The sequence below is a fragment of the Chiloscyllium plagiosum genome, unplaced genomic scaffold, assembly GCF_037043375.1.
Source record: "Chiloscyllium plagiosum isolate Xiang-an unplaced genomic scaffold, Cpla_swu_hap1 HiC_scaffold_14, whole genome shotgun sequence".
NCBI classification, from domain to species: domain Eukaryota; kingdom Metazoa; phylum Chordata; class Chondrichthyes; order Orectolobiformes; family Hemiscylliidae; genus Chiloscyllium; species Chiloscyllium plagiosum.
In genome coordinates, this window is record NW_028270152.1 from 84,073,475 (window position 1) to 84,145,563 (window position 72,089).

Sequence of the window (72,089 nt, forward strand, 5' to 3'; positions counted from 1 at the left end):
GGTGCGCTGCCTAACATTTCCTATGATACAGTACTTATTGCACACTGTTAGAGTGCGCGTCTGTGGGACGCCGTGATCGTATAGTGGTTAGTACTCTGCGTTGTGGCCGCAGCAACTTCGTCTCGAATCCGAGTCACGGCAGTAATTGCTCTATGTGCCCCACTTTTTGTGAAACACAAAGGAATCAGTTGTTTTCACATGGTAATTTTCTCCAAACGTGATTATCTTTTCCCTTCAAATTCTGCTCGCTCACATCTCTGTGTTTCATATGTCCGAATTCAAATCCACCCGTTCTCAGAGATTTCTCTCCCTCCTTCGATCACTAACCGAACTTTCCGTCCCATACCCCCATTTCATTAATTTAGAGATGCCAGTGTTCGACTATGGTGTACAAAGTTAAAAATCACACAACACCAGGTTAGAGTCTAACAGGTTTAACTGGGCACTAGTTTTGGGAGCGCTGCTCTTTCATCATGTGGTTGTGGAGTCATTTCCTATTTCATTAAGGCACTGCAGAATCTTACACAGACTCTCACATTGATACTCTTCACTCTGTGCTGCTGCGGTCACTGTTGCTGGGTGAACGTGCCCCAACCCCACCATAGGGACCTGCAGACCAGTTGCTTCATTTGCTTACCGCTGTTGTAAGGCCAATCCTCAGGTAGCAGCTTTTACTGATATGGACTTGCGATTATTGGGAGTCAAGCTCAGGAAAATGACGCAGGACAATATTGAGGAAAAGTGATTTCATTGAGAAAGATTAGTTTCCCGGGTTTTCTGCAATGGCTGAGCACTATTACCACTGGACTGTTAATTCAGACACCAAGCAAATGAACCAGGGACCCGGTTTTTACTACAACCATGCCAGGTGTTAGAATTGAGATTCAATAAATATCTGGAATTTCGAATATAGTAACACGTATAAATCCATGGTCAGTTGTTGAAAAAAACAAAACCATCGGGTTCACTGCCGTCCTTTGAGGAAGGAACCTGCCATTCTTACCTGGTCGGGCCTCAATGTGACTCCAGACTCACTGCAATACGGTTGAGTCTCAACTGGCCGCTGTGCAATTCGGGATCGCAATCAATACTGCCGAGCCAGCGACGTCCTCATACTGTAACAGAATAGAACAAAATGTTAATTCGGCTCTAGCCAGATTACTGTGTGCAGTTCTACAATTCACAGTATAGCAATGATGTGATCGCAATGGAAACGTTGCAGGACAGATTCAATGGGATATTGTCTGGGCTGAAGAATTTCAGTAATGAGGAGAGATTGGACAGACTGGGGTAGTTTGTCACCGAGCAGAGGAGATTGGAGAAGACACGACTGAAATGTACAAAATAATGCGGGATATGGATAGGATAGACTGAAAGAAGCGTTTGGTATTGATGGAGGGATCGAACACTGGGGCCAAGAGATTTCGGAAAAAGGCAGAAAGTTTTGAGTAGGTGTGCGGAAAGGGTCAGAGAGGTGGAAACCCTCAACCTGAAAAAATTGGGATGTTAATTTGCGATGCCAAAACATATAAGACTATGGGCTAAACAATGGAAAACTTGATTCAGGTCGTTAAGCAGTTGTGTTGGACAAGTGCGGCCACAACAAGCTGAAGGGCTTCCTTCGATGTTGTCCTCCACAGTATCGTGGTTAGTGTCCCCTCCTGTCACAGGGCTCAATTCTCCGCTGGGAGCATCATAAAGGTTTTAAACCTATGGCTCTGTCCCCAGTGAAGGTTATTCATGCTTGGCCTTCCATTCTCTATTGGATATGTCACAGCAAGGACAGTGCTGTCTGAATCAGCTGGGGAAGGACTGAAACTCCTGGGGAGAGAGAGTGTTAGTGAAAGTGCAAACACGTAACTTCAGCAAACTGCACATTGTGTTTGTGTTGTAATGAAAACCATTATATAGAGTTGTTCCTGACTGATGTGTTTATTTAAAGCAGGAATCTGAGGCAGAAAACAGAGTAAACCCATTCAGACCTGAGTGCAGAAACATTTCCAGCAGATCTAATGAGGTTGTACAGCATAGAACCGCGTTTGTATGCATTGAATTCCGGTTGATGGGCGCAGCTTGCTTTCACTCGGCTGAGTTACCAGTGTGTAAATGATACAGATGGTGTTAAATGTGATGGTACATTTGCTCAATGGTTCGAACTGCTGTTAAGTCTATAGGTTAGGTAGATTGGTCATGTAAAATTGCGCTGATGTGTCCAGTGAGTGAATTCAGTAAGTTAAGTGAGTTAGCCATGGGTAACCCAGTGATAAGGTCAGCAGTCACACGATGCAAGGTTTTATTCCAGCAGGTTTATTTGAAATCACAAGCCAGAGGCCTGCGGGGATCGAGACGGGAGCTAGATCTGGTTGGGATGCTGTTCATAGTGTCCTTGTAGACTCGATTGTCTGAACTGTACTTTCTGCCTTGTAGGGAATCTGTGATTCTATCAGAGAGGACACTGCCAGCGTTTACTGGGACGCTAAGACATTAGAGACGATGCTGACGGCGTTTAGTGGGGATGGAACTTTATTTACTTGTGTGCTGAAAAATTTGACACTGAATCAAGGAAAACCGAATGGAAGTTTTCCAGAGTATTTGAGGTTTGGAGAGAGTAAATAGGTGGCAAATTCACTCTTTCAAGTTCGTATATTTCTGAACGAGAAAACAATGTCTAATTTGGACGACTTCAGATGCAAAGAAATATCGGAAACGTATGCAGCTGAGTAAGATTCAGCAAAAAAAACTCATAGTTTTGAAAGATTTCTATTAATATTCCACATGAAGCATTATAAATGGAACTGAGCAGATTTTGTAAATTGTCAAGGAAAGCTATTCTACAATGAATAGGAAGTGACCCGTCTCTTGGAGATCGATTTCCTGTTTTCATCCCATGGCTTAAAGGTGGGAGGACAATCGCCATTATGTTGGGTTCATTTGACAACCACTGAAATCTACCAAAGTAACTGAGCATCAAAACTGGCATCTTGTTTTGTAGTTTAACCTTCTGCTTTTCTCATCATTATTTTCTTTAAGCTGAAATAAATTCGGAGCAAAATTGAATGCAACATTTAACGTTCCAATCACATAAATCAAATTCACTTCCGATCATTGCAATGAACAGACTGAAGTTGCAGCAAAATTAATAAAATTAAACAAACAAAACTGCATTTCCGGGAATTTTACCCAATTCAGTTTCAGCCATATGAGAAAGACCATCGAGCTAAAACATCACCTTCACTTCTCTCTCCATATATAAGTCTTCACGTGAGAGAGATACTGTCTGAAGAAATTATGCGTCAAGACTAAATGCGCGTGTGAATGTGACGGGAATTTCATACTTGCTGGTTCATTCTGAGACAGTTCCGACTCGGAATAAATCAAGGACAAGTTATTCTTTCCAAGAACGAGGTCAATTCCTTGGATTTTGCTGGTATTATTATTCCACTGAAAGCAGAAACAAAAAGGTGTGCATTCGGTTCCGCTCAGGGAATGTCTTATCCCCTAGGTGCACCACATGTAATCTTGATGTGGTCACATGTGAGAACCTTTGTCATGAGCTGAAGCGGCCCAGAGGTTAAGGCTCTGTCACTGTGCATGTGTGGATTTGAATCCTACTCTGGCTGTTGCTTCTATCAAACGCAGCTGTGGTTTCCCTTTGTGCCTCGCATCTTTAGTATACACTGGATGGAGATTCTTGCCCATGCCCTTCGTTGCACCAGAGATTGGTGATAAATCGATACCATATCAAAGTAGAAATACACCAATTTGTTTCTGTTGTAAGTTAAATTGGGATAATGAAAAGGAGTGCAACGTTATTTTCCTCCTTTCATTCCATCTTGACTTTCTATTAATTTATATCGAATGAAAGCAAAACAAATAAGGAGAGATAAATAGTTTATCCAGTGGGATTGTAAATTTTAATGCAACACTCCACTCAAAGTTCTGATCAGTATTTCAAACAGTCAATTGGAATTGGAATTGTAGAAAACTTCTCCAATGAAACGAACCTTTCATTCTTTCACAAACTACTGCTGTGTGGATCATACCACGATCCATCATCCAGCGTGATCACCAAGTTGCCGACAACATTAGATCCACCAATTTTCTTTAGCAATCACACCTTCTGCACATATCCGTCTGTGGTGTGACCAGTGCCATTTGTTGTCTCCAGGCCAAAGCACATTTCTTGTACATCACTTTATGAGCCGAGTTCCTAATCTGTCTGAGCAGTTTGATAAAACTTTACTATCACATCATCCCATCCCCTCAGGATTCTAAACTTATCAATAAAATATTGAGTTAGACCAAATGATATGGGATTGGAAGTCGGCTATTCAGTCCATCGAGACTGCTCCACCATTCAAAGAACTCATGGCTGATCTGATAATCTTCAACTCCATTCTCCTGCCTTACCTCGACAGAGCTTCATCGTCTTTCTGGTTAAATATCAGTCTGGCACAGTTTGAAAATACACACCTCAGCCTCAACAACAGTGTCGGCAAAGTGTTCCACCAATTCACTGGCCCCTGAGCAAAGAAATGACTTCTCATTTTTGAAATAAATAGGCAATATCTAATTCTGAGGTCATGCACTCTGGTGCTCTCCTCGTACCAGAGTGTAAACCACATGCCTGTACCTACCCTGTCAAGAACCTATGAATATTGAACGTTTATAAATGTTATTATGTGATTATACAGGTCCCCTCCTCCTCTTTCGTTTCAAGGAGATCAATCCCAACCTAACCATTCATTCCAGGGCATTTTCTACAGGGTTAACAACGTGTTCGCATATCTCTGCTGCTCCCTGCAGCTTCCTTATATATTATTAAGCCAAGTAGATAAATTTCTGCGAGGCAACTGTTGAAATTTCAAGCACCGACGGGAATTGGAACTTGAAATCAGATAGCGATTGGAATCAGATTGGTCCACACAAGGACGAAATACACTAATGATAACTCTGACAAATGAGAACCATATCCTATTGTAATTCAATGGCTTTACTTTAACCAAATTACAGCTGAAAATGTGTAGCTGGTAAAGCATAGCAGGTCAGACAGCAACCAGGGAACAGGAGAATCGACGTTTCGGGCATAAGCCCTTCATCATTCCTGATGAAGGGCTTATGCCCGAAACGTCGATTCTCCTGTATTCCTGATGAAGGGCTTATGGCCGAAATGTCGATTCTCCTGTTCCCTTGGTGCTGTCTGACCTGCTGTACTTTACCAGCAACACATTTTCAGCTCTGATTCTCCAGCATCTGCAGACCTCACTTTCTCCTTTAACCAAAGTACCCCGTGTAATCGTCCACGGAGCTAGTATTTAGGAAAAACGATTGAGACTGGCTACAGAAACACTTTGACAACAAAAACATGTCCGTTGGCAGACAGTTTTGATTACAAACTTAAGTCATTGCTCAGTGAATCCTACACTGTTTGCAAGGCACAACAGAAATGTGGAACATAACTCTCTCCATTTGCTAGATGGGTGTAACTTCAACAACATTTAAGGTACTGGACACCGTTCACAATAATGCAGTCACTTGATTGTACATTCTTCAGTACCAGAATATTTATTTCCTTCACCGCTAAAGCACAATTGCAACAGAGTGCACCAACTACACGATGTACTGGAGTAAGTCATCCGGGAATTTTTAACAGAACCTTCAAAGCTCAACAGCTATACTGACTACAAGGACAAGCCTACAAGATGCAATGAAACGGCACCATTTGCAAGATACCCTCCAAGGCCCATAGTACCCTGACATGGGAATGAATCAGTGATAAACTCATTGAGTGGTGAAGCAGTCTTGATTGGCAAAGTTGCATACTTCAGCCCTCCATCTTTTATCTTAACATTTAATAAATGTTGATTAATGCAGAGACCAGACTTGTGCTCAGTCTTTTAGCTATTCCTGCTATCATCCACAACCTGTGGTCAGCAACAGAAAATATCCAAAAACTCTCTCAATCAACTGATTCCCCTCAAGATGAAAGCAGTGCTGGAGAAGCACAGCAGGTCCGGCAGTATCTGAGGTAATATCAACGTTTCGGGCAAAAACCCATCATCATGAATGACACTGGGTGCCTATGGGGTGGAGTGATAAATGGGAGGGAGTGGGTTGGGGAGAAGATATCTGAGAGTGCAGTAGGTGGATGGAGGAGGGGGTGAAGGCAATGTGTGAGAGAGGAGGGTGGAGGGAATGTTGGGAATGGCAATACAGAGGTGGGACAGGTCCGGAGGACGGTGCCAAACTGGAAGGTTAGAACTGGCGTAAGATGAGGGAGTGGGAATGAGGAAACTGATGAAGTCCACATTGATATCGGGTGGTGAGGGAGTGGCGATTAAGGTTGTCCTGGAGATGTTCTCTGAAGTGCTCTGTAAGAAGACATCTGGTCTCCCCAATTTAGAGGCGATCGCATCTGGAGCAGCAGATATAAAAAATAACACGTATTGGAGTGCAGACGAACCTTTGATGGATGTGGAAGGTTGCATTGGATCCTTGGATAGAGGTGAGAGGGGAGATGTTGGTGCAGGATTTGCAATTCCTGCGGTGGTAGAGGAAGGTGCAGGGAGCGAATGGTGGGTCATTTGAGGGCGTGGACGTGACTAGGTAGTCGCGGAGGGAAAGGTGTTTGAGGAAATCGGATAGGTTTGGGGTTGGAAATATATCCCTGGTGCTGGGGTCAATGTAGAGGTGGCGAAAATGTCGGCAGATGATGTGATTTATGTGGAGGTTGGTGCAATGGAAGGTGTGGACTTTCCTCTGTCCTTGTTCCATCCATGTTGTGTTTGGAGATGTGGGGTTCATGGATGGAGTGCGGGACATGGATGAGATGCATTACAGGGCATCTTCAAACACATGGGAGGGGAAGTTCCGATCTTTACATAAGGAGGCCTTCTGTTGTGTTCTGTCGTGGAACTGGTCCTCTTGGAGCAGATGCAGCGGAGGCAGAGGAGTTGGGAACACAGGAAAGCATTTGTGCAGGAGGTGCGGTGGGAGGAGATGGAATCCACATATCTGTGGATGTCAGTGGGTTTGTAAAAAATATCAGTAACACTGACCTCGAGGGATATTTATCCCCCCCCCCACCCCTATCCACTTTCCGCAAAGACCGTTCTCTCCACGACTACCTAGTCAAGTCCCCGCCCTCCAATGACCACCGTCCTCTCCTGGCACCTTCTCTGCCACCACAGGAATTGCAAAACCTGCTCCCACACACACTCCACCTCTGCCCAATGTCCCAAAGAAGCCTTTCACATCCATCAAAGTTTCACCTGCACTTCCACACATGTCATCGATTGCATCTCTTCCTCCCGATGCAGTCTCCTCTACAGTGGGGCCACCGGCCATCTTCTCGCAGAGCGCTTCAGAGAAAATCTCCAGGACACCGGCAACAATCAATCCCAATGCCCCGTGATCGAGCACTTCAACTCCTCCCCGCAACTTTCCCGAGGACATGCAGGTTTTCAGACTCCTCCACAGCCACTTCCTCACCACCCAACGCTTGGAGGAAGAACGTCTCATCTGCTGCCTCATGACACTTCAACCCCATGGCATCAATGTGAATTTCACCTGTTTCCTCATTCCCCCACCCTGCCACCCACCTTACACTAGCTCCAGCCTTCCAGCTTGGCGCTGTCCTACTGACCTGTTCAACCTGTCTATCTCCCTTCACACCTATCCGCTCAATCCTATTCTCCGATCGAACACTCTTATCCCCACCTCCATCCACCTATTGCACTCTCAACTAAATTCTCCCAAGCCCCACCCCTCCCATTTATCTCTCCAACCTCGAGGCTATCAGCCTTATTCCTGATGAAGGCCTTTTGCCCAAAACGTCATTTTTTTCTGCAACTCGGATGCTGCCTGACCTGCTATGCTTCTTCAGCACCACTCTAATCTTGACTCTGATCTGCAGCATCTACAGTACGCACGTCCGTCCAACTGATTGCCCTGTCCATTGATCTACAGCGATCATGAATGTCCACGCCAAGATCTCTTTGTCTGTCTACACCACATAGAATGCACACTGTTATTGTTTCTTCTCCCAAATTTCGTCAACACTCATTGGTCTGGATTCAATTCCAGTCGCCATTTTCCTTTCCACCAGATTGATACTTCCTTGCAATCTCTGACATTCGTCGTCATAGTCAACTGCACGACCAATTGTTGCATCATCAGCAAACTGCTGAATTTTGGCTCCTACAACTAAGTCTAAATCATTGGTCTACATCAGAAAACAATGGAACTCCACTTGAAACACGCATCCAAACAGGGTTCATTGCTGGTTGGGATGAATAGCTGCAATAACGGCAGTTTCGAAGTCCTGCAGTCATTTGTAAACTCGCTGTTGACTCTGTCAGTTGGTCTCCTGAGGGATCACTTTCTCGCATATGGGAGTGGTGAATGACCTGTGCGCATTGTGACTGAGCAAGTGAGATTACACCTAGGCAGGTAATTGAATCCCTTTTTGCAGTCACCCCATGGCCCTAACTTCTTGGAGCCGTGGATATCCTTGTGTCTATTTAGTTTAATAATCAGTTGAATTCGAGTCCACACAGACACGATACCCATTTTCTCTGTTGTCCATGTATTTTTATTCTTCCTTATTCTCCCACGGAATGTTGTTATCCTTGGTCTGAAGAGCATTCGTTGTTCATTATTAATTCACCTTGAACTGAGTCAAAGCCATTCATCGGTGGACTACATTGGTGTGGGTCTGGAGTCACATGTTGACAGGACTCGTTATGGTCGGCAGATTTCCCTTTCGAAGGAACATGAATAAATGAGTTTTCAGCAATATAAAGTTATTGTCTCTGTTGCTGAGATTGGGTGTATTTTCCAGATTTTACTCATCGAATTTAAGTAACAGCAGCTGCCGCGTTCCAGTCTCCAAAGATTACTAGCCCAGTACATCGCCGCTGCACTAACAACTCCCTGCTGCATTTCTCCATTCAAAGAATGACATTGTCAAATCAGGTTATCACAAAGGGAGAGAGAATATGACGCGTTTCTGTGTTGGAATGGAAGCAATGTATGCTGGATTGGAGTTTTTAACTGGAGCAAGAGACTGATGTGGAGACGATGTGAGAAAAAGCAGTTCTTCCTGTAAAAGTATCAAAATAACGCTTTGTTGAGGAAAATCTCTTCGAATGCTTTCAATACATCGGCCTTTCACCCAAGGCTCCAGCACGCTTCCTGTGAGCCAATCCTCAGTGTGGGTTAATGCTGCTGCTGAACATAAATAATATAATAAATTGAGACTAATATGTCCTTCCACCTCGCCTTACCACCAGGACCTTCAAACCAGTTGATCCATTTCGATACCACGGTTGTGAGATCAATCCTCATGTAGCAGCTTTTACTGACATGGACCAGCAATTATTGAAACATCAGGCTCAGGAAAAGGGCACAGGGCAACATTGAGGAAAATAAACTTTATTCAAAAAGCACCAGTTTCTGTGGACTTCCGCATCATTTATTTCACTTGTTCTTTCGGCTCTAGCGAGACTATTGTGTGTAGTTATGCAATTCATATTATAGCAGGGATGCGACAACACTGGAAACAATGCAGGGGAGATTTGCCAGGATATTGTACGGGCTGAAGAAGAGGGATTAGATAAACTGGAGACATAAAAGGTTATGGGTTAATTGATTTTAAAAAGGAGTTAGGATAGTTAAGCGATTCCTATTGGGCAATACAGATACTCCGTTCCAAGAACGGGTTATTAGTAGCTGTCCTTCCATTCTCGAAGAGATATGTCACAGGAAGAACTGTGCTATCTGAATCAACGTGGGTGACTACTACTGCTCCTGGGGAGACAGACTGACAGTGCAAACACGTGACTTCTTTAAGCTGTACCTAGTGTCGGTATTGGAATGAAAATATTTTGGCAGTTTTGCTCCATTGTGAGATGTTTACTTGTAGCAGGAAGCTCAGGATGATACGCATTCTACTGCCCTTTTCTCCACTAGCCCTTACAGCTGAATACTGGCACTATGCAGGACAATTTCTCTCTGTACACCCTCGTCCAATCCTCCTTTACCCCCAGCACTTTCCTATATGGCACTATTCCACGAAATCCCAGGAGGTGTAATGCTGCTCGATTACGATGTCTCTCCTCACTGTGTAAGGTTCCAGTGATTTATCTGTCCATCACTCAATTTAGCAAACTGCATTTCCGGCTCACAATGTGATATCGTCGAGACTGGGGAGAGAAAAACAGAGCGGGTGACAAACGTGAGTACAATATACGTTATGTCTGCAAGCAAGAAAAGACACTGAGCTTCCAGGTTCCTGTAACTGCAACATCCCACTGTGTTGCCATGCCTCCATTTCAGTTCGGTCTGCTGCAGAGCTCCCGCATGGAACAGCGCAAGTTGGAAGAGCGGCACGTCTTTTCCTACTGAGAGTCCATGCAATCTTCATACCCAACGTCGAGTTCAATCATTTTAGACGCTGTGCACCTTCTTTCACCTTCCTGCCCCACCTACACATATCATTCGTTCCAAAGGCGGATCGTTTGGTTCGAAAATCTCTCCCCAGATCCACTGGACCTGCTGATTTTGTTCAGATATTTCTGCTTTTCTTTGGATAATTTTGTTCTGTTCTGATCGCCAGCCACTGGAAACGTGTGTTGGCATGGGAGGGAGGTCAGAGGAGATTTACCAAGGTGGTGCCCGAGCTCGACCATTCCCCCTGCGAAGATAAGCGAAAGTGAGGGCTGCAGGTGCTGGAGCTCAGATTCGAGAGTGTAGTGCTGGAAAAGCACAGCACGTCAAACAGCGTCTGAAGAGTAGAGAATCGCTGCTTCGGGCACATGCCACCACCAATCCATTACCAGCCGATGCCTGGAGGAAGAACGTCTCATATTCCACCTTAGGACCTTGCAACCACACGGGATAAATGTGTATTTCACCAGCTTCATCATTTCATCTCGTCCCCCCATTATTCCAGTCCAAAGCCCCCAACTCGGCACCAGTCTCTGAACCGGGCCATCAATCCCCCCCCCCCCCCCCCCCCCCCCGGAACTACCACCTTCTCCCTCACCTTCCTCCACCTATCGCTTTCACCAACCTGACCAACAACCCCTTTCCTCTCCCTCAACACCGACTCAAAATTCTCATTCCTGATTAAGGGCTTATGTCCGATACATCGATTCTCCTGCTCCTCGGATGCTGCCTGACCTGTTGTGCTTTTAAAGCACTACCCTCTCGCTACTGCAAAGATAGATGAGCTCGACTGGAGCTCTTTATCTGAGAGCGAAGAAAGCTGAGAGAGGAATTGATTAACGTGTACAGAAAGGGGATAGATATGTGTGACAGGAATAAACTTGTCATGGGAAGGGTTAATAACCAGGGATATAGATGAAACGCTAGAGAGAGGATGTTCAGAGAAGATTTAGGAAGAATGTTTACATCATGAGAGTGTCGATTGTCTAGAACTCACTGTTTGAACTTGTGGTAACTTCAGGAGAATTTAGCCGAACACTTGAGGCGCTCGAGCATGCACGGATAAGGACCAGGTACTGGAAAGTGGGGCGAGGATAAACAAATGTTTGATGAAAGACTTGAATACCGTAACGTTGAATGCAGTAAGATGGAGGCTGGCGCAGCTTTGTGGCACAATGAAAGACGTGTTGGCCATCTACTGCATTGTTAAGATTGCAATTCAAATTTTGTGGGTTTGAGTCCCACCAGAATCGGAGATTAGTGCAGATTTCAGCTGAATCAATGATTGTTCTGCTGATTCATTGTCAGTTACCATGGTCTGGAGTTCCCGTCCCTGCTACTAACCAGAGAAGATTTACCACCTTCTTCGTGGTGAGTTTTGAGGGAATCGTATCATTTGAAACATGATCAGCCCCAGAATCGGCTGCCCATTAACAAAACCCACTGCAGCAGCCCACTGTCTCTAAACACGATTCTCTCCCACAGTTGCACAGAGTTTTCGGTTTATTCAGTGTCGTTTCCCCTTTGGGCGACAGGTTGATGTGGATGGGCTTGAAAAAGACTTTGACGTGTTTGGTCAGCCATAATTATGTCAAATGGCGCGGTAGCATTGGCGGGTGAAATGACCCCCTCGTATTCCTCTCTGCTGTTTCTGACAGAGGGTTTCAAACAATAACATGATGAAGACCCTGTGAATCTACACCACGGAATACTAAGGACCTCCCCTTTATCCCACTGCTCTCCCAGCTGGAATACACAGCTCCTGTTGCAGCTTTAGATCAGACAGTGGAGGATTCTCCCAGGCGCTCGTCAGACTGTATGCTCCTTCACACAGGTTTCCAACTGGGCACTTGGAGCAAATGGCGGTGTGGATATTGGGGATTCAGGGACAGATTTCCCCTTTGCCTGGCTAGAGTTCTGCCCACAGTAATAAACATGAATTTGTGACATTCGGTATCTTACTCTGGATTCTTATCACTTTAAAATTTAAACTGAAATTCAATTTAATCTTGCATGACATCCTTATATTTTCAGTATTCATGAAAACTGTGCAACATGTCCTTGGATGTAGCCACGGTGAAGATTGATGATGAGTGCAGTATGTTTCATGTTGTCTGTAGGAACTTGCAGAAAGACGTCAGTAAAGTGTCGTTGAATTGAATTTAGTGCCAAATTGAAGCCGACCGAATGAGAAACCCTATGACAGCGATTACATAACATTGTCTGTAAACAACGCAGCGACCCATAGAAACCCAGTTTTCAATTAAGTCTATTTTGCACAACATTTTTCTGTGTCACATTTCTCCTGAACCTGATGCTCGAATAGTCGCAGGGTCCACATCAGTTCCTCCTCTTCTACCTTAGCTTTAATTTCAGAACCACAGCCAAAGTAGAAAGGGGGGACGAAGATCACAGAGGTACGAGTAGGGCACGTTATAGTCTTGCTGCCGGCGGCTCCAGTGCAGCATCTGATCAGCGATTAGTACTTAACAGCGTGTAAAAATGCCGCAGTAGTAATTTCAATCCTTATCTAAAGCTGCATTTACTGACGTTGATCAAGAATTATTGGAGCACCAGACTGAAGCGTAGTTGAAGAATAATGTCGAATAAAGCAGCATCTATTCGAAAACTCCAGTTTCCGATTTGTGGGATTGTTCCGTCTTTGGGAAAGGTATCAATTATTAACTTTAAAACGGCACATATTCCCCACGTGATTATCCATCTGTGGATCGAGAAACAGAGGTGATATTTTAGCTTGATGACCTTTTTCAAATCTCTGACATTGCACTGGCTTACATTCGTGAAAAGGCTGTTAAACTCGTTTCATATAATCCTGTTTGCTGCAATCTCACAGCTCGTTAAACCGTTCGCAAGGAATTAGATTTATCTTTTTGGGTAGATTGAATGTCGTCAGCAAATCTGGTAACGTCGTGACGAATAGTTTTGCTGTTGTGTGGAAGAGAGTCAAGATTAGAGTGGTGCTGAAGAAGCACAGCAGGTCAGGCAGCATCCGAGTTGCATAAATATTGACGTTTTGGGCAAAAGGCCGTCATCAGGATTAAGGCTGGGAGCCTCGAGGTTGGGGGGATAAATGGGAGGGGAGGGGATGGGAGAATTTAGCTGAGAGTGCAATGGGTGTATGGAGGTGGGGATAAGAGTGTTAGGTCGGAGAAGAGGGTGGAGTGGATAGGAGGGAAGGAAGATAGAGAGGGGGGACAGGTCAGTAGGACGGTGCGAAGCTGGAAGGTTGGAACTAGGGTAAGGTGGGGGAGGGAGGGGAAATGAGGAAACTGGTGCAATCAACATTGTGGACTCGAATTCAACTGATTATCAAACTAAATAGACACAAGGATACACGCAGCACCAAGAAGTCATGGCCATTGTGCGACTGCAGGAAGGGATTGAATTACCCACTGAGGTGTTAAGTCACTGCTGAGGTGTAAACGCATGATGTTTCATGATGCAGAAGATGATACGTTCTTCCTCCAGGCGTTGGGTGGTGATAGAGTGGCGGTGGAGGAGGTCCAGGACCTGCATGTCCTCTGGAGAGTGGCGGGGTGGGGGGAGTTGAAGTTTCTGGTCACGGGGCATTGGGGCTGATTATTGCCGGTGTCCTGAAGCGCTCTACGAGAAAGTGTACGGTGGCCCCACTGTGGAGGAGACTGCATCGGCAGCAACGGATGAAAGAAATGACATGTTTGGATTTTCAGGGGAAACTTTGATGGATGTGAAAGTTTTCTTTGGGGCATTGGGCGGACGTGGGGTTGTGTGGGCGCAGGTTTTGCAATTTGGCTGAGGAAGGTGCCTGGAGCGGATGGTGGGTCATTGGATGGCATGGTCTTGACTAGGTAGTCGTGGAGGAAATGGTCTTTGCGAAAAGTGGATAGGGGTGGGGAGGGAAAATATCCCTGGATATCAGTGTAACTGATGTTTTTTTACAAACCCACTGACTCCCACAGCTATCTGGATTACATCTCCTCCCACCCCACCTCCTGCACAAATGCTATCCTGTGTTCCCATCTCCTCCGCATTCGCCGCAACTGCTCCCAGAGGACCATCACAGAACACACCAGATGGCCTCCTTCTTCAAAGACCGGGAAATTCCCTTCCCAGATGGTTGAAGATGCCCACTATCGCCTCTCATCCATGTCCCACACCTCTATCCATGAACCCCACACCTCCAACGCAACAAGGGCAGAACAAGGACAGAGAAAGTTCCTCACCTTCCATTCCAACAACTTCTGCATAAATCATATCATCCGCCGACATTTCCGCCACGCCTAAATTGACCCTACCACTAGGAATATATTTCTCTCCTCAAACCTATCCGCTTTCGTCAAAGTCCTTCCTCTCCGCGACTACCTAGTCAAGTCCACGCCCTCCAATGACCCACCACTGGTAGAACATTAGCAACCACCAGTTTAGGGAATAGCTAAAGGACTGAACCCAAGTCTGGTCACTGCATTAATCAACATTTATTAAATTTTAAGATAAAAGTTGGAGGGCTGAAGTATGCAACTTTGCCGATCAAGACTGCTTCACCACTCAATGAGTTTATCGCTGATTCCTTTCCAAGTCAGGGTGCTATTGGCCTTGGAGGGGAACTTGCAAATGGTGGCGTTTCATTGCATCTTCCAACCTTGTCCTTATAGTCAGTACAGCTGTTGAGCTTTGAAAGTTCTGTCAAAAATTCCACGATGACTTACTCCAGTGCATCGTGTAGTTCTTGCACTCTGCTATAATTGTGCCTTAGTGGCGAAGGGTATAAATATTCAGGTTTTGAAGAGGGTACAATCAAGTGACGGCATTGTCGTGGATGGCGTCCAGTTCCTTAAGTGTTATTGAAGTTACACCCATCTACGCAAATGGAGAGAGTTCTGTTCCACATCTCATTTGCACCTTGCAAACGATGGAGGATTCACGGAGAAATGAGTTGAATTTATAATCAAAAACTGTCGACCAACGGACATGTTTTTGTTGTCAAAACGAATAGATTACTTACAGTGTGGAAACAGGCCCTTCGGCTCAACAAGTCCACACCGACCCACCCCCATACACTACAAGCAATTTAGCATGGTCAATTCACCAAACCTGCACATCTTTGGACTGTGGGATGAAACCGGAGCACACCCACGCAGAAACGGGGAGAACATAGAAACTCCACACAGAGAGTCGCCTGAGGCGGGAAGTAAACCCGGGTATCTGCCGCTATGAGTCGGCAGTGCTAGCCACTGTGCCACCGTGCCGCCCATGGTGTTTACGTAGCCAGTCTCCATCCGTTTTTTTCCCCAAATACTCGCTCCGTGGACGATAACACGGGGTAATTCGGTTACAGTAAAGCCATGGAATGTCAGTGGGATATGATTAGGTTCTCATTTGTCAGATTTATCATTACTCTATTTCCTACTTGTGTGGACCAATCTGATTCCAATCGCTATCTGGTTTCAAGTTCCAAATCCCGTCAGTGGTTGAAATTTCAACCGTTGCCGCATATAAATTTCTCCACCTGCCTCCATAATATGTTAGGACGCTGCAGGGGACAGCAGAGATTTACGAGCATGTTGCCAACATTGGAGAAAATGTAGCTTCGTGGAATGATTGGTTAGGCTAGGACTATTCTCCTTGAAACAAAGGAGAGGGAGAGGAACTCTAAAATCACATGATAACATTTATAAACGTTCAAGATCCATGGGATCTTGACAGGGTAGTTACGGGCAGGTGTTTTAACCTCTGGTATGAGGAGAGCACCATAGGACATGAACTCGGAAGTAGATATTACCTATTTACTTCAGAAACGATGAGTAATTTCTTTGCTCAGAGGCCAGTGAATCGGTGGAACTCTTTCACGAAACTGTTGTTGAGGCTGAGTTGTTGTGTATTTTCAAACTGTGCCAGATAGATATTTAACCAGAAAGACGATGAAGCTGTGTCGAGGCAATGAAGGAGAATAGAGTTGAGGATTATCAGATCAGCCATGAGTTCATTGAATGGTGGAGCAGACTCGATGGGCTGAATGGCCAACTTCCAATCCGACATCATTTGGTCTAACGCCTTTTTTTATTGATAAATGTAGAATTCTGAGGGGATGGGATGAAGTGATAGAAAAGGTTTCTCAAACTGATCAGACAATCAGGAACTAGGCTCATAAGCTCATGAACAAGAACTGTGCTGTGGCCTGGAGACAACAAATGACACTGTTGTTGTTGCCAACTTGGTGATCAAGCTGGATGGTAGATCGTGGTGTGATTCACACAGCAAAAGGTTATGAAAGAATGAAAGGTTCGTTTCATTGGAAAAGTTTTCTGCAGTTTCAATTCCAAATGACTGTTTATAATACTGATCAGAACTTTGTGTGACATTAAAATTCACAATCCCACTGGATAAACTATTGCACCCGATCTCTCCATATTTGTTTCTATATCATTCGATATAAATTCATAAAAAGTCAGGATGGAATGAAAGGAGGAAAGAAAAATTGCACTCCTTTTTCATTGTCCCAATTTAACTTACAAAAGAATCAAATTGCTTTATTTCGACCTTGATGTGGTATCTATTTATCACCAATCTCCAGTGCAATGACGGGCATTAGCAAGATTCTCCATCCAATGTATACTAAAGGTGCGAAGTACGAAGGAAAACCACAGCTGCGTTTGATAGAAGTAACAGCCAGAGTAGGATTCAAATCCACACATGCACAATGAAATAGCAACCCGTCGTCTTACCCTCTGGGCCACTTCAGCCCATGGCAAAGGGGCTCACATGTGACCACATCAAGATTACATATGGTGCACCGAGCAGATAAGAAATGCCCTGAGTGTAATCGAATCCGCACCATTATGGTTTTGCTTTCAGCGGAATAATAATACCAGCAAAATCCAAGGAACTGACCCCGGCCTTGGAAGGAATACCTGTCTTTGATTCATTCCGAGTCAGAACTGTCTCAGAATGAACCAGCGAATAAGGTATTCCCGTCACATTCACACGCAGATTTAGTCTTGACTTACAATTTCTTCAGACAGTTTCTCTCTTATTTGAAGAAGTATATATGGAGCGAGAAGTGAAGGTAATGTTTTAGCTCGATGGGCTTTCTCATATGGCTGAACCGGAACTGGGTAAAATTCCCGGAAATGCAGTTTTGTTCGTTTCATTTTATTAATTTTGCTGTAACCTCACTCTGCTCATTGCAATGATTGGAAGTGACTTGGATTTTTATAATTGGAACTTTTAGTGTTACATTCAATTTTGCTCCGAATTTATTTCTGCTTAAAGAAAATACTGATGAGAAAAGCAAAAGGATAAACCAGAAAACAAGATACCAGTTTTGATGCTCAGTTATTTTGGGAGATTTCAGTGGGTATCAAAGGAACCCAACATCATGGTGATTGCCTTCCCATCTTTATGGCATGTGATTAACGCAGGAAATCGATCTCCAAGAGACTGTTCACTTCCTATTCATTATGTAATATCTTTCCTTGACAATTTACAAAATCTCCTCAGTTCCATTTATAATGCTTCATGTGGACTATTAATGGAAATCTTTCAAAACTCTGAGATTTTTTGCTGAATCTTATTCAGCTGCATACGCTTCCGATATTTCTTTACATTTAAATTCATCCAAATTAGACATTGTTTCCTCGCACCTTCCGTCCCCCACAACCCACTTTTGCACTTTTACCCAGCCACAGGCTGTCTCTCTCCTGGTGAAACTCACTGCTTGTGCGTCTCTAAATGTGCCTTTCCAAATGTTTTGGAAACGGATTCTCTGAGTGACAGAAACTTTGCTCCCATATTTTCTTTGTCCGACATCGATGGTTTTGAAAGCCTGACGTTCAGAAATTTACGAACCCGAAATAGTGATTTTACCACCTATTTCTTCTCTATAAGCCTAACATACTCTCGAAAACTTCCATTCGGTTTTCCTTGTTCAGTTCCAAATTTTCCAAGACGAAAATAAATAAAATTCAATCACTACTAAACGCTGTCAGCAACGTCTCTAATGCCTTGGCAGCCCAGTAAACGCTGGCAGTATCCCCTCTGATAGAATCACAGATTCCCTACAATGCAGAAAGTACAATTCAACCAATCGAGTCTGTAGGGACACTCTGAAGAGAATCTCACGCAGACCGACACCCACCCCCCTCCCCACATCCTATATATTTCACCCGAAGAAGAAGAAGAAAACTAGTGTTTTCAAATAAACTTACTGGAATAAAATCTGTCATCGTGTGACTGCTGACCTTATCACTGCGTTACCCATGGCTAATTCACTTAACTTACTGAAATCACTCCTTCGACATATCCGCGCAATTTACTATGGCCAATCAACCTAACCTACAAACTTAACAGCAGTGCGAACCACTGAGCAAATGTACCATCACATTGAGCACCATCTGTATCATGTGTAATGGCTTTACACACTGGTAACTGAACCTTGTGAAAGCAAGCTGCGCCCATCAATCATAATTCAATGCATCCAAACGTGGTTCTACGCTGTACAACCTCATTAGTGCTGCTGGATATGTTTCTGCACTCAGATCTCAATGGGTTTACTGTGTTTTCTTCCTCCTCAGGTTTCTGCTTTAAGTAAACATATCAGTCAGGAACAACTCTATATAATGGTTTTCATTCCAACACAAACACAATGTGCAGTTTGCGGAAGTTACCTGTTTGCACTTTCACTGACACTCTCTCTCTCCAGGAGCTGCAGTCCTTCCCCACGCTGATTCAGATAGTAGTGTCCTTCCTGTGACATGTCCAATCGAAAATGGAAGGCCACGCATTAATAACCTTCACCGGGGAACAAAGCGACAGGTTTAAAACATTTACGATGTCCCCAGCAGAGAATTGAGCCCTGTGACAGGAGGGACCACTATCCACGATACTATGGAGGACAACAACATCGAAGGAGGCCCTTCATCCTGTTGTGGCCACACTTGTCCAACACAACTTTGTTTAACGACCGGAATCAAATTTTCCATCGTTTAACTCAAACCTTTCTGCCTTTTCCCGAAATCGCTTGGCCCTGGTGTTCGATCACTCCATCAATGAGAAACGCTTCTTTCAGTCTATCCTATCCGCATCCCTCATTATTTTGTACATGTTTGTCATGTCTTCTCCAAACTCCCCTGCTCAGTGACAAACATCCCCAGTCTGTCCAATCTTTCATAATGGAAACTCTTTAGCCAGACAACACCCCAGTGAATCTCTCCTGCAACGTTCCCAGTGCGATCACATCCATGCTAGACTGTGAATTTTAGAAATGCACACAGTACTCTAGCTAGGGCTGAACGAATGTTTCTTCTATTCTGTTACAGTATGAGGGCGTCGCTGGCTCGGCAGTACTTATTGCACAGCGGTCAGTTGAGACTCATCCGTATTGCAATGTGTCTGGAGTCACATGGAAGCCCGACCACGTAAGAATGGCAGTTACCTTCCTTAAAGGACGTCAGGTGGTTTGTTTTTTCTACAATTGACCATGGATTTACAGGAGCGATTAGATTCGTAATTGCAGATATTTATTGAATCCCAATTCTACCACCTAGCATAGTCGGAGTCACATCCGTGTCCCTGGTGTCTGCATTAACAGTCCAGTAGTCAGTGGTACTAGCGCTTGGCTATTGCAGAAAACCGGTGAAACTGATCTTTTCCAGTGAAGTCGCTTTTCCCTGATCCTGCCCTCTGTCCTTTTCCTGAGCTTGACCCCCCAATAATCTCTGGTTCATGTCACCAAAAGCTGCTACATGAGTGTTGATCTCACAACAGCGGTAACCAAATGGATCAACTGGTCTGCAGGTCCCGATGGTGGGGTTGGGGCACGTTCACCCAGCAACAGTAACCGCAGCAGCATAGACTGAACCGTATCGATGTGAGAGTCAGTATTAGATTCTGCAGTGCCTGAAAGAAATAGGACATGACTCCAAAACTACATGATGAAAGAGCAGTGCTCCGAAAGCTAGTGCTTCAATTAAACCTCTAAGACTATAACCTGGTGTTGTGTGATTTTTATGTTTGTACACCGGCATCTCCAATTTAATGAAATGGGGGTGTGAGATGGAAAGATCGGTTAGTAATCGTAGGTGGGAAGAAATCTCAGAGAACGGGAGGATTTGAATTCTGACATATGAAACACAGAGATGTAAGCGAGCAGAGCTTGAAGGGAAAAAAAACAATCATCACTTGGAGAAAATGACCATGTTAACCAACTGATTCTATCATGTTTCACAAAAAAACTGGGCCAGATAGGGCAAGTACTTCCATGACTCGGATTCGAGCCGAGGTTGCTGCGACCACAACGCAGAGTATTAACCACTCTCCAGTCACGGCATCCCACAGACAAGCGCACTAACAGCATGTGATAAGTACAGTAGCAGAGAAATGTTAGGCAGAGCATCAAATGCAAAATAACAGTGCTTAGCGAACCGTGGCAGATATGTGGGAACTCAGAATGGGCTGACCGTTTAACATCGGTGCCCGCGGAGGCTGTGGTGATGCCATCATTAATATGCTGAAGGCTGAGATAAATAGATTTCTCCAGAACATCAAAGATTCCGGGGACAGTGCAAGTTTTGTTGAAATATATGCTTCAATAGTAATACAGTTTAACATCGACTACTTACCAGTTTTCCCACAAAGGCAGTAACCACTGCTGCCACAGAGTCCCAATTACCAGCCCCAGTATCAGAGGAACTGAATGGCGCAGCCGTGAAGATCCAACTGGAAATCGGGATGGGAATGAGGTCGCAGAGCTTCTCGATGCCTCCAGTGACACAACCAGTGAATGCACGGTACTTCTATGACGGTTTAGAGGCGCAAACAATTCTGATGTTGGGAGCGCTCCTAGTTAAAGGTGGGGCAGGAGTGAAAATTTGTTCCCGTTTATAATGACATAGCAATCTACAGTGCATCTTGATGAGACAGCTGAGTGCCACAACTGGAGCGTGGCAGGTTTGAAGTTTGATCTTGCTTCACTATCACCCACTTCCCTGGAATGAATCGCTTTCACCATTTTTCTTTCCAATTGCTGGATATCTCCCTGCAGTCTGCGGCTTTCTTCTGCATGGTTAATTGCATGACTCACTGTTGTATGACCTGCACACTGCTGAATCATGGCCACTACAAATAAATGTGTATCATTGATCTATATCAGAAAACAGTGGAACTCACAGCAGGCACCTTTGCAGGTTTGCAGGCGACACCAGAATTGTAGACAGTGGGGAAGATTATGTAAGATTTAAAAGGACCTTAATCCAATGAGTCGTTGGACTGAAAAAATGTAACATAGAGTTCAATCTGGATAAACGGCAGGTATTGCGTTTTGGGTACAACAAAAAGAGTAGGGCTTAATGATAGGGCTTAATGATAGGGCTTTGCGTAGTGTTGGAGAACACGGACGCTCGGGGTGCAGGTACATAATTCTTTGTAGTTTGCATCACATACAGACAGAATGCTTAAAAAGGATTTGACATACTTACCTTCATTGCTCAGTCTTTTGTGTATAGAAGTTGGGACGTTATGTTGACGTTTTGCAGGACGTTCTGCAATATTATGTCCAGTTCAGCTCGCCCATTTGTAGGAATGATATTACTCAGCTAGAGCAGGTTCAGAAAAGGTATGCACGCATGTTGCCATGTGTGGAAGGTTTGAGTTACAATGAAGGGCTGGATGGGCTGAGACTATTTTCAGATCGAGATTGGGGTGCTGGAAAACCACAACTGGTAAAACAGCATGCGAGGAGCAGGGGAATGAACTTTTCACGTAAGTGTCGTTCATCAGGCTCTTCCCCGAAACGTCGCTTCTGCTGCTCCTCAATGTTGCCTGACCTGCTGTGCTTTCCCACCACAACACTCTCGACTCAGATATCTCATCTGCAGTCCTCACTGTCTCCTAGTTGAGACTGTTTTCACTCTAGAATAGAGGTTTGAGCGGCGACCTGACAGAAGTTCGTGAATTATTGAGAGGTAAGTTAGAGTTAATGATAGCTGCCTTTTCCCAGGAGGGGGACTTCAAGACGAGAGGGCATATGTTCAAGAGGAAAAGAGATATTATAAAAAGAAGACATGTGAGGCATTTTTTTAGAGAACGTATAACACGCTCTTAACATGCAATTAACTTGCTGAGGAAGTGATGGATGAGGGTACATTTGCAACATTTAAAACACAAATGGATCCATATATGAATGGCAAAGTGCGAGTTTCAAAATAAAATCTATTCATTTATGCCTAGTACATCAGTTATTTCCCAGAGGACAGTTAAGAGTCAACCACGATATTACGCAAATGGACTCTCATGTGGGACAGAACAGATGACTATGGCAGTTCGCTTCCTGAACTGGCATGAGTGAACCTGATGGGATTTTCCACACAATGTATTCAGGTCATCACAGGACTCTTTAATTCAGGGTATTTATTGAATTCAAAGTCCACCATTTGTCATGCCAGGACCTGAAACCTTTGTCTCTAAAATATTACCTGAGTTTTTAGATTAATGATACAATAATGATACAATGTACACAGAGCTTCAAAAGTTGCCACCCAGCTAAATAGTGCAGTGAAGAAGGCATATGGCGTACTGGCTTTTATTGGTAGAGGAATTGTGTTCCGTAGTCCTGAGGTCAAGTTGCAGTTGTATAAGACTCTGGTGCGGCCGCATCTGGAGTATTGTGTGCAGTTTTGGTCGCCATACCATAGGAAGGATGTGGAGGCACTGGAACGGGTGCAGAGGAGGTTTACCAGGATGTTGCCTGGTATGGTAGGAAGATCGTATGAGGAAAGGCTGAGACACTTGGGGTTGTTTTCCTTGGAGAAAAGAAGGTTTAGGTGTGACTGGATAGAGGTGTACAAGATGATTAGGGGTTTAGATAGGGTTGACAGTGAGAATCGTTTTCCACGTATGGAGTCAGCTATTACAAGGGGGCATAGCTTTAAATTAAGGGGGTGTGCAGGTATAGGACAGATGTTAGGGGTAGGTTCTTTACTCAGCGAGTCGTTAGTTCATGGAATGCCCTGCCAGTAGCAGTGGTGGACTGTCCCTCATTATGGGCATTTAAGCGGGCATTGGATAAGCATATGGAGAATAGTGGGCTAGTGTAGGTTAGGTGGGCTTGGATCGGCGCAACATCGAGGGCCGAAGGGCCTGTACTGCGCGCTATTATTCTATGTTCTATGTTCTAATAATAACACTACAAGGGCATTATTTCCACTCAGCGGGTACCGGAGGAGGCAGACGGGAATGGATTAATTTGGCAGTCTGTTCAGCATGGATTGGTTCGACTGACGGGCCGGTTTTCATGTTGTATGACTCTCTGACTGACGCTATGTAACAGACTGCTGGTTGGGATTAACAGCAGCATTGACAGCATAATCGAACACCTGATGGAATATGAAATCCTGCTGGAGACTCCGGAGGTTGTTTTGCTCAATGATTCCTCCCCATCACGGGACTGAACCGCCTCTCGCCATTGTTACTGATTAAATGACTTTCCATTTCTGTGGTTAATTGAATCCCTTCCAGCAGTTCCCACATTTCCCTGCTTTCTCTGTGGTATCGGCTGCCTTTTTTCTACCCAGGGTGAACAATCCTTTCAAATTGTGTCCACACAGATAGGAATCCTGTTGTCCATGTTGTGAATGTGTTTTCATTGGTTCTCATTCACCCACAGGGTGTGAGTATCACTGTTCAGGACAACATTTATTCTTCGTCCCTTGTTTGTTGCTGCCTGGCTGCACCACACACCCGGGTGCGATCCCAGCCTCGGCTGTCTGTCTGTGGGCAGTCTGCACATTCTCTGTGTGATTGCGTTTTTATTCCTCCCTCTGACCAAAGATGCGCCGGTTACAGGGATCAGCAGTGGGAAATTCAGGTTTATGTTATAGGGAATACCGTTGGGTCTGGTGGGATGCGCTTCGGAGGGACCATGTGGACTGGAATGGCCGACTAGCCTGCTTCCCTACACTTTGGGCCTTCTTGAATTAAGGGTCAGCTAATGCTTTTCTGGTAGTGGAGTCTTTCGTAGGCAGGACTGGGTAAAGATGGTAGAATCCCCTGCATAAAGGACATGAATGAATGGGATTTCAGGAAATTAAAGTCATGATCTCTGTTCCTGAGGTCAGGCTTACATTCCAGGTTTTATTCGTTGTGCTGAAGCATCACCGTTTCCATGTCCCAGACGCCAAGCATGACGAATTTAAAATATCACCGCCAACACCACTTTCTCCAGATTGAAGTTTTTACTGTGTGGAAGAAATTGATTCTGAGCTGTTGCAAGAAAATGCAACTGCCACCGTCAGTGTCGGAAACACAGATCCAAATAGCAAAATCATCTTTTAAGCAAAGTTAAGGGCTCAACACTCTCCAGTTGTGCCACTCAGCTATCTTAGCAAGATGCACTGTAGATCACTATGATGGTATAAACGGGAACAACCATTCCCTTGAGCAGGAGCACACTCAACCTAGGAATTACTTGTACCTCTATACCATCATAGATCGACTGCGCACACACCTACTTCATCATTGGAGCCAGAGAGTAAATCCGCGCAAACATTCACATCCCAATTTCCGGTTGGTTATGGGCAGCAGTTTCTCTGATTCCGAGGCTAGGAACTGAGATTATGTGTGATTATCTGCAACACTGAGGAAACTGGTGAAGTCGCCGATGTGAAGCTAAAATGCTATTTAAGCATACATTTCAACAATATCCTGTATTGTCCCCCGAACCTTTGATGCTTGTCGAAATCTATCAATCTCAGTTTTCAACATACTCCTTCAAGGGATCTTCACAGCCTCTGGGGACACCGATCTTAAAGATTCAGCTCATTCTCAGTTCCCACAAGTCTGTCACTGTTCACTGAGTACTGGTATTGTACATTTGGTGTTCTTCCGAACATGTCCTCTGCGAGTATATTTATTGCTGCTAGCAAACATCCTGTTCTGTGGTTGCTGTGGTCGTGGTTCTCGGTATTTTGCATTGCAACCTCGGTTCGAATCCAAATCACAGCACTAAGTGTTCTCTCCGTTGTCCTTTTTGTGATACGCGGTAAGAAGGTATTTGCTTTACCTTCAAATTCCGCTCTCTCACATGTCTGCGTTTCATATATCAGAATACAAACACTCCCGTTGTCAGAGAATCCTCTCCTTCCCACGATCATTAAACCGCCTTTCCGTCCCTCCTCCCATTTCTCTGAAGCAATGAACAATCTATCACTCCCGTTTACATTCATGCTGTTCTGTCTGTTCTGCTGCTGCGGTCACTGTTGCTGGGTGTACCTGCTACAACTCCACCATCAGGACCTCCAAACAATTCGATCCATTTGAATACCGCAGTTGTGAAATCAATCCCCATGTAGGGCCAGAGACAATTGGAGCGTCAGGCCCATGAAAAAGACCAAGTGCAGTTTTTGGGGAAAAGAGATTTTATTGGAAAAGATCAGCTTTTGCGGCTTTCTGCGTTGGTCTCATGTTACTTTCATAGGACTGATAATCCAGAGACCGAGGTAATAGTCTGGGTACTCGGGCTTGAGTCCCATCATGCCAGATTGTAAAATTTATGTTCAACAAATATCTGCAATGAAGAATCGAATGACTATTATAGATCCATTGATAATTGTTGAAATATAAACATCTGGTTTACTGATGTCATCTCAGGATGGAATCTGCTATCCTTGGTTTGGCCTGCACGTGACTTCAGACTCATAGCAATATGGTTGAGACTCAACTGCCCTCTGGGCAATTCGGAATGGGTAATAAATTCTGCTTAGCCAGAATCACCCACATGCTAATACAGAAATTTTAAACAACTGTTCATTAGGCTCAAGCAAGTGCAGTTTTGCCAGTCACATTATAGCAGGGATATGATCATACTGAGAACATTGCAGGAGATATTTACCGGGATACTGTTTGGGCTAAAGAGTTTCGGTTGTGAAGAAAGACAGGACAGAGTGGACTGTTCGTCGCATTGCAAAGGAGATGTCGAGAAGGCATGAATGAGTTAAGGTATAGACAGGGTTGACTGAACGAGTTTCCCATTCATAGAGGGATCGATCAGCAGGGGCCAGAGATTTAAGGAGAAAGGCAGGAAGGTTTGAGAAGATGTGCGATAAAGCTTTATCAGCCAGTGGTTGGTTGGAATTTGGAATACACTGTCTGCATTGTTCAAAGCGGCAGAAACTCTTAATAACTTGAATAAATATTCAGATGTGAACATGTGATGCCAAGACATATAAGGCTGTGGGATAAGCATTGAGAAATGGGATTCAATTCATTAGGCAGTTGTTTTTGACAAGTTTGGCTACAATTGGCTGAATGGCCTCCTTTGACACTCCTGTCCTCGATAGTATCATGGTTAGTGTCCCCGCCTGTCACAGGGCTTAATTCTCCGCGAGGGACAGTATAAATATTTTAAAACTGTCACTCCGTTCCCAAGTTCGGTATTGATGCTTGTCCTTCCATTCTTGATGGTGCATGTCACAGGAAGGACAGTGCTGCCTGACTCAGTGTTGGGAAGGGCTACAGCTCTCAGGAGGCAGAGTGCCAGTGAAAGTGCAAACACGTGTCTTCAGCAAGCTGCACATTGTGACTGCGTTAGAATAAAAAGCATTTAACAGACATGTACCGGATTGAAATGTTTACTGGAAGCAGGAAGGTGAGGAAGAAACTGCGTAAAAACATTAAATATGAGTGCAGAAACATTTCCCGCAGCACGAATTGGATTGAAAAGGACAGAGTAGTGATTTGATACATTGAATTTGGGTTTATTTTCTTTGATGAGGCTGAGTTACCAGGGTATAAAGCCATTCAAAAAAATGATACAGCATTTGCTCACTATGATGGAACATTGGCTCAGTAATTCATACTGCTGTTCGGTCGGAGGTTTAGGTTGATTGGCGAAGTTAAATTGCCCTCTCGTTTGCAGGGAGTGAATTAAGTATGTTAGGTGAATTAGACATGGGTAACGCGGGAACAAGTTCAGAAGTCACAGGGCGCCAGGCTATAGTCCAACATGTTTATTTGACATCAAAAGGGGGAGGGATTCCCCTTCTTCAGGTGAAATATACGAGAATAGAGAGGGGAGCTTGGTCTGGGTGAGTTGCTGTTCAGAGAGTCAACACCGGCTCGATTGACTGAAACGCTCTTTCTATACTGTAGAATTCTGTGATTCTATCGGAGAGGATAATGACGGTGTTTACTGGGGTGTAAAGCCATTAGAGGCGATGCTGACGGGGTTTACTGATGATGATATTTTATTCACTTGTCTTCTTGGAAAATTGAAAACAGTTAACGCTGAACCAAGGCAGAGTTAATGGGGGTTTTGTCTGGTTATGAAATTTTAGGACAGAGTAAATAGGTGGAAAATTCCCTCTTTCAAGTAAGTAAACATCTCGACGTCAGGCATTCAAAACGTTTGAATAAACCTTTGAAGGACAAAGAACTGATGATACAGAAGAACTGATGATAAAGAAGAGAGACAGCGTGTGGCTAGGTAAGGCTGTAGGGGTGTGGGGTAGTCGGTCGGAAGTTGAGGGGAAACGAGGTCAAAGTTGGTTGACTTTATATGTAAAGAAATTTCGTGAACGTGTGCAGCTGAATAAGATTCGGTTCCAAAACTCTGAATTTTGAAAGATTTGGTATAATATTCCACATCAAGGATTGTAAATGAAACTGAGCGGATTTTTTTTTATTGCGATGGCAAGATATTACATAATGAATAGGAAGTGACCAATTGCTTGGAGATCGAGTCCCTGGTTTAAACACATGCGTTAAAGATGTGAGGACAAACACCAGGATGCGTGGTCCATTTGATACTCAGTGAAATCTGCCAAAGCAACGAGCAACAAAACTGCTACTTTAAGCCTTTGCTTTTCTAAGCAGTACTCTTCTTAAGGTGAAATAAAGTCGGAGCAAGTTTGAATACAACATTAATTGAAACAATGAGATATATCTAATTCACTTGCGATTATTACAATGAACATTGTGAGGTTGCAGCAAAATTAAAATGAAACGAACAAAACGGCATTTCTTGCGGTTTAATCCAATTCAGGTTCAGTCATGTGACAAAGGCCATTGAACCACAACATCACCTTTATTGCCCTCTCCATGGCTGCTTCTTCACGTGAGAGAGAAAGTGACTGAAGACATTATGAGTCAAATTTAGGTGAGAATATGACGGAAAATACTTATTCCCTGTTTGTTTCTGACAAAGTTCTGACTCAGAATGCATCACTGACAGCTATTCATTCTGACGAGCATAGCTATTTATTGGAATTTGCTGTTATCATAATTCTGGTGAAAGCAGAAACACAATGGTGTGGATTCGATTTCGCTCTGGAAATTTCTGATCCATGACTTTCACCACATATAACCTGATGAGGTCACATGTCACCCCTCTACAAAATGTGCTGAGGAGACCGAGCGATTATGGTGGTGGGTTATTATACTGTTATGTTCCGCATTCACGGATTCGAGTCACACGCTCGTTGCTAACTCCACAATCCGCTCCAGCAGTTTATCTTTGCACCTCACACTCTGGTATACACTGTGTCGTGAATCTCGTTCTTGCCCTTCACTGCACGGGAGATTCACGAATAATCAACACCACATTAAAGTCGAAATGAAGAGTGAGATCAGTCATTCTATTCAATTGTACAGTAATTTGGTGTAATGAGAAGGAACATATTTTTCTTTACGCCCGACATTCCATCTTGTCTTTCTATGAATTTACATCGAAAGAAAGAAAAACTAATAACAATAGATCGAGAACACAGATTTATCCAGTGGGGTTGTACGTGAGTATATTAACCTAACACTTCACACGATGAACTGGTCAGTATTTCAAACAGTCACTCGGAATTGGAACCGCTGGAAACCTCTCCAATGAAACGAATCCTTCATTCTTTCACAAATTTCTGATGTGTGTGAATCGTACAACGACCCATCATCCAGCGTGATCACTGACTTACCAACTATATAAGGTCCACCAACTTTCTTCAGCAATCGCAGCTTCTGTACACAGCCACCTGTGCTGTGCCCAGTGTCACAGCACATTTCTTCTTCCTGAGTTTATGAGCCTTGTTCCAGATCTGTCTGATCAGTTTAATAAACGTTTACTATCACGTCATCCCATCCCCTCACAATTCTGCACTTATGAATAAAATAAGGTGTTAGACCATATGTTAAACAACTGGAAGTTTGCCATTCAGCCCATGGAGTCTGCCCCAACGTTCAACAAACTCATGGTTAATCTGATCATCTTTAACTCCTTTCTGCTCAGTTACTTCGACAAGTTTTCATCATCTCTTTGACTAACTATCTGGCACAGTTTGAAAACTGTGATTTCCTGAAGAAGGGCTCATGCCCAAAACGTCGATTCTCCTGCGCCTTGGATGCTGCCTGACCTGCTGCGCTTTTCCAGCAACAAATTTTCAGCACAGTTTGAAAATAACCAACAACACACTGTCAACAGCGGTTGCTGAAAAATGCCACAAATTTTTTGGCCCCCGAGCAAAGAAATTAATCCTCATTTCTGAATTAATTGGGCAATACCTAATTCTGAGATTATGTCCTCTGGTGCTCTCCTCACAGTACCGGGCAAACCATTGGCCCGTATCTACACTGTCAAGATTTCACGAATAGTGAACGTTTATGATTGGTGTTATAAAATTATAGAGCACCCCTCCACCTCCTTTGTTTCGAGGAGAATAATCCCAGTCTAACCAATCATTCCACGAAGCTCCATTTTATACCGAGTTGGCAACATCCTCGTAAGTCTCTGCTGTGCCCTGCAGCGTCCTTACATGCTATTAAGGCAGGTGGAGAAATTTACGTAAGGAAACGGTTTAAAATTTCAGGCGCAGGCGGGAATTGGAACTTGAAATCAGAAAGCAATTGGAATCGGATTGATCCACAGAAGGACCAAATACAGCAATGACAACCCTGACAAATGAAAATCTAATCATATTCGATTGACGTTCAATGGCTTCGTTGCAACTGAATTCCTACATGGAATCATCCTTGAAGCTTGTATTTAGGAGAACTGGTACCTGAACGCCCAAATAAAGAAGTTGAATGCAAAAATCATGTCCGTCGGTCGACTTTGTTTGATTATTAACTCAACTCTTGCGTCCGTGAAGCTTACATCGTCCGTAAAGAACAAATTATATGTTTAACAGAACCCTCTCCATTTGCCTAGGTGGGTGCAGCTTCAATACCACTGAAGGAACTGGACACCTTCCATGACAATACAGTCACTTAACTGTATATTGTTCAACACCTAAATATTTATTCCCTAAACTGCTCAGGTACAATTGCAGCAGAGTGCACCACATAGAAGATTCACTGAAGTAAGTCGTCCAGGCTTTGTTGACAGAACCTTCAAAGCTCAAAAACTGTACCAACTATAACGACAAGGTTGAAGATGCAATGAAACGTCGTCATTTACAAATTACCCTCAAATGCACATACCAGCATGTTTTTGAGAGGAATCAGTGGTAAATTAATTGAGGGGTGAAGCGGTCTTGATGGGCAAAGAGTTATAATTCAACCCTCCACCTTTTATTTTACAATTATTAAAAATGTTGATTATCGCATTGACCAGACTTGTGCTCATTCCTTCAGTTGTTTCAGAAACTGGCGGTTGCTAAAGATCGAATATAATCCTCAGACTGTGGCCAACAATAGAAAATATCTAAAAAGCCTCTCGAAAAACTGATTTCCCTGTCCAACAATCTTCAGAGGTCTCTGAATGTCCACTCCAAAATCACTTTGTTCCTGTACACCACTCAGAATCCTCACTGTTATTGTTACAACTCCCCAAATTCATTACCACTTATTGGTCTGGATTCAATTCCATTCGCCGTTTTGCCTTTTCACCTGATTGATACATCCCTGCAGTCCATGATATTATTCATCACAGTCAACTACACGACCAATTGTTGCATCGTCTGTAAACTTCTAAACATGACTACTACAACCAAGTTTGAATTATCGATCTACATCAGGAAACGGTTGTACTCCACTGGAAACAGGCATCCAAGCATGGTTCATTGCTGCATGGGATGAGCACCTGCCATAACAGCAGAATCGGATCTTTGCAATCATTTGTAAACCTGATGGCAACTCTGCAGGTTGGTCTCCTGACTAATTCCTTCTCAAATATGGGAACGGTGAATGACCTGTCCACATTGTAACTGAGCAAGTGAGTTTACATCTCAGCGGGTAATTGAATCCCTTCCTACAGACCCCACCTCCATGGACCTGATTTCTTTGCAACGTGGTTATCCTTTTGTCTATTTAGTTTGGATAATCAGTTGAATTTGAGTCCACGCTGACACGACCCTGGATTTTCCCCGTCATCCATGTATCTTTTTTATCCTTCCTTATTCTCCCACGGAGTGTGGCTATCATAGTCTGAACAGCATTTGTTCATCCTTAACTCTCCTTGAACTGTTTCATAGGGAATTTATTGGTGACCCGTACAATTGTGCGTCTGGAGTTATACGTTGGCAGGCCTCGTTAAGGAAGGCAGATTTCCCTTTTGAAGGGACACGAATAAATGGGTTTCCAGCAAATTATATCTTTTTGTCACTCTTCTTCTGAACGGGTTTATATTCCAGATTGTATTCACCAAACCTCTTGTGATTCTGCTCACCGAGCTGGGAATTTGTGTTGCAGACGTTTTGTCCCCTGTCTACGTGACATCCTCAGTGCTTGGGAGCCTCCTGTGAAGCGCTTCTGTGACGTTTCCTCCGGCATTTATAGTGGTTTGTATCTGCTGCTTCTGGTTGTCATGTTCCAGCTGTCCACTGTAGTGGCCGGTATATTGGGTCCAGGTCGATGTGCTTATTGATTGAATTTGTGGATGAGTGCCATACCTCTCGGAATTCCCTGGCTGTTCTCTGTTTGGTTTGTCCACTAATAGTAGTGTTGTCCCAGTCGAATTCATGTTGCTTATCATCCGCGTGTGTGGCTACTAAGGATAGCTGGTCGTGTCGTTTCGTGGCTAGTTGGTGTTCATGAATGCTGATCGTTAGCTGTCTTCCTGTTTGTCCTATGTAGTTTTTCGTGCAGTTTTGTGACTGCACAAAACACTACATGGGACAAACACGCAGATGACAAGCAACATGCGTTAGACTGGGACAACACTACTCTTATCGGACAAGCCAAACAGAGAAGAGCCAGGGAATTCCTAGATGCATGGCACTCACCCACAGATTCAATCAATGAGCACATCGACCTGGACCCAATATACCGGCCACTGCAGCAGACAGCTGGAACTGACAACCGGAATCCGCAGATACAAACCTCTGTAAATGCCGGAGGAAACATCACAGAAGCGCTTCACAGGAGGCTCCCAAGCACTGAGAATGTCAACTAGACAGGGGACAAAACGTCTGCAACACAAATTCCCAGCTCGGCGAACAGAACCACAACAACGAGCACCCGAGCTACAAATCTTCTCACAAACTTGGAATTCATCAAATCTAATTAGCAGCAGCTGCCAAACTCCATTCTCCAAAGGTTGCTGGCCCAAATATCGCCATTTTATTTGCAGATGACACGAAGATTGGTGGAGTAGTAGAAAGTATAGGGGACTGTAAAAAAATGAAAGAGAAAATAGATAGACAGAACAGTTGAGCGGAGAAGTGGCAGGTGTAGTTGGATCCAGGCAAATGTGTGGTGATGCATCTTGGGAAGTCTAATTCGAGAGCCAAGGAAACGGAAGAGCCTTGGGTAAAGTTGATGAGCAGATGGATCTGGGAATTCAGGTCCTTTGTACCCTGAAAATGCTGCACAGGTGGATCGAGTGGACAAGAAGGCATATGGCAAGCTTGCTTTTACTCGACGGGGCATTGAGTATAAGAACTAAATTTGTACAAGATTTTGGTTCAACGACATTTAGAATGCTGTGCATCGTTCTGGTAGCTAAATTACCAATAAGATGTGGACGTTCAGGAGAGTGTGCAGTGAAGATTTATGAGGACGTTGCCTGATATGGAAGATGCTTGCTCTGAGGAGAGATTGTGGGGGACCTGATTGACGTCTACAATTTCATGAAGGGCATAGGCAGAATGGATAGAGATAAACTTTGCCCCAAGTGAGGGATTAAATAATGAGAGGTCACGTGTTCAAGTTGAGAGGTGAAAAATTTAAGAGAGATAGAAATTGGAAGTATTTTTCACAGAAGGTGGTAGGTACCTGGAAAGTGTTGCCAGCAGAGGTAATAGAGGCAAGCACGGTAGATCCATTTCAGGTGTGCCTGGACAGCTGCATGAGTAGGTGGGGTGAAGAGGGATGCAGAATCTTAGGAATTGGGTGATAGTTTTAGACAGTGGATTTGGATCAGTTCAGGCTTCGACGTCCAAAGGGTCTGTTCCTGGGCCGTAAAGTTTCTGTGTTCTTTGTTCTTCTTTGTTTACTACACTACCAACTTCATGCTACATTGCTGCATCTCAGAGAATGACATTGTCGATTCCAATTAACTCAGAGGGAATGAGAATATGACATGTGGCTGTGTTGGGATGAATGTGATGTACGCTGGATTGGAGTGTTCACTGGGAGCAAGAGGCTGATGTGGAACGATGTGATCAAAAACAGCGCTTACTGTCAAAGTAACAAAACACCGCATTGTTAAGGAAAATTCAGAGAATGCTTTCAATTAATCGGCCTCCCGCTTCAGGCTCCAACACGCTTCCACTGAGCCCAATCTGCAGTGCGGGTTAATGCTGCTGCTGTATCTTAATAATCGAATATTATTCCTCCCCGCCTTCCTCCCCGCCTTTAACCAGGAGAAATCTCAGCTTTGGCATTTCAAGCGCCTCTGCGCCGTCATAGAAGAACCAAGTGCTCAACTTCAAAGCAATCAATCCATTTCGATACCGTGGTTGTGAGATCAATTCTCATGTAGCAGCTTTTACAACATGGACCAGAGATTATTGGGATATCAGGCTCAGGAAAAGGACACATGGCAGCACTGAGGAAAAGACCACTTATTCGAAAATACCTTTATCTGTGGACTTCTACATCATTTATTTCACTTGTTCATTTAGCTCTATCTTGTCTAATGTGTGCATTTCTGCAATTTGCCTAATAGCACGGATATGATAGCACTGGAAATGATACAGGAGAGATTTACCAGGATATTGTCTGGGTAGAAGAGTTTCAGTAATGAAGAGAAATTGGATAAACTGGAGGCGTTTTTCTTAGAACAGAAAAAATTGAGTGGAAACATGATTGAGGTGTACACAACAATAAGGAATTTGGATGGCGTAGACTGATATAACCATTTCGTTTTGATGGTGAGTTCGATCACGGGGGGAGGGGTAGGGTGGCATCGATTTAAGAATAGAAGAGGAAAGTTTTGAGTGAATGTGCAGACAAATGTTTTGAAACAGCGGTTGTTTTAAATTTGGAATCAGTGCATGCAAAGTTTGTGGAGGCAGAAATCCTCACAACTTTCAGAAACATTCAGATGTGAATTTGTGATGCCAAGTAATAGAAGGCTATAGGCCAAGTAATTTTAAAAAAGAGTTCGGATAGTTAAGCAAATGTTAATTTCCAGTATTCACAAATAGGCTTCTTTTTGCATACAATTCCTGGGTAGTACCACCGCCTGTCACTGCACGAGATCGGATTGAATTCATTTCCAGGATGGGCACTGGCATATTGGGAGGGCTCAGTGGGTAGAACTGCGCCTTTCAGCGCCAGAAAGCCGCCTTCGATTTCAGATTTGTGTGACTGCCTGTGTGGAATTTGCACACTCCTGTTCTCTCTCTGCCGTGTGAGTTTCCTCTGGCTGCTCCGATTCCTTCCCACAATGCAAAGGTGTGCAACTTAGGTAAATGGCAAACAAAGTCTGAATGGACTGTAAGTGCTGTAAATAAGAGACAAAAGTCAGAATTGCAGCTCGGGAGAAAACAGAATGACCATTTCGGGTCAACAGACCCTTCCTCGGAACCGTTTTTAAATTGCAATGTTAACTCTGATTTCTCTCCACTGATGCGGCCTGGCTCGCTGAACGTTGAAGTAATTTCTATTTTTGTAGGTTGGTCATAAATGCGGGTTTAGAAAGATAGAGTGGGGGAGTGTGAATCTATTCCACGGCACAGTGCAGACTCATCTGGCCAAATGGTTTCTGTCTGCACTGTTTCCAATTCCATGAACTCTAAATCTATACGTTTTTGTCCTTTTTTTTAGTCGTTGGTTTTCACATCTCTCCTGCCATGTGAATTGCAGAGCAGGACAATCGACGTTTCGGGCATAAGCCTCCATCAAACCGTTCCCACCTGAGGCATGGAAGATGAACGCCTCATATTCTGCCTTTGGACCCTGCAACCACACGGGATAAACGTGGATTTCAACGGCTTCCTCATTTCCCCTCCCCTCATATCATTCAACTCAGCACCACCCTCCGGACCAATTCATCTCTCCCCCTCTGACTTATCACGTTCTCTCTGCCTCCATCCACCATTCGATTTCCCAGCTACCTTGCATCCAAACCCAAACCCCTCCCATTTATCTCTCAGTCCCCACCCACAAGACTCATTCCTGATGAAAGACTTATGCCAGAAACGTCGATTCTACCGCTCTTCAGATGCTGCCTGACCTGCTGTACTTTTCCAACATGACAGTATCGCCATGGCGAAGATAGAAGAGCTCATCTCAGGCTCTTTAACTCAGAGCAGAGAAGGCGGAGTGAGGAAGTGATTAAGGTGCACATTAAGGGGATCGGTATGTGCGAGAGCAATAAACTTCTTCTGGGAAGAGGTAACAACCAGGGATCTCCATTAAACACAAGGGAGAGGATGTTCAGACGAGATATAGGAAGAACGCTTTCACTCTGAGTGTTTTTTGTTTCGAATTCGCTGTTTGAACGTGTGGTAAAGCTATGAGTCATCAAAATATTTCAGGAGTATTTAGCCAAATACTTGAGAAGCTAGAACACACATGGATAAGGACCAGCTACTGAAAGGTCAGTGAAGATAAAGAAAATGTCTGATGAAATATCCGAACACTGTACTGAAAATACAGAGCATGAAAGCATGGGAAGGGTAAAGGCATGGCAACTACTGGCGATCTGTTACAAGGGGTGTGTGGAATGCTACACTCGTCAAAAAGTCACTGGGGCAGGATGGGGCCGCTGTGGCAAGATGGGATAAGAATAGTGGAATGCTCCTACACCAATTAGCAGAGTCAGACCGAGGCTGAAAGGTTACTATGGCAGGCTGAGAGAATAATAATTCGTAACGTCAGGGTGGCCTACTAACTATCATCATGACAGGCTGGGACAAGTCGTGACTGTAAATACTTAGGACATGACTTTAAATAATAAATTGCTAGTAGATTCAGCCTGCTTGAGACGCTTGTAGCAGGATACGACATTAAATATCTAATCAGTGGTTCGAGAGTCAGCTTGGTACAGGAAAACATTGTGAGAGATGGGGTAGCTAAATATCTAATCATGAAAGATTAGTCTGGGATGGAAGATCATTGTAACACAGGTGGCTTTAGAATACCTAATAGTGACAGTGGAATAATATTAAGTAGAATTAGGAAAACTCATAGTGGCAGAAGTAGAACGACAATGGGAACCAACACTATTGGTTTATTGTTTAGCTGGAGTGAGGTAATTCTGACTAACACAGTTGGACATTCTCATAAGCTAACAAAACATGATTAAAGAAAAAGTATGAAGTGATGGAGTTTAATTCAGAAAAATGCCAGGTGCTGCATTTTGAGAAAGCAAATCTTAGCAGGTCTTATACACTTAATGGAAAAGTCCTGGGGAGTGTTGCTGAACAAAGTGACCTTGGATTGCATTTTCATAGCTCCTTGAAAGTGTAGTCGCAGGTAGATATGAGAGTGAAGAAGGCGTTTGGTATGCTTTCCTTTATTGGTCAGAGTATTGAGTACAGTAGTTGGGAGGTCATGTTGCGGCTGTACAGGACATTGGTTAGGCGACTGTTGGAATTTTGCGTGCAATTATGGTGTCCTTCCTATCGGAAAGATGTTGTGAAACTTGAAAGGGTTCAGAAAAGATTTACAAGGATGTTGCGAGGGTTGGAAGATTTGAGCTATAGGGAGAGATTGAACAGGTTGGGTCTGTTTTGCCTGAAGAGTCGAAGGCTGAGGGGTGACCTTATACAGTTTTACAAAAATATGAGGAGCATGGATAAGATAAATAGGCAAAGTCTTTTTCATGGGGTCGGGGAGTCCAGAACTAGAAGGCGTAGGTTTAGGGTGAGAGTGGAAAGATATAAAAGAGACCTAAGGAGTAACGTTTTCACCCAGAGAATGGTATGTGTATGGAATGAGCTGCCAGACAATGTGGTTGAGGCTGGTATAATTGCATCATTTAAAAGGCATTTGGGTGGGTGTATGAATAGGAAGGGTATGGAGGGATATGGGCCAGGTGCTGGCAGGTGCGACTAGATTGGGTTGACAGAAGGGTCTGTTTCCATGCTGTATATCTCAATGACTCTATGCCATGGACCCTGACGTTCGGCGGCATTCAAGAATTTGCTTTCTAAATGTCACAGTTATTGTTTTCAATTAAAAGATCGACTCATTGAAAAACTCCCCGCATCTCCTGGTGATTGTCGACATTTTCTCCACAACAACCGCAACTTTGGGTGCAGTAAAATTGTGGCGACTGCAGCTCTGTGGCGCAATGAAAAGCTTGTTAGATTTCTGCAACTTTATTAACTTTGCCGTTCAATGTTTGTGAACCGCACCAGAATTGGAGTTTACTTCAATTTTCAGCTGAATCATTGATTCTTGTGCTGATTCATCACCACTTCCTGTCGTCTGGAGTTCTCGTCCCTGGTACTGACCAGAGGCAATTCCTTACCTTTTTGGTTGTAAGTTTTTACAGGAATCATATCGTTTGAAACATGATCAGACCAGAATCAGATGCTCACCCGCAAAACCTGCAAATTTCGTTCCGAAACCCACTGTCTGTAAACACATTTCCCTCCCAAAGTTGCACAGAAGTTTTTGATTGCTTAAGTGTCTTTATCCCGTTGTGTGACAAATTGTTGTGGATGAGCTGGTTAAAGACATTGAAGTGTTTGGTCAGCTATGATGATATCAAACGGCTGGAAGGACAGGTGTTTGGAATAGCCTCCTCCTGTTCCACTCTTTCTGTGCTGTTTCTTACAAAGGGCTTTCAACAATACTTTGACGAGGGCAATGTGAATCGACACTACGGAATATCAAAGTCCTCCTCTTTATACCACTGCTCTCACAGCCAGAATAGACAGCTCCAATTCCAACTTTAGATCAGATAGTGAAGGATTCTCTCAGGCGCTCTATCAGACTGCAAGCTATCTTCACACAGGTTTCCAACTGGGTACATGGAGCAAGCAAACGTGTGGATATTGTGATTCAAGGACAGATTTCCACTCTTCTAGTATGCAGTTCTGGTCACATGAATTTCTGACATGCTGAGTCTTTCTGCGCATTTTTCCTACTTTCCCATTTCAACTGTAATTGAATTTATTCTTGCATACCATTCTTACATCTTCAACATTCATGGAAATTGTGCATCGTTTTCATGAATGTAGGAATGGTGAAGATTATTGATGAATGCAATAAGTTTCCTGTTACCTGTATGAACTTTCATAAGGAAGTTGGTGAAGTTTCATTGATTCGAATTGTGTGCCAATTGAAGCTGATTGAAGGAAAAGCCCTGCGACAGCGGCAAGGTAACATTGTCTGCAAACAACGCAGGAACCGAGGAAACCGATTTTTCAATGTCGTCTATTTTTCCCATTTTTGTCTCCATTTTGTAACCTTTTCGTGAACCTAATGCTTCAATAATCACAGCTTCATGTCAGTTTCACCTTGTCTGCATTAGCTTTAATTACAGAACCAGACGGCTCAGGGAAATGAGGCAGGGTATTATTGGGGCAGCACATCACCACCAAAACATCCCACACTGTTATGTTTCAGTGGTTAGCACTGCTGCCTTAACAGAGTGCCAAGTTCTATTACAGACTCGGTGGACTGTCTGTGTAGAGTTTGCACATTCTCCCCGTGACTGCGTGGGTTTCCTCCAGGTGTTCCATTTTCCTCCCACAGTCCAAAGATTGTGCAGGTCAGGTGTGTTGGCCATTCTAAATTGCCCATAGTGCATTTGTCATAGGGGAAATGGTTGTGATTGGGTTACTCTTCGGAGGGTTGGTATGGACCTGTTGGTCCGAAGGGCCTGTTTCCATACTGTAGGAAATCTAATAAACACAGCAGAAGTAGAGCAGTTGAGTTAAAGTTCCCAAGGTATGTGTAGGTCACGTGACAGGTTCGCTGTCTGCAGCTCCAGTCGCGCACTTGGTCAACAGCTAGTACTTAAGGGTGCATAAAATGCCGAGGTTGTAAGGTCAATGCTTATCTAAAGATGCTGTTGCTGACATTGATCCGGGATTATTGAAGTATTAGACAGAAACGCAGTTGCAAACAATGTTGAGTAAAGTAACATTTATTTGAAAACTCCAGTTTCTGACGTGGGGAAATGTTTTGTCTTCTGGAAACAAGCCAATTATTAAATGGAAATCTGCAAATTTTCCCCAGTTGAATATCCATCTGTGGATAAAGAAACAGAGGTTAAGTTTCAGCTTGATGACCTTCCTCAAATCGCTGACCCAGCACTGGATTACATCTTGGGAATGTCTGTTGAACTCGTTTCATAACATTCCATTTCCTGAGAGCTGCACAGCTCATTAAACCAATCGGAATTATTAGATTTATCTCTTTGTGGAGTTTGAATGTTGTCAGTAAACCTGGTAAAGGATCTGGACAAGTAGTTTTGCTGCTGGGAGGAAAAGGGGGTCAAACTGGAATCATGTTGAGTCTTGACGCAGGATTTTTCAAGAGAAGATCAAAGAGTATTAAATGGACTTACTCCCTTTTCGGTTGATTATGACCAAATGTTCAAGACAACAGATGGCAATGATAATGATGTTTTACATCGATAAGCCAAATCTTGCTCACGAGAGGCACCACAGAGTTACAGATCAGATAAGCGTTGGAGATGATGATCCTTGTGGAAACCTGAGACAGTGAGACAATTAATCCCACGCTGCTGGTCTCACTTTTCTCAAAAACCAGCTAGTCAGCGGCTTGAGCTAACAGACTTCCATTCAATGTAGAGCTAAACCAATCAGTTCAGTGCATTTACATTATATAATATTTCATGTAGAATGAGCAGCTGCACCTCCCAACTCCACCAGCTCTTCTTATATTTAATATTTTCAGTTGCATGTGTTTTGCAATTTCTCTCCTATGAATGTTAACCAATGCGAAAGTGTTTCCCTTTTGCATCCCCGTCTAGGCAGCCCAGAATCCCTGTTGCTGCTTAATTCACTCCTTCTGTGCCTGCACGTGCTTTTCAAATATTCTGGAATCAGCTGCTAAAATGTTTTTATTTATGAAAATTCATGTCCGAGTTCAATAACTTTCAGAATAAAGATTGCCTACTCCAAACATCTTTATCGTGCCCCGCTGGGTTTGAAGCTCTAACCTCTAGTTTCCACTCACCTAAACGAGGGAATGTCGCTCGAATTTACTCTTAACAGCTTCACATCAGCTGGGTGACCTCTCTTCGGATACAACTAAATCCTTCCTGATTTCTCCCGCATTATTCTGTATCTATGCCACATCCCATTAAACACCCTCTATTCTTTTCTAGTAGCTTTATCACCCAGTAAACCTCATTTCCATCGTTTCTAACGACATAGTGTCAACTGAACCATTGGCCGTGTAATTCCTAATGTCTTTATATTCCAATAAACGCTGCTCGTGTCATTCATCATGTCTTTATATCCCAGTAAATTTCAATCAGAGATAGGATGCCGAGTCCAATTCAATGCATGAAAACTCACCACTAAGCTATGTAATCTTATTACCGACACAAGAAAGGTAGAAGCAATTTCAGTTACTGCTGAATCGATTGGCTGCAATAGAATCGGATAAAATCCCAGTCACATACATGACTGTTATTCTTATAGTTATTTGTTCTCTAGGTGTGCAGAAGTAACACAGTGAGGGATCAATTACTATTGCCAGACATACACAAGTGAGCTTATGAAATGCTGAAGTTGTGAGATCAGAGCAGTTTTTTATGACATAGATTATTCACTGTTCGAATCTCAGTCTTAGGAATTAGACAGAGAGCGATTTTGAGCGAAATTTGAGCAAGGACGTCGACCCCATGACGTAACACGAATTTATGTGGTTGTTTACCTCATTTGTGTGTATTGCCTCGTTGAGGATTTTGAAGTTGTCCCCTCTTTACAAAATTTCCGTGCTTTTGCACTATTATGCAAAAGACGCAGTACAATAACACCCAACACTGATTCGGTCAACTTGTACAGATATTGACTCCTGGAAACAACACTATGCACTCTCCTCGAGTCTGGAAAATAATTTGCTACATTCCCACTCTTATGGCTCTTTTCATTACATCGGCTTCTGTTCTTCATGAATTCCGATTCAGCAGATCTTGTCACTGAGTCATTTCTTTGTCTGTCTTCAGATCATGTGAGCAGAATATCACAGTCCATAACCCAGAAGTCAGACCATACTCAAGGAACCGTACTCTGCTCTTCATCATTTAATGAACACCAAGAAGAAACATCTATGCTCTTCAAAATTTACTCACCTGTTTTTCAGAAGCAAGATAAACAGTTCCAGGTTTCTGCTTTTGTTGTCACACGGACCAAGGTTGTAAATGCTGGAACCAATTGAGACTGTCTGCTCTCCCACATCCTTTTCTCCCCAGGAGGTGTAAAGATGATGGTCTGAATCGGATTCTTCTGCAAAGAAGAATCCTTTTATCCATCAATTTCTGGTTTATGGGCCCACCAGGCTCCCGCTGGGCCTCTCTGTTAGCGCTGACCACAGCAGTTTCCCGCAGTCTTCAGCTTTTTGGAGCATGTACCTTCGAGGATGACATCAAAAGATATTCACTGTTACGGTGTGGTACTCTACCGTTGGAGACAGCTCTATCAATGGATGCAGATCAGTCCGCGGGGATGGGATAAACAGCACCGTCCCACGTGGGGAAATTATGCAGTGTTTCCTGCGGATCAGATACAGTGAACTTTATCATTCAGATCATACCAGAGTGAGAGCACTCGAGAAGGCCAAAAGGTCTCTCGTACCTGTGTCACCTCAGGAGTTACAAAAGATGGGTTAAAGTGAAAACACTGGTGAATAGATCACATTTCCAGTCTTACATGAGGCAGGAAGCAGAAAAAGGTACACTGTGAAGCGAATCGGTTCTGACTACAGAAGCAGCAAATAGGTTGTTCAGCGCAGAGGAGAGCTTTGAAGTATTGAATTCTGGTTGATGGGCCGATCATGCTCTCACTAGGCCACGCTGCTACAGAATATAATATGTCAGTGTCTCTTGGAATTGTGATGTCGCAGGCAAATATCGCCGTTACACTGCTGGAAATTCCTTGTTTCCAATGTGTGGGCAGTCTGTGTGTAAAATGCTTAAATATTGAACCCTTTCTCATAAATAATTCAACTCCATCTCAGTGTGTTGTATTTTCTCCTTTCCTCTTTACCTGTCATTGTGCCTGCACTGAAATTGATTTGCTACTTCTGCATGTCTTTTAGAGTCTGGGTGATATGATGCAGTTGTACTGACCCACCGTCTGACAGAATTTTCCACTTCACTTCAGCTCGCCCTAACTTCGTTATCTGATACCATTCCCGTTGTTTGGGTGTTAAGCGCTGGTCTCAGATTCAGCCTGCCCTCACCCAAATTAAACGTAAAACCCAATCACACTGTGATCACTGCACTCCAGGAGCATCTTCATTTCGACGCCATTGATTATTCCAAGGAGAAAGTTAGGACTGCAGATGCTGGAGATCAGAGTTGGGAGTATGGTGCTGGAAAAGCACAGCAGGAGAGTCAGCTTCCGAAGAGCAAGAGAGCCCACGTTTCAGGTATAACCCCTTCACCAGGAATAAGGCATGTGATTCTGGACTGAGAGATAAATGTTGGGGTGTGGGGTTGGGCGGAGGTAGCTGGGAAAGCGATAGTTGGATGAAGGTGAGGGAGAAGATGATAGGTTAGAAGGAACAGTGATGGAAAAGGTCCAGGTGGCGGTGCCAAGTTTGAGGGTTGGGACTTGGGGGAAGAGAAATGAGACACTGTTCAAATCCACACTTATCCCGTGAGGTGACAGAGTCCATAAGCGGAATATATGGCGTTCCTCCACCAGGAATTTCGTGGTTATGGTTTGGCGGTGAAGGAGGCCCAGGACCTGTACGTCTTTGATGGAGTGGGAGGGGGAGTTAAGTGTTCAGTCACGGGATGGTGACATTGGTGGGTGCGGGTGTCCCAGAGACGTACTCTGAAATGATCTGCAAAAGGCGTCCTGTCTCCCTGACGTAGAGGAGACCACACTGGGTGCAACAGATGAAGTAGATGACATTGGAAACGTTATAGGTGAATTTCTAACGGATGGGAAAGGATCCCTTGGGGCTTTGGACGGAGGTGAGTGGAGTGGTGTGGGTGCTGGTTTTACCCTTCCTGCGAGTAGTGGGGTGTGGGCTTATTGGGGGTTGTAGACCTGATTGGGGGTTCTCGGAGGGAATGGCCTTTTCAGAATCATAATAGGGGTTTGAAGAGAAATATATATCTGATGGTGGGGTCTGTTTGGAGATGGCAGAAGTGGTGGAGCACGATGTGTTTTATGCGGAGGTTGGTGGGTAAACGTTGAGGACCATGGGTTTCTGTCCTTGTTGCGGGAGGCATGGGGTTCAAGGGCGGTGGTGTGTGAAGTGGAGGAGATGCAATGGAGGGCATTGTCAATCACGTAGTGGGGGGAATTTGCGATCATGGAAGAAGGAGACCAACTGGGACTTTCTGAGATGGAATTGGTCATTCTGGGAAAAGTTGTGGTGGAGGCGGAGGAATTGGGAACAAGGGATGGCGTTTTTACACGAAGTGGGTTGGGAGGAGGTGTAGAATTGGTAGCTGTGGGAATCGGTGGGCTTGCCGTATATGTCTGTAATTCGTCATTCGCTTGAGTTGTTGATGGACAGGCCCGGGAAGGGGAGGGAATTTGCCAAGATGATCCAGGTGAATTTGAGTTCGGGCTGAAAAGTGTTGGTAACGTTGGTGAACTGTTCAACCTCCTCGTGGGATCATGCAGTGGCACCAATGCATTCATCAAAGTAGCATTGGAGGAACAGGTGGAGAGAGGTGCCAGTGTAACTGCGAAAGATGGGCAATTCCACATATCTGGCAAAGAGGCAGGCATAGCTAGGTCACATGTGGGTGCCCATGACTACCCCTTTGGTTTGGAGGAAGTGGGAGGATTGGAAGTTGAAGTTGTTGAGGGTGAGGAACAGTTCAGCCAGATGGAGCAGGGTGTCGGTGGAATGGTACTCGTTGGGATGGGGTGAGACGAAGAAACAGAGGGCATGGAGGCTTTCGTCACGGCAGATGGATGTGTACAGGGACTGGACGTCCAAGGTGAAGACGACGCGTTGTGGGCCAGGGAAATAAACGTCTTGGAGGAGATGAAGTACATAGGTGGTGTCACAAACGTAGGTGGGGATTTCCTGGACTGGGGAGACAGGAAGGTGTTGAGATAGGAAGAGATGAGTCAGGTCGGACAGGCGCAGACTGACACAACAGAACTAAGGAACGAGGTAGAAATGGGGAGTGCGGGGTTCATGTAAAATGAGGTTGGAGACTGTGGATGGGAGATTCCCCGGAGGTGATGAGATTGTGATTGTCTGGGACATGATGGGAGGTGAGGCTGTGATCGGGAGCACTAGGAAGAGTTGTCTGCGAGTTGGCGCCTGGCTTCAACAGTATGCCTCACGCTGACTCACAAGCCTCATTCCTGATGACGGGCTGACGCCTGAAACGACCATTCTCCTGCTCCTTGGATGCTGCCTGACCTGCTATGCTTTTCCAGCATCACACTCTGAATCCATTCATCATTGCGGCTTCATTTCACACTACCAGGTCCGTGCTGTCTGTTTGCCTCCTGAAAGCACCGTTCGCATAACGTGCTGCAAAATCTGCCAATCTCAAAAAAAACGAAATTGCTGTAAACCTCAGCAGAGCTGGCAGCATCTGTGCAGATGAATCACCTTTAACGTTTCAGATCAACTGGGTCCGTCCCTCCACAGATGCTGCCAGGCTTTCTGAACATTTCCAGCAACCTCTGTTTTTATTTGATTTTCAACATCGGCGGTTCTTTCGCTTTATTTTTTCTTATTTTCTACGAATATGATTTGGCTCAAGATTATGTTAAATGTTTTGAATATGACTGCGATAGAACGGCCAGTTTCCGCCAGCCTGCTACTGCTACTTGGTTCACGTGACCAATGCCTTTCCACTTGGTCACCGCGCCCTACAGCTGCATGGCATATAAGTTAACAAAATTATGGTATTCTCTCAGATTGGTAATCAGGAGAGAGACTGTTTGAATTGGTGAAACAGTAAGAAAAACTTAGAAAATACAGGATATTAAATGGGGAACAATTAAGGGAAAGAAAGAACAGTGAATGATAGTGTTCTGGCAAAATTTAAATGTCATTGTCCAAGATTCCGAAAATGCTATAATTCACAAACATACCACAATTTTGAATGTAACTTTTCGGACAAGCAATGGAAGCAGATTGCAAAATCTTAGTCTGAAAATCTTGCTGCAACTGCTTTAGTTTTAATGAACGCACACATGGGCTTCAGTGCTGTAATGATCTCCTAAACTGTCGAAGGAAATCCTTGCCTTCGAGGACGTGGAGAAAGTTCACTGATTCATCGCAGCAATGGCAGGACTGTCGCCTGGAAGCATATGAGTACAATTATTCAATGCTCCATGGAGTTTCGAATAAGAGGTGAAGGGATTGTCTCCATTCACTAATTAATAATTCGGTAGAACTCAATACAGAGACACATGAAGTGATGAGCAAAGTGGGCAAGAACACGGAAATACGATGCAATAGCTACGACAATTACTATGTGGAAAGTGTTTATTTCAGATCCACGTTGGCATTTCGTAATGACATTTACTGTTCAGAATCAGTCTGTACTGGAATGACTAGAGCCCGAACGTGATGCAATTGACCTTCAGTTACCATTAGAAATAGCTGAGACTCACTCAGGTCATCGAGATTTAAAGAAATTATATTTAAAAAGCAAAGACTTCATCACGTAACTGTGAAACCTTTAGTTCACCCTCAGTGGGAGCATTGTGTGTAATCCTTGTCCTGCTTCTCCACCAAAGATATGTAAAGAGGTTAGAAAAGGCACAGACGCTGCTTACTGAATATCAAGACATTAGGAAGCCCAGGGACGGGGTTTCCCGAGACATAAAGACATCAGAAAGGATAGAAATGGTTTCATTGGGATGATAGACAGAATGAAGGAGTTTATTCACGAGAGGTGGAAATGCTGGACCAGAAACACTCAAGTTTAAAAGTAAACAAAGGAGGTTTTCACATAATCTGACTTTTGAATTGACTAAATCGGGGAAATTCCCTTTTTCGAATGAATCAACAACTTTAGTTAGAGCTTCAAAACCATTAGTGAATGATTACGAAAAGATTGGATGAGAGTTTCTTCTACTCAATAAAGTTACTGAAATCCTGAATGACTTTCTGGAAATAAAACGTAGATTTCTGATTTCGTCGTGTTTTAAAAGACGCACGTACAAACGTACAAGGAGGGAATTTACCCTTAAAAGAAAGAAAACGTGTGGGTGTGGATTAATTTCGAATTTGGTTATTTTCAGACACAAAGGCATTCCATGAACACGTACAGCTGAATAATATTGAGTATAAAAAGTTCATGGATTTGCAAGATGTAGCGTATTATTCAAGGTGAAGCATTCTAAATGGGGCTGATGTCCGAAAATAACTCATTAAGCAGAAGTTGCATCCTAATGAGTAGCAATTGAATCGTCCCTTGGAGACGCAATACCTACTTTAAAGATGTGACCACATTCGCATGATGTTAGGTGTATTTCACGCTTTCGTATCTCCACCACCAAGTAGACCCTGTCTTTTTTGTATTTTTAACCTTCTGTACTTCTCTGCAGCACACCACTTCAGCTGAAAGATGCTCAGACTAAAATTGAAAACAATATTCCGACGGTCCTATGCGATCAGTCTAATTTTTTTGATTATTACAATGACAATTGCGAGTTTGCAACAAACCGCATAACATGAAACCAGCTCAACATCTATTTTCCCGGAATTTAACGCAGTGCACATGGGAAACGTCATCCATCTACTAAAAAATCACCTTCGGCTCTCTCTCCACACAAGTCTCTTCACGTTTTAAATATTTGCAGTATGTTTGTTGATCAAGGTGTCATTATCCAGAAAAGGTCGTTTCTCAATCCACAAAAACTGGTAATTTTCCATAACCTTGACTTTGCTCAATATAACCTTCCATCCGTACATCTCAACACGACGACAAATCGAAGCTGCTCCATGTGAGGCTCAAACTTAAAACTTCGGCACAGCACAACCCACTACACTGGCACAGAGATACCATGCACTGGTCACCTGCAGCACTGAAGAGACACATTAATACTTACCTCCACATTCCTGGCTGTACCTTAACAGTGAAGAAACCGAGTTTCTCTGATTCCATAGATGGTAATTGGGATTATGCGATCATCTTCACCAGTGGTTCTGACCCCGTGTGAGGAATGTGGCGAGCTACTCATTGCAAAGATGGGTAGTTTGTTGAAATGTGCAATTTCAACATTTGCATTCCCTGACCCATGAGCCTTTTATTTTGTTTTTCATCGGTAGAAATGTTAAAATCGTCATCTTGAAAAGACCCAGTAACCGATCTCCATTATATCTCAGGCGTCAAATTCCAAAGTGTAAACCACCTCTGAATTCTTCCACCGCAGTCCGTTGTTTGGGAAGTGTTCCTATTGTGGGAAATGCACTTCCCCGTGTGTCACCTGCTGCTTCCAGCATGCACTCTGGCACTGCACTCATTTTCCTCTGACAATTGCGCACTGTGTTGCTGTGCTCATACAGTGACTTGTTGTCGCAAGGCCCAGGAAAATGATACAGATCAAGGTTTTTGCATTGTTGAATTCAATTGTCAGTTTAGCCTTATTTAGGATTTCAAAATTGTCTGTCCTGTACACAAGTGCGTGTCAAAAATATCTGAGCGGAAGAAAGTGTCCTGAATAATGACATTGAGCACAATGTACTCTCCTCCAGTCTGGGAAACAATTCCTCACAGACAACTTTACACCTCCTGCTGTCACTGGCTCTTCGTTCTGTTTACCTTAAATCTTCGCAGAATTCAACAGACCTTGTTACATAGTCATTTCTTCATTTTTGTTCAGATCACTGTGAGCAGAGTGCCACAGTGGGTGTACGCTTGCCCCACAACCCAAAGGTCAGACCATAGTCTTGGCGCCGTACTTTGCTGTTTATCATTTCACCACCACCGGCGAGAAATATCTGCTGCTCTGCAAAATTTACGCAATTCACTTATTCCTAAGGTCAAACTGCCCCAGATGTGGGTGAGGAGGTGGCCGAGAGGTTAAGGTGATGGGTTGCTAGTCTATTGCGCACCTGTGTTCGAATACCCCTCTCGTTGCTGTCATCAATCTTTCTCTTTTTGGATGATCACAGCTGTCTTCTTGGAATTGGAACTCCTATAGTCAGTTTATACGCATCGACGCTATTATAAAACCTCAAAGAATAATTTGAGCCTCTTGCCTAAACTGCATTGAGATGTAGATCGAATTGGGATAATGAAAAGGAACGCGATTTACTTTTCCAAGTCAAGTTGCTGTGAACTTTTATCGTATGAAAGAGATCCATGAAAACCAAATAACGAGAGATGCAAAGTTCATGACTATGCATGGAATTCTTAATGAATGTTTTGTCAGATGAAATCTCTAGCAGGTTGGGTAGAAGTGATTCATCTTGGTGAGAAGAGCACAGAGAGTCAACACAAAATAATGGAGATATTTCAAAAATGGCAGGGGGACCGAAAACTGGCTGCAAATACACAGTAGAGTATTGCCGATGTGGGTGCCGTGCATGGGCACGGACAGACTTACACATTGGTCTCGCCCTTTCCCCTTGCTCTCACCATTGATGAAGGCTGAACATAAGACACAGATAAAATAAGATGTCGGAAGCAAGCTCCCTCTCGTCATGCACACACTGGATGCATCACATTGAACTATGAACAACTGGAGAAGTCAGCATGTTAACTGTAGGGACTGAACCTAAACTGTGGATGAATAATCACAGATTCATGCAGCATAAACATCAAAAATGATTTAAAGTGTCTTCGTAAGCATGTCAGAAACAAACGTTTCGACCGGAGATTCGTGTGGCGGAAAGAAGAAGACACCACATTTCAAGGCGGATGACAACATTGCCAATTTCGTTTTGAAATTGAGATCTATTTGATCATTTTACATAGCGAACAAGTTCAATTTAAATAATACAAATCACATTCCCTCACCTGGAATAAAAGTGTCATTTCATTACAAATATTGTCCTTGCGAAGTAGCAGTGACTCAACATGAAAAATATGATGTATTCTTTATTGAACATACGTCAATAAACACTATTACCTTACTTCGGATTGACTGCAATATTTACTGCTAAATAAGATTGAAGAAAGAAAGTCATTTGGAAATAATGATTCGGTGGTGATTAAAAATAAGATTAGGTTCTCATGATATGGATATTCCACCAATGGCTCCAGTGGTGGAAAATGTCAGTGGGCAGTATTTCTATAATGGTATAGAGGTGTGTGAGCTGCTAGGGATGGGGGCTCCCACTTCATCTGGAGCAGCGTCTGTTGACATGGACCTGGGAGCATTGTGACAGCAGTCTGGGAGTTCCAACCTCACCTGGAGCAGCTTTTATTGATATGGAGCAGCAGGGAGAATTGGGACATTAAACTGGGAGATCCAGCCTCACCTTGAGCAGCCTCTATTGACATGAAGCAGCAGGGATCATTGCGACATCAGACTGCGACATCCAACCTTATTTGGAGCAGCTTCAGTTGACATGGAGCAGGGCGCTTTGCGAGATCAGTCTGATAGCTCCACCATCACCTGCAACAGCTTTTAATGACATGGAGCAGCAGGGAGCATTGGGACATCAGAGTGATAGATCCAACCTCAACTGAACCGCTTCTATTGACATGGAGGAGGGAGCATTTGGACATCAGACTGGGAGCTCCAACTTCACTTGGAGCAGCTTCTATTGACATGGAGCAGCAAGGAGCAATGGGACGTCAGGTTGGGAGCTCCAACCTTACCTGGAGTAGTTTGTATTGACATGGAAGAGGAGGGAGTATTGGAATATTAGGCTGGGGGAAAGGATAGTCAACTATTTTAATCTGAAGAAAAATAGTTTTCAACACCTCAGATGTTAATTGATTTATGAAGAATCCGTCACGGGAAAATATTTAATTCTTTAGTTATTAAAGACAAGTCCTGCAAATATTCAACTCAGGAAAACGCATTTGCACAGAGAGAAATGGCAGTGATGTTTCAGGTCTTCGAATTTTTAGATTAGATTACTTTACAGTGTGGAAACAGGCCCTTCGGCCCAACAAGTCCACACCGACCCGCCGAAGCGCAAACCACCCATACCCCTACATTTACCCCTTACCTAACACGACGGACAATTCAGCATGGCCAATTCACCTGACCTGCACATCTTTGGAACTGTGGGAGGAAACCGGAGCACCCGGAGGAAACCCACGCAGACACGGGGAGAATGTGCAAACTCCACACAGTCAGTCGCCTGAGGCGGGAATTGAACCCGGGTCTCTGGCGCTGTGAGGCAGCAGTGCTAACCACTGTGCCACCGTGCCACCGTTCTGGCCGACTCTGCACTTGATTACATCACCAGAAGGACTTTTTCACTCAGTTCATGTTATTCTGTTTCCTGCAAATACGGACAGGTCATTAACATAATCTAAAGCTGAAAATTAATGGTAATATGCGATGTTGTTTTGAGGCTGGAGTTTATGTCTAATTATGGTGGAAACGCAGCAAAGTAAGTTGTAATTTCCTCGATCAGCAGTGACCGCATTGATTGGCTGATCAAATTGTGAATGGTAGTTTTTTTGAGGATAATTTGAAGTGAACAATAATTTTGATTATCTTTGTTCTTTGTGCACCTTGTGACTGTTACTGTTATTGCTCACGTCCTTGTTTGCACAAGAGCTCTGCAGCGTGTAAAATCTCAGCTGTGCATCTGGCCAGTTGTACAACCATTCTTATAGCTGGCTACTGATCAGACGGTTGTAGGTTCAACTTTTACTTGGCGCAAACGCATTGTGGAGATTCATCACGCATCCAAACTAATCTTTTTTGTTTCACTGAGATGGATTATATTTGAAATTTGCATCTCTACGAAGTAAAATTCTGTCACTGTCTTCGACCAGTTAAATATTACCAAGAACAATCAGAGTTAAAAATCGTACAGCACACGGTTATATCAAACAGGCATATTTGGAAACATCAGTGTTCCATTCACTGCTTCTTGATTAGCTGGTTGTCAACTGTTGGACTCTAATCTGGCCTTGTGCTATTTTTAAATTTGTCCACCCCAGTCCAATACCAACACATCCAAGTCATGGGTACCATCGACACCACGAACGGTCTGTTAAAGTCTAGATGATCTTCGAAAAGATCGCGCACGTTACACACACATCAATTTTCTGCAGAAAGACACCCACCTGATGAAGGAGTGGCTCTCTGAAAGCAAGTGCTTCCACATAAACCTGCTGGACTATGCCCTTATGTTGTGTAATTTTTAACTTTGTCTACCCAACTCAAACACTGGCACCTCCATATCATAAAGAACATCAGTCATGTCCCAGCGTTGTCAGAGAAGGCAATCCTGGAATAGCCCCACACATTGCTCATAGGTACGTATCATTTTCATAAACCAACCTACTCAATCGCTGCAGCTCCTGTGTCTGCAAAGCATAGAAAAGAAATAGCTGGGACTCAGTTTTGACAGTTTTTTGAAACTCTTTGGAAGTGGAATCAGGTGAGAATGAAAGATGAACTGTCCGACTGCAGAGAGAGGGATGGCACTTTTCCATTCTTTCAAGGGCTGGGTATTGACTGATATAAGCCATTAAACAGATTCCTGTTAGAGCTGCTCTCTCTGCGTCAGGAACAAGAAGTCCTGATTTCCTCAACGGTAAAAGTTAAAGCCACTCAGTTAAAGCTCCGGATACTAACCACTAGACCACCAGGAATGAGGGCAAAGGCAGTTGCACCGTTTGTTCATAACACGGTTTTTGGAATTATGTCACTGCAGATATGTTTCCCCTCAAAAAAAGATTGAATTATGGAGTGTTTACAGCACAGAAATGGGTCCCATTATCTCACTTCCCAGCACTTGGTTTGTAACCTTGTAAACTCTGACGTTTCACGTGTTCATCTGAATGCTAATTACCCTGGAACGTTCTAATCTTGTAAGACACAATAAATGGGATTTAAGTTTGAGATGGGAAAAATGTGTTCACACCCAGTCGGGGAACTGAACCCCATTGTTACCCACAGACTGAAGCACGCAGACACATTTCCCTAAGAGTGACACAATCCTCGGGAGAAAACAAGCAGAAAGTAAGATTTCACCGAATTGGCTGATATTGTCCCATTTCAGACTTCAGCACCAGTGTCTGGTTACAGCAAAGGAAGGAAGCATTCAACCCCATCCCGTCCCAGTGTTCCTTGTGCATTGTTTCACCTTCAATCTGTAGTTTGTGCTGCCTCACCTCGTTCTTGCTGCCAAACAGGATCATTGCTCACGCCCGCTACTTCCTGTCCTGCCGAACGGTTTTCCTCAAGTTCTTGGAATGAAAAACAGGAATAGGCAGTTTCAAGCACTTTTCTCGGTTACAAGGCCAGTATTATCTCCACTGAACCAGGACATTGCCAGCTCAGAGAGAATGTCTCATACATTAGAAACTGCAATAGCCTCAGTATTGTAAACCAACCAACAAGACCGGAATAGAGCCGAGGGGATCATGCACAGAAGGATAGGAGTATAGAATGCCGAATCTCATGGTGTCCAGGGTGGTGTAAACAGAAATCTTCCCTGGTAGTATAGTGATGAGGATTCAATGCTTTCACTGTCATGGCTTGTTAAATGTTAACGTTTACAGTAATCAATATGAAATACTGCCTGATCTTTCGAAGCAGAATGATGCTGTGCAGCAGTCAGAATCTCTTCCCTGCATGGTACAGTTCCAAATCAGCAATGTCAACTGCAATCAAGAACGGAGGGGGCTTCAGGAAAATGGAAGGGGAATGGTGGTTTGTGACAGTTAACTACATGGCTAGTAGAGCCAGGTTCAATGTCGATACTGAATATTGGTTTTGCTGTTTATTTTGGTATACTGATCACTCCGAATCAATTACCCACATTATCTGCCCTTTGTGTTGTTCTTTATAGATTTCACCTCGGTTCAGTGTTCCGGGGGAACCATGCATTTTTAATTTGGCACAATTTACTCAGGTCGGTTTTGCAGCTTCATTTTAAGGCCAACAATTTTCGGAACAGAAAGACACCGTTCAGACCATCAAGTCTGCTCCGCTATTGAATTGTTTCATGTCTGATCTGATAACCTAAAACTGCACTTTCTTGCCTTTCCCCATAACGCTTGATGTCTTTGCTGTTTGAAGATCTGCTGATCTCAGCCTGATGACACCTAATGACCCTTCCTCACCAGCCTTCTTCTACAAGAAATTCCACAATCCAGAACTGTCTGAGAGAATAAATGCTTCCTCATCTCTTTTTAAATTGTGAGATCCGCATTCTTATACGAAGTTAAAAATCGCAAAATACAACAAATCGCATAGTACAACAGGTTTAATTGGAAGCATTAGCTTTTGGAGAGCTGCTCCTTCATCAGGTGGTTGTGGAGTACACAGTTGTAAGATACAGAATTTATAGCAAAAGGTTACAGTGTGACGTAACTGAAATTATACATTGAAAAATAACTTGATTGTGAATTTTTCCATCTGTTCGAATGACTACGTTAGGTTCACTTCTTTCTTATGTAAATCGCAAAACTTTCTTTTCATAGTTACATTCACAGGTGAACTTTAACAATTAGTGTCAACCCAGATAATATGTTGAAGGTGTTAGTCCCTGTGTGCTGTATCCGTACCATAATGTTTAGACTGATGCGAAACTAAAAAAAAACAACACGCTGAAGGCAAGGATGTTTTGAGGCATGGTACATTGGTGAAACCGAGCAGATGCTACAGGACGTATGAATGGCGACTGCACATCAATCAACAGACGGGTGATCCAGGATATTCGACCTCGTACCTTCGGGTGACCATCATCCAAGGCGGAAATGGAACAGGCAGCATCTGAAAGTGTCCGAGCAGAGGCTGATAGCTAAGTTCGATACCCATGGTGATGGCCTCAACCGGGACCTTGGGCTCATGTCACAGTACAGGTGATCCCATTGCCCTATCTACACACAGAGACCCTCCTACACATACACACACACACACACACTAACGCATATATACTTTTGTGGGGTGAATTTGTACTTGCAGAGTAGCATTGTACTTTGCTCAAAAACTGCATGAGTCAATGTAAGTCTCTGTTAACTCATTTTATGAAATTATAATCAGTCTAAACATTATGGAACAGATAGCAGCACACGGGGGTTGACACCAATTGTTAAAGTTCACCTGAGAATGTAACTTTAAAATAAAAGGTTTTGCGCTTTGCATATGAAAGAAGTGAAGTTAACATGGTTATTCTAACAGATAGGAGATTTAGCAAACAATCAAGGTATTTTTCAACGTGCACTTTCAGTTACATCACACTGTGAACTTGTGCTATAAATTCTATGTCTTACAACTGTGTACTCCACAACCACCTGATGAATGAGCAGTGGTCCGAAAGCTAGTATTTCCAATTTAACCTGTTGGACTATAACCTGGTGTTCTGTGATTATCAAATTCGCACAGTCCAGTCCAAAACCTGCATCTCCAAGTCATTCGATCCGAGGCACTCTCGTCACAGAAACAACCTTTGTGCATTCAACTTATTAAATCCTTGAAAAAAGCTGAATGTTTCAGGAAGGATCATTTTTGTAGTACTGAGTTTGAGCAGGCAAAGGCAACTGTTTTCAGCGTTTATTCCCATTTGAATTCATCCACGATATGAAATTCTCGCTGACTCTGACAGAACTGCAATCTTTGCCATTTTGTAATGTCAGGAATTCATGTTCAATTTACGATTTTCATAAAGAACAACAAATATTTTTCCCTGACTGGAAATCAACATTGGGAAATAGCAGTGAAAGAGCTGAATTTCAACACTTCCGCAACAAGGAAGACATTTGCAATGCATGCAAATTTTCTTGGTGACTTTGTTTTTGTCTTATTGGTTCATTTGAAAAATGATAGTCATTGACTTTTTAGAGCATGGCGAGAGGCCCTTCCGCCTATTGCATCATTATCAGTCATCAAACATCTGGCTTGTAAACACAGTTTCCAGCACGTGACTCATCGCCTGGTGTGTTCTAACATTTCCACTCTTCAGTTCAGTTGTTATTCAATTTCTTAAGGGCTTAAGTGGAACAAAAACACCTCTGTGAACTAACAGTTCTGAAAGACAAACTCTTTCTCAGAGCCGTTTGTCAGTTTGTCTCAAGATGCTGCGGAAAATGTTTCTGCACTCACATCTGAATTGGTTTACCCTGTTTCTTCTTCAACTTCCTTCTTCTTTCTATTAAATGGTTTAGACTCCAATACAGACACAAGGTGCAGGTTGCAGACGTCACGGGTTTGTACTTTCACTGATACTCTGTCTCGCCAGGAGCTGCAGTCCTTCCCCACGCTGTTTCAGACAGCACTGTCCTTCCTGTGACATGTCCCATTGAGAATGGAAGGACAGGCATTAATAACCCGCAAATGGAGCCCGTTGTGGCTCCATTTGTCAAAGACAACTCTTACGACCCGAAAAGTTTAGCACATAGCCTTATAGGTATTGGCAGAACATATTCACATCGGGATATGTCTTCAGGTTATAAGAGTTCCTGCCTCTCTGACCCTTACAGACACAGTGTTGAAAATTCCAACACCCGCCGGCCTATAATGCTTTTCCATACATTTACTTAAACCTTTCTCTCTTTGTAATTAAATTTGTGGCCCCCTGTGATTGATCTCTCCGTCGATGGGAAACGCTACTTTCAGTCTACCTTGTCCATATCCCTCATTATTTTGTACATCTGAACCATGCCTTCGCAAAAACTCCTCTGCACGGTGACAAACAATCCCAGTCTGTCCTGTCTCTCTTCATGACTGAAACTCTTCAGCCTAGACACTAACCGAGTGAATCTCTCCTGGACTTTTCCCAGTGCGATCACATGCCTGGACTTATGTGAACTGCAGACAATAGTCTAGGTAGAGCCGAATGAACCTTTTTTTACATTGTTCGCCAGCATGCGGTGTGTCGCTGCAGCATTTATTCCCTTGCCTACTGGAGACACGTGGACGCCAGACCAGATCAGGACGGCAGTGAAACAGATGGGTTTTTCAGACAACAGATTTGGCGTATTCTTAATTGGAGGTATTTCTTACATTCATGTTCTACCATCGTTGGGGTGTGGTGGGAATCGAACACGTCTTCCCAGAATGTTACCTGGCCTTTTGTGTTAACAATCCAGCAATAACACCAGCAGGCTATCGCAGAGAGCCGTCATGACTGATTTTCTTCCAATAGAGTGTCTTTTCCCCAATTATTCTCTGTGTCCATTTATTGAGCCTCACGTTCCAATAATCTCTGGTCCATGTCAGTAAAAGCTGCTAAAAGAGAATTGATCACAGAGCCACGACATCCAAACGAATCGAATAATTTTAAGGTGCCAATGAAGAGATTGGGGCATGGCCACCCAGCAACAGTGAGTGCAATGGCATAGACTGGACGGTATCAACGTGAAAGTGTATGTTAGATTGTGTAATGCCTCAGTCAAATGGGACGAGGGACGGAAAAGAGAGTTCGGGTGAGTTGGAGGGAGAGACATCTTCCAGAACTTTTGGTTTTAAATCCTGATACATGAAACGCAGAAATATCATTGAACAAAATTCGATGGAAAACAAATCATCACCTCAGAGAATATTATCATGTAAAAACGAATTATTTCTTAACGTCTTTCACCAAAAATAAAACTTTGAGAGTACTGACAACCATGATGTGGATTCGATCAGAAGTCGCGGGAATCACAACGCAGAGGACGAAATACTAAATGGTTGCAGCACTCCATAGACCACGCTTGCCAACTGCAGCCGCTATGGTAGCAGAGGAAATGTCAGGAAAAATACACAATATCAGGACTTAATGACAGGCTTGTGGGAACTCAGACTGGGCTGAATCTTTAACTTTAACGTCCCCAGAGACTGTAGACATTCCATGAATGAGAGTATTGGAGAATGGGATTAATGAAACACTCCAAACTCATGGCACAGTGCAGGATATTGTTGAAACGTATGCTCCAATAGCATTATAATTTAACATCGGCGACTTCATCACTTTGTCCACACAAGGCAATAACAACTGCTGCAGACACTTAATTCCAGTTCAAGACCCGGAATCAGGGAAACTGTGTGAAGCAGCGACGAAGATTCAATTGAAAATTGGGATGGAATGACGGGAGAGCGGCGCATGTATTTCCAAGGTTCGGAATGCTCCTGGTCAAAAGCTGGGCGGAAGGGAATACTTGCCCCCATTTATAATATTATAGCCATACACAGTACATGTTGCTGATATAGCCAATTGGCGCATCTAAAGAGTGTTAAGACTTTAACTTTGGGGTGGCAAGGTTCGAAATTTCATTTTCATATTTGGATCCATGTTTTTGACATTGACAGTAGCATTTGCTTTTGCTCGCGTCAGCAGAGAATCGGCTTCTTCTTCCCAGTAAACACTGCAACCTGGAGAAGGTGGTGTGTGGTTATATAATGAATTAGTCATCCTTGGGGACTCAGACACGAAACTGGTAATGTTAAAGTTCGACGCGTAAAACCTGGAATGAACAGCTGACCCCAAGAACAGAGAACATGACTTTAATTTCCTGCAATCCGATTCATGCATGTCCCTTGCGCAGGGGATGCTACCATATTTACCCAATCCTGCCAATTGTGACTCCAGGGCTAGAACAACGTAGCTGACCCTTAATCCGAGAATGCTGACCGTGTCGGTAAGAAGGCCATTCGACCCTTTCAGTCGACACCAGCCCTCTGAAGCACATCCTATCAGATCCACACTCCATACCTATTCCGTTCCCCTTCATCTCCCATGGCTGATCCCAGTAACCCGAACACCTTCAGACTGTGGGACGAAACTCACACAAGCAAAGAGAGAATGTACAAATTGCACACAGTCACACGAGTTTGGGATCGAATCCATGTCTCTCGAGCAGCGAGACAGCAGCGAATCAGGATGAACAACAAATGCTGTCCTGACCATCGACATCCACACCCTGTGGGTACATCAGGAAGAATAAAAACATATTCACCACATCGACAACGGGGCTTGCGTTTGCGTGGACATGATTTGAACCAATCGTTCACCCTGTGTAGATACAAGGACATCGATATCACAGAGAAACCAGCGAAATGCGCGATTCAATTACGTGCTGAAGTGGAAACTCATTTACTCAGTCAAACTGGGGACAGACTGTTCAACAGTTCCGTGTGTGTGAAGGGCTCAATGAGCAATAAAAACTCCAGAGTAACCAGCAAGATAACTCCAGAAGGAGATAAATTAAACTGTCAATGCTGCTGTTAATCTCAACTCGCCGCCAGTTTCACAGCGTCAAAGTCATAAACTCACGCAGCACGAAAACAGGCCTTTCACTCCTACCAGCTCATACTGAACAAGACTAAACGAGTCGCATTCGACGGCTCCTGTAATTGCTGAGGGCTAATAATGCCCTTGTAATATTATTACTGCATTGTTCATATGAATGTCCAGATATAATTCTGTTCAAGTCCTGCCATGGCAGATGCTGGAATTTTTTTTCTCTATAAACACCTAGAGTTGAAGAGTATAATGATGATGTTGAATCAGTTGTTGCAGATCTGATTCACTAATGCCTGACAGGGAAGGAAACTGCCATAATATCGTGATTGATTATCAACTGCCCTCTGGGCAATAAATAATGGACTACTTATGAATGAATAGCTTTTTTAAAATCCCACTGAAACTTTCCAATTCATTTATCGATCCAAATATCTTGTAAAAATTGGAAACGTACTTTCATTCATCACTGCCTCAGGAAGTGAATTGCACACATAACCATCCTCTGTTTAAAACAAGCCTCTCATGTCATATTTTAAATCTCTCTCTCTTTTCACCTAAAACATTTGGCCTCTCGTCCTGAAGTCCCCCTCCTTACAGTTAACTCTCTCCGAACTCTCAATAATTTTAAAATTTCTATCAGGTCGCCTTTCAACCTCCAGTGTTCGATTGAAAATATTCTCAACCTATCCAGCCTTTCGTTATAACTCAAACCTTCCCCACTACCAATATGCTGGTATACCTCTTCTAAATCTACTCCAGCTGAATAATTTCCTTGCTATTGCTGGGCGACAAGAACTGGACACAGTATTCCAGAAGAGGCCTCACCCAATGTCCTATTCAACTTCACCATTACTTATCAACTCCTACGCTCAAAGGACTGAGCAACGAAGGCAGGATGACATTTTTAACCATTCTGTTTATATGTGTAGCAAACTAAAAAGAAATATTTAACTGCATCCCTGGCCTCTGTGTTCCACAACACTATGCAACGCCCTATCATTAATTGTTTAAGCCCGACTCATATTTGATGCACCAAAACGCAATATCTTCCATTTATCTGGACTGAAATCCATGTGACACTCTTCAGCCCAAAGACGCATTGGATTACGATCCTTCTGGAAACTTAGGCCAGCTTCTTTACATCTCCAATTCTGCTGTCCTCTGCAAGCTTATGAAACCTGGCTTCTATGAGTTCCACTGTTTTTCCATATCCGTCAACGATTTTTAATTATTTGTCGTGGTCATCATTTAGCAGTGTGCAAATCACGTAACAATTAGTCATGTAATTAACCACGAGGAAGAAAGCCATAAACTGCAGGGAGATTGGAAACAATTGGCAAGAAAAAGTGCTCAAAGGAATTCAATCCAGTTAAGAGGGTGATAATGAATTTGGAGAGGAACAATGATAAATGTGTGAATACTGAGTGGTTTACAGTAATAAAAGAGAAATTGGAGTAGGCGTTCACGAATTTTTGAAGGTGATTGGGCAAGGGTTCAAGTGGTCTCGAGGAGTTGGAGATACTTTCTGTTCTTGATCGCAGGTGGGAATATAAGAGCAGGGAAATGATGCTGGAACTTTAGCAATGGCCTGTTCAGAGAAGAGTCAGAGGATCGGCCACAAGTCTGTTCATTGCATTATGTTTTTTCAGAAGAATGTTGAAATAGAAGATGGAGAGCGGAAATAGACCATTTGACCCATTAAGTCTGTATCAGCACTCAATCAGATCTTCGCTGACAATGCTCCAAGTCAGTCTGGCACGTTCCATGGAGGAGAACTTGCAGATGGAGGTCATTCGATGCATAAGTCCATTAGACAATAGAGCAGAAATTAAAGCATTCAGCGCAGTGAGTCTGCTCTTCCATTAAATCATGGGAGATATCTTCCTAAATCCAATTCTCCAGCTTTCTCCCTTAAACCTTGATCCCCTTGACAACCACGCTGCTACATACCGCAGTCTTATGTCTCATCACAATCCTGGCTTCCACAGCCTTATATGGCAATGAATTTCATACATTCACCACTCTCTGGTTGAATAAATGTCGCTTTTTACTGCTTTCAAATGTCTTACCTTTCCTCCAAAGCTGTGCCTTTCAGTTCTAGTCTCGACTAAAAATGGAAACACCTTCCCAGCATCCACTCTGTCTAGGCCATTCACGATTCTATAAGTACCAATTAGATTTCGTCTTATTCTTCTAAACTTCACCGAGTATTGACCCAGAGTCCATGAACGTTCTTCATGTGTTAACCTTTTCATTTCTGGCACCATAATGGTGAATCACCTCTGAACACACCCCAAGACCAGTGCATCCTTCCTGAAATTTGAGGACCAAACGTACACACAATAATCCAGATGTGGTCTGACCAGACTCTTATAGTGCCGCAGAAGTGCATCCCTGCTTTTATATTCAAATATTTCAATAATAAATGTCATCATTGCAATTGTTTTCCTAACTATAACTTCAATCTGCAATTCTTCTTGAGAGAATCCTAGGCTAAAACACTCAAGAATCTTTGCACTCCAGACATGTGAACTTATTCAGTAGCCTCTTGTGCGGCAAATATCAAAGGCCTTCATAAGGTCCAAGCACGTAACATCCAATGGCTCCCCTTGGTCTATCTTCCTCGTTACGTCCTCAAAAAGGAATTCTTGCAGACTTGTCAAGTATGGCCTCCCCATGATGAAACATTGCTGACTTTGCCTTATTTTAACATACACTTCCAAGTATTCAGAAATTTCTCCCAACGCAATGGATTCCAGGACCATATCCACAACCAAGATTCGGCTGATTGGTCTGTAATTTGCCAGCTTTTGTGTTGTTTCTTTTTAAAATGGGATGTCACGTTTGTGATGTTTCAGTCCTGTAGCACCCTTATTGATTCTAGTAATTCTTGAAAACTCTCCACTAATGTATCCACTATTTCTTCAGTTGCCCACCTTAGAACTCTGGAGGGTACTCCATCTGATCCAGATGATGTATCTACCTTCAGGCCATTCAGTGTTTTTGCACCTTCACAGTGATGGCTACTAGACTCACATCTGTTCCCCCCATTCTCTTGTAGGTTTGGGTATAACTCATGTCTTCCACTGTGAAGACTGGCACAATATTTTTCCAGTTTCTCAACCATTTCCTTGTTCCCCTCAACTATCTGTCAAGTGTCATTTTCTAGTGGCCCATTGTCCACTTCTCCCTCTCTTTTGCGTTTATATAAATAAAGGAACAACTGCAGTCTCCCTTTATATTAGTAGTTACCTTATATTTAATCTTGTCCCTCCTCATTGGATTTGTTGTTGCCCTTTGTGGGTCTTTGTGAACTTCCCAATCTTTTGATTACCCACTGCCCTTCGCCACATTATATATTTTCTCTTTTGCCTTTATGGTATCGATGACTTTCTCAGTCCACCATGGTTGCCTCATCCTTCCTACATCATGCCTCATTTTCCACAGGATGTGTCTCTAATGTGTCTGACGAATTACGCTCAGACACTCCTGCTACTGCATTTCCACTTTCCTGCTTTCTTGCTAGGCTCCTCTCCTCACAAATTTCAACCAGCTCCTCCCTTATGCCTCTGTAATTGCCTTTATTCAACTTTAATACCGTTACCTCTGATTGTATATTCTCCCACTCAGGGTAATTGCAGGGTGAATTCAATCATATTATCATCACCGCCTCCTAAGGGTTCCTTCATCTTCAGCTCCCTTGTCCCGTCTGCCTCATTGCACATGCTAAATCGAGTATTGCCTGTTCCCTACTTAGCTCCACTATAAACTGCTCCAAAAATCCATGTCGTCGACATTCCACAATTGAATTGAATTGAATTCATTGTCACCTGTACTGAGGCACAATGCAAAGCTTTGTCTTGCGATCAATACAAGCAGATCGCAGAGATAAGTTGCATCGATATATAAATAATATGTAAACATATAATATGTTGTCCTTTGAGTTTGTCTGGGCCGAGTTCACCACTTGGTGTAACGGTCACCGATCTTGGATGGTACAGATGCCATACCAGGTAGTGATACATCAGACAGAATGCTCTCAATGGCGCACCTATAATAGTTGGCAAATGTATTCGCAGTAGTGCTTCAAGTGATCATCGATTTCTTTTTAAATTTCCACCACCTCTAGCGAGATGGCATCATCAGACATATATCCTTCTCCCGTCCCTGTCCACCATCCACAGGGACCATTCATACAGTCACAGAATCATAGAGATGTACAGCATGGAAACAGATCCTTCAGTTCAACCCGTCCATACCGATCAGATATCCCAACCCAATCTAGTCCCATCTGCAGCACCTGGCCCATATCCCTCCAAACCCTTCCTATTCATATACCCATCCAAATGCCTCTTAAATGTTGCAATTGTACCAGTCTCCATCACATCCTCTGGCAGCTTGTTCCATACACGTACCACCCTCTACGTAAAAATGTTGCCCCTTAAGTCTCTTTTGTATGGTTCCCCTCTCACCCTAAAACTATGCTCTCTCGTTCTGGACTCCCCGACCCCATGGAAAAGACTTTGTCTATTTATCCTATCCATGCCCCTTCATAACTTTGTAAACCTTTATAAGGCCACCTCCCAGCCTGCAACGCTCCAGTGAAAACAACCCCAAGCTAATCAGCGTCTCCCTGTAGCTCAGAACCTCCAACCCTCGCAACATTCTTGTAAATCTTTTCTGAACCCTTTCAAGTTTCACAACACCTTTCCGATAGGAAGGAGACCAGAATTGCATGCAACCCTACAGGAAATCCTGTTGCAATCTGCCTTCACTCCCAACACCTCCCCCAACTCGCACAATGGAGTTTTGCCCCTACATCGCTGCTATTGTGACACATAAATGCATAGAACCTAAAACCCGAGCAGGAGGAGGCAGTCCGGACCTTCAAGCCTGCACAGTCGTTCAACGACATCATTGCTGATCTTTCTAAAGACTCAAATCCGCTTACTCGCCCTCTCCCAGTATCCCTAATTTCCTTCATTGTTCAAAAGAAGTGTCGTTCTTAGCTATAAAAACTTTTATTGAACTCGCATCAACTTCTTCGCTGGGCAAGGTATTCCATATATTAGCATTCGTCCGGGTGAAGAAGGTCCTTCTGAACTCAATCCTAAATCTGCTCTCTCTAATCCTGAGGCTGTTCCCTCTTGTCCGAGTTAAACCCGCAAGTGGAAGCATCCTTTCTAATTCTATCTAATCTATTCCGTTCAAAGTCTTATGTTTCAGTAAGATTCCACCCGTCATTCTTCAAAGTTCCAAACAAAACAATCTAATCTACGCAGTCTCTCTTCATAAGCCAACCCCCTCAACTCTGGAGTCAACCTAGTGAACCTCCTCTGCAACCCCCCCACCCCGCCCAGTGCCAGTACATTCGTTCTCAAGTGAGCGGACGAAAAGTGCACACAATACACCAAGGATAGCCTCACCAGCACCTTGTACAGCTGCAACGTAACGTCTCTGCTTGAACCTTCGTAAACCTACATTGCATCTGTTCAACTTGTATCGAGATTCCCTGCTATTTCGTCCTTGATACAGACTCAACCATCTATCCCACTGCAGAAGTTAAGCGAACTGATCAATAATTCCCAATCTTTAATTCACCTCCCTTTTAAAACAGTGGTGTCACACCAGCTGTTTTCCAATCTGCTGGGACTGCCACGCAGTCTAGTGAATTTGAAAGTTGCCACGAGTGCACTTGCTGTTTCTCCCGCCATCTCCTTTAATATCCTGAGATGCATTCCCTCACGGCAAGGAACCTTGTCCATCCTCAGCTCCATTAGCTTGCCTGACGCTACCTCTTCCGTAATAATGTGTGTTTCCTGGTCCTCACCTACATTTGTCTCTTTGTCACTTATTGGCATGTTATTAGTATCCTCCACTGTGAAGACCGACACAAAATACCTGGTCAATGCCTCGGCCACTTCAGCATATCGCATAACTCACTGCCCCTTCTCATTCTTGAAAGGACCAACCTTTACTGTAGCCACTCTTTTTTCGTTTTATATTTTTGATAGAAACTTTTGCTATCCATCTTTGTATTCTGTACTCGTTTTCTTTATCCATCATGTTCATCTTTAAAGTTTTCCCAATCTTCCGGTATCATGCTGTTCTTGGTCACTTGGTGTGCCTTCTCTTTCACTTTAATAGCCTCCCTTATTTTCTAAGACACCAAGGGCAGGTTACCCGTTTTCTTACAGTCCTTCCTTTTAACTGGAATATACTTTTGCTGAGCACTTCTACAAAAAAAAAATCTTTTTCGGAAGTCCTCCACTGCTCGATATCTATCCCACCATATAACCTTTGTTTGCACTCTACTTTAGCCAGGTGCACTCCCGTTCTATTGTTGTGCCCCTTGCACATGCACGGAAACCTGGTATTGGATTTTATCTTCAGACTCCCCATCTGAATTCTAAGTTCTGCCATACTGTGATCACTCGTTCCAAGAGGATCCCTAACTATGAGATCATTAATTATTCCTGTTCCATGACACAGGACCCGATCGAGGATTGCTTTCCCCTACGTCGGTTCCATTAAATACTGTTCAGGAAAACTATCACGGGTACACTCAACGAACTACTCCTCAAAGGTACTGTGATTGAGCTGGTTCGACTAAGCTACATGCAGATTAAAATCCCTAATTATAATAGCCGACCCATTTTAGCAGGTGTTGCTTATTTCTTTGTTTATTGCTTTCATCAATGAGATATTATTATTTGCTGGCCTATAGACTGCACCTATCAGTGACATTTTCTTCTTATAATTTGTACTTTCCACGCAAATTAATTCAAACTCATTCTCCGTAGATCATATATTATCTCTCCACACTGCCATTATTTCGGCCTTGAATAACGCAGACACCACTTTCTTTACAGTGCTGTCTGACCTTCCAAATAGTCGAGTACTCCAGGATATTTAACTCACATTCGTGGCCATCATTCAACCGTGACTCTCTAATGGCTATTAAATTATTTTTATTCGTTTTGATTTATACCATTAACTCTTCAACCATGTTACAAATGCGACAAGCATCCAGGTGAAGTGCCTTTTTGTTAGTTTTTTCCTCATGATTTCTCTAAAAATATCTCCTGTTGCTTCTTGTAACTCTTCACCTGTTCATTGACGCCTTCTCTCCTTTGTTTCCAATGGCCCAAACACAGCTTCCAGGTGAAGCAACACATGAACTGCACTTCACGCAACCAATTCTACTACAATCACTGCTCGTAATGTGGTTTCCACTATCTTGGGAAACGAAGTTTGGACTGGGTGATCACATTGCAGAACATCCAAGTTCTATCTTCAAGAAGAGATCCAGCGAAATGCATGCTGGAAGCACACCACCTCAGTTTCTAATTGGGGAGTCTGCAGCCCTGCAGACCCCATATCAATTTCATTTTTTTTAGGGACTGAACTCTCCCATTCCTATCCCCCTGTCCCACATGCTAGGCCTTGTTGTCACATAGCCTGCCATAATACACTACATATGGTTCGCCACTAACAGTCTCCATTAACAGCTATTCACCCTGCCAGCTAGATCATCATCTACTCATTTGTCCAACTGTTCTTCTCTCTATTTGAACTCTATCCCTGCTTATCGTTTACTTCTTACCTCCCCCAACAACCACCATAACTTCTGCAGATAAACCAACATTTTCCAAGCTATCGTGAGTTCTGAGGAATGATCACTGGACTCGAAATGTTAACTCTGATTTCTTTTTTTAGATGCTAATCGACCTGATGAGTTTTTTCCAGCACCATCTGGTTTTGCTCTAGTTAGAGTCGGATTCTGTGAATGTTCGAGGAAGAATGACTGCGCATGGCCTGATAGAAGGCGAATACTGTGTTTGTGCAATGATGCCCTGCACAGAAGACAGGACTGTGTTCCTGTTGAAAAGTTAGATCAATGAAGACAGCAATCATTTCTGCCGCAGTTCTATCCTGGATGTGATGAACAGCAGAGGGAAAAACATCCCTCATGTTAGATGTGAATGGATTGGAGTCCACCCAGGAGGTGTAATCAAGTGACTTTTTTCATATTGAGAACACTCAAACGCTTTCTCACACTAACAATGTGCCATTGGGTGTTAAAGCTAAAGGGTTTTTTTGGCGCAAAGGCTGAACACAGCGTTTATCATTTAAAATAGGTGACTGTGTTCCCTCCAGTGTGACAGCATAGTTGTGTAGATTTGTGAATAGGAAAGCTGGATGAAACATTTTACACATTCAACTGGCGAACAGTCCTTTTCTGGGAAGACATCTGTGAAGAATGCAGGAAGATGCGCTGAGAGGTTCTTGAGCAGTTTCATATAGGGACTGAGACAATACTGAAGGTTTTGAGAGTCGTAAACATGGACAAATACCCAGCTCAGAGTGAAGTTGCTTAAGGAGCAATTTAAGAGGTTCTGACCAATGTTTCACATTACTCTTTGACCACAGGGGAGTTGGTGGAGGACTGCAGGACTACTAATAGGGTTCCACTTTTTAACAAGGCAGACAGAAACAAACCAGGGAAATACAGTCAGGTGAGTCTCACAGGAGCGGTAGGGAAACACTTGGAGAAACCTCTGAAGGAGAGAATTAATTGAAACTTGTCCAGGCTAGGTTTCATCAAGGAGTCAGCATGGTTTTGTCAGAGGAGAAGATACCTAACAGATCAGATTAAATGTTTTGGGGAAGTGTTCAGATTTTTAAATGACGGGAGTGAAAATGATGCGGTGTATGTGGGTTTCAGCCAGATTCCACCACGGGGGAACTGAAAACACAGTAAAAACATAAGCAATTCACGATCACGTAGTGTCAGAGAAATTCAGCCCAATGGATCAGAGACCAGATTCGAAGCTGGCAAGCAGTTTGATTAAACAATTTGACATCGTGGAAAAGAAATTCACCCGGCCGACACAGAAATGATTCTCCGCACAGATGGCCAGAATGTTCTCACTGAAGCAGGGAGAGTGCAGGCAGGTTTCATAGGGATACAACAAAAAGGTGATAATTGTAAAGCAGTAACAGTACAGTGGTGAAAATTGTTAAGCGATTAAAACAAGAATAAACTGAATGGAATTTAAACAAGCGTCTGGCAGCAAAAAATCAATTGTAATTGACACTGGAGATTCCAGCCATCTCGGTGAATAGGTGAGAATGTCTTCTCAAGGATTCTTCAGGGTATTTCATGTCTGCAGGAGTAGGTGCAAATATTCCTTCTCCTGGCATTCAGTTCTGTCCATTGTGTTCCTTTTGGGAGCAAAGTATTCCGGGGTCTCTCAGTCTGCCTCTGTGTTTGTACGCCATCGTTTTAAATGTGAAATGATGATCGAGGCCAGGAGCTTACTGTGCAGGCTGTTTGAGAAGTGTATTATCTCGTCCAGGAGTAGCCTAGAATGTCTGGATTCTATGTTCGTCTGTTTGGCCAAGACTGACGTAATGTGGGTTTGTTCAGTGTGTGTTGGCAGGCATGATTTCTGCGTTTCGCCGAAACGCTACTGTGTTTTTTATGTGGTTATCTTGTGGGTGGACGGTATAGCAGGTTTTCTCCCACTGTTCGCCCTTTATTTGTTTAAGAGCATGTTGAAAAAGTGCAATGTAGCTCGGACTGTGTAGGCTACCAAGTGTTGGGGTTCAGTATCAGTCAGGTCGTAGACAGTGTCTGAATCTGACCAAGCGTAGTTTGTGTCAGGAGAGGGGATCTCACTCCAGCGAACTTGAACAAACTGGTTTGTGAGGAGGGCAGGGGTAAAACTGCTGCACAAAACCGGCAGCAGCACATACAGAGGCCCATGACCAGGATAATGAATACCCACAACCCCAATACGGGATGTTAGTTCCTCTAGCAGTTCAGTGCCCCTGCTCTGCGCTGAGTTGCACGTCTGCTGCAACACCTTGTGCTCTGGCAAAGTACCTGCCAGTGATCGTTAGTGGGGAGATGAGCTCTGGATGCGAGTCCACGAGTGTAGGATATGTTGATGCTGTTTCCCTGGGGCGGAAACTGGACAGTGAAATTGACAGAGAAAACGGCCTGTTAATTGCACCCACCGGAGGATGAAGGGGTAGTTGATATCCGGGAGCGGAGAGGGGCAGGAAGGGCGAGGGTAGGTTCTGGCATGCACAACCAAAAGCATGAGTCATGTACAAATCTCACAACTAACAGCAGGGCAATTCCAGACTACTCTTTCAAACATCCTGGGGCCTTAGTGCACCGCCACTTCCCAGAAAGTGCTGAAAAGAGAGAAAGAAAGAACACAATAAGAATGGGCCATAAAAAGTGAATTTCACCAATCACATTCGCGATTAGATTACCTTTCCCTTCCGACGTCTCCAGGACGGAAATGACGGAAATGGGAGAAATTTAAGTACATATGACATCGCAATTCATTGGAATTATTTTCAATGGTGGATGGTGGATTTATTCATAGTGAGATTGTGAGGGTGAGCATCCTGAAACACTTGTTTCACTTTCACGACATGTGGTACTGTGCCATGCCCACTACCATGACACTTATTACTCCTGAACTCAACGTTATTTCAAGGGGTACAACTTCATGATTGACACCTTTATTTATCAAATAGTTGATCGGGCGATCGGGCAAAGTGAAATCAAACAACCAAGGCTCGATGGCGACTTGAAGTAAGACATTATCAGATGCCAGTATTAACTCAAGCTACTCAGCGAAGGTCATGCCTGTAGACTAGTGACATTCTTACGTTTCCAACACCAAACCTGTTGAAAGTCGCTCAGAGCCAACAACATTACACTTTGCTCTCGGGTTCCTAAGTACCAAAGAGTTTCAAGAATATCGCCTTCTCATTCATTCTCCTTGCTCACTGGATAGTGCGGTTTATCCCTTCCATTTGGACTCCATCGGCAGAGTATTCAGTTATTTCCCTCCGTCAGCAGGCAGCGTGAGGGGGGGGGGGGGGGGGGGGGGCAAGCGCGGATATGCTTGAAAGCTCTCTCTCATCGGCGCACAGTTCCATCAAGTGCTGGAAATTAGCAAGTTTGATTGGGAACTTCCTCCAAATATCATTTATCTGAGACAGCGATAAAGATGTTGAGCTGTTGGGAAAGACAGAAATGTACTCCGAATTCTCTACCATCCGGTCAATTCATGTGAGGTGCATTTTTTGTGCAGTCTGTTTGCTTTTCAGAATCCATCTTCACACAGCAACCCTGCAGAAAGGCTTTTGTAACAGTGCCATCGGTTTCTTGGCTGCAATCGGGCAGCAGTTAAAAGCTGAGCCCTAAATGCCTCAGATGAAGAATATGCGAATGAAACCCTCACTCTCTGAGAGTCACTGCCACAGTCCTGAGCTGCGGGGCTGCAGACAGTCTAATGCGGAAGGGATGATTAAAATGAGACACTTTTTCACCTTCTGCCACTCTGTCCCAGAGACAGGACGAGGGATAGCATCAATGTGTGGCATCACTCAAGCGCCAACAGAATCTGTTCAGTCCATCGAGTCCACGTGCCTCTCTGTTGCTTGTAGATCTCTGTGGTTATTCATAATTGGCCATCTATGTCCTAACAATGCGGAAATGTGTATGTGTCATAATGCTGTATCTAACAAGTTGATCGAATTTTAAGTCACTGCTTTTCATTTCGCGGGGAGGACACTTCTGTGTGAAACAGCGTGAGGAGTAACTGCAGGGCGTCATGCGCATAGAGCACTCTACAACTGACATATCTCACCATCACCAGTTTATTTCCAGCTCTGGCAAATTATTTTGCGAATCAGATCAGAGCATACCGACAGAGAACAGGGAAAGAGCTTCCAGACCTTCACAAGTGTGTTTCCTCACCGGTGTAAATTTGGCGGGTGTATCAGTAGGGACATTTATTTCAGACACATTAAGTGAAAGGAAGTGGAAAGTGAAACAACATGAAATATGTAGAATGGACCTGTTTTATAGAGAATCACTAGCGGGGACAGTGCACACACTGAAACGTGGAATTGTCAACGAGCAGAGGATGTTTTCAAGCCATTAATTTCCGGGTTATGAGTCCAATACACTCCCGCTGGGACGCTCTGTTAGCGTTGACCACATCAGTTTCCCGCAGTTTTCAGCTTTTCGTCTGGCGTGTGGCATGTACCTTAGAAGATGATATTGAAAGGTCTTCACTATTATTGTGTGATACTCTGTGGCGCAGATGTATTTTGGCTGTGTCAATTTAACCTGTGGGCAACTTCCCACATTCTGTTGGTTTAACTGTGATTTCACTTCGAATCACAAAATATGTCACAGTGCAAAGTGAGGCCATGCAGTCCAGCTTCGCTGTGCTGGCACCAAACAATAAGGAAATGTCTGTGTGGTTCGATTTATTGACTTCATTTGATTGATTGATTATCACATGAACCTGAGTACGGTGAAAACTTTGTTTGCGATTGGTAAAGACAGATCATACTAATCAAGGACATGCAGATCACAGCATGAGACAAACAATATTTTGGACAGATTAAGGCTTTCAGGTTACTCCACACAGGATGTGCGCTCGGCAAGATGCACATTAACAGGATCAGCATCATTTGAAGTTACTAAATCCATTTCTCATTCTACTAACCGCCTACAAGAAGGAGTTGGTGTGTGTCTTGAAGCTTCGGTATCTTGATCTGACCTGGATCTCATCGAAATCTTACCTTCTGTGTCAAAAATAGAACCAAATGCAAAACACCAGGGATCAAGTGTGACTTCTCACACGTACATCACCCTACTTAGGCGATATTACACCCAAGACCAACAAGCCAGAAGCGCAGCTTAAGCATGATCTATAAATCAGGTTATTCTCCTTGTTTAAAAAAAAGGCTTTTTTTGTTGTTTCGGAGTGAAG